This window comes from Myripristis murdjan, chromosome 4, assembly GCF_902150065.1.
Source record: "Myripristis murdjan chromosome 4, fMyrMur1.1, whole genome shotgun sequence".
NCBI classification, from domain to species: Eukaryota; Metazoa; Chordata; class Actinopteri; order Holocentriformes; family Holocentridae; genus Myripristis; species Myripristis murdjan.
The window spans coordinates 17,752,373-17,813,320 of NC_043983.1; the positions used below are offsets into that span (position 1 = coordinate 17,752,373).

The 60,948-nt window shown below is 41.3% G+C and overlaps 2 protein-coding genes across 2 annotated transcripts; both read left to right on the forward strand.

Annotated features, from left to right (window-relative positions):
- The first annotated feature begins 6,715 nt into the window (after positions 1 to 6,715).
- ndnf (neuron-derived neurotrophic factor) lies at positions 6,716 to 17,171 on the forward strand. The gene is made up of 4 exons (XM_030050430.1): positions 6,716 to 7,229; positions 12,874 to 13,080; positions 13,652 to 13,776; positions 15,058 to 17,171. The coding sequence occupies exons 2-4, from the start codon at positions 12,875 to 12,877 to the stop codon at positions 16,452 to 16,454; spliced, it is 1,728 nt and encodes a 575-aa protein (XP_029906290.1). The 5' UTR covers positions 6,716 to 7,229; position 12,874; the 3' UTR covers positions 16,455 to 17,171.
- Positions 17,172 to 25,312: 8,141 nt separating this feature from the next.
- Positions 25,313 to 59,672, forward strand: prdm5 (PR domain containing 5). The gene is made up of 16 exons (XM_030050429.1): positions 25,313 to 25,562; positions 26,451 to 26,534; positions 27,223 to 27,345; positions 28,968 to 29,136; positions 29,522 to 29,699; positions 30,168 to 30,260; positions 30,511 to 30,632; positions 31,557 to 31,636; positions 34,755 to 34,839; positions 34,929 to 35,086; positions 35,794 to 35,887; positions 38,166 to 38,326; positions 42,789 to 42,882; positions 50,834 to 50,919; positions 55,887 to 55,991; positions 58,442 to 59,672. Exons 1-16 carry the CDS (start codon positions 25,464 to 25,466, stop codon positions 58,604 to 58,606), a joined length of 1,896 nt encoding a protein of 631 aa, XP_029906289.1. The 5' UTR covers positions 25,313 to 25,463; the 3' UTR covers positions 58,607 to 59,672.
- The last annotated feature ends 1,276 nt before the right edge of the window (positions 59,673 to 60,948 follow it).

A 60,948-nucleotide genomic window follows, 5' to 3' on the forward strand; every position in this document is an offset into this window, starting at 1 on the left:
TTAGAAATGAGAAATGCAGACTTATGGCATAAAAGGAACATCTCTTTGTTTATCAGATCACATGAAAACCTCAAAGGTGGTACTAAATATTTCAATAAATTTGAAATCTCAAGGGAGCAGTTTCCTCTTTCACTGATCTTTCTTCTCATCTGGTCTCTGTACTGTTTATTATTTTCTGTTCTCTTTAGATTGGACCTGAAGTCTGATCCTTATTTTACAGGGATGCATTTGTGTATGCATTTGTATGTTGACCCAGTAGAGTGACTGATATTGTATCTGTGTTTATACAGAGGGATCAAACCAAGTGAAAAAGTAAATAAAGCTTCTGTATCTACATGGATGTATATGAGTATACATGTGTGTATCTGTTTTGGAGTCTGGTGAACATCTGCGCTTTTTAAAGTGTAGATTACAGTTCTCAGAGGCCTGATATATCATTGACTTCACTTGTTCTGCTGGGAGATTTTACCTTTTACGCTTATACTAAAAACACCCTGCCATCTTTCAACCTTTTTAAATCATAAGATGCACACATAAAATGATCTCCTCTGTGGTCCCTGCTGCAGGAAACCAAATTAATACTCACAAATTTCTTTTTGTATCATGTCAGCGTAGTCAGGTCTCAGATCACACGGCACATTAAAGGAATTCTCCAACATTTTGGGCAAAAAAGCCTTTTTACAACTTACCCAGACTGAGTCAAGATGTTGGATACCATTTTCACCTCTGTACTTCCAGTAGTTCACTTCCCATAGGTAAAAGACATGAAGTCTATGGGAGTCATTAGCCTAGGACCATCAAAGTGACGCCGAAGCTGTCTTAGCGTATCATGTGCATTTCAAAAACATGTCTTGTGATTTTTTTTTTAAACAGCAGTTTTAAGAGAAGTTAGATAGCAGAACTAAAGCTGCTGAACACATTTATCCTTCTGTCTGTTACAGTGATCTGTGCTCTCCTGAAAGTATAGATAGATCTGGCACAAATGAACTTGCCTTCGAATAAATTAAATAATTTTTTTTTTTGTTTGTTTTTAAATTCTGAGTCCCATATTTCAGACACACATTGTGTCTGTGTTTCACTTTAAAGGAGCTAGGCTAATGACTCGCATAGACTTCAAGTCTTTATGCTAAGCTAACACAAAAGGTTACCCATTGGACCCGACATAGAGAGGACGTACAGCAGTGGAAGTGGTATTGAACATCGTGTCTCAGTCTGGGTAAGCTGGAAAAAGGGTACAGAGCACAGCTGACTGTTTGCATTGTTGCAGCTATCCTGTAACTCTCAGGTGGATAAGAAAGACATGAGGGCCAGTTGGTACGCTGTCATGCACAGTATGAGCTGTGTATACTTCATGTGTGCAGCTGTTAGATCATGTAGGGTGTTGGATGTTGTGCTCAGCGCGTGCTTTCACTCAAATGCCTTTGGTGCCAGGACAGTTCAAACAATAAATTCTACCAGGAGAAACCAGCACGCATTTCATCTCACGTCTTCTGCATTGATTTCAGCTGTGTGTGTCACTGAATACGGCTGTCATGCGAAAACAGAAATAAATGCAAAAGACATGAGATGAGTGCTGGTGTGTCTTGATAGCAGCTGTTAGATCCTCTAAGAGGGTGGAGCACACCTCACTGTCTCATAGCATGACGACTCTCAGAGCTAGAGTTATATTTTAGAGCCTCCCTGCTTCTATAGTATTATACTGTTCTTTGTAGCTTTTGGCTAAGACTCACAATGCAATAATAAATGGAATTAGAGTGCCTTTGTAGAGTTTATGCCCAACAGGTATGAGGAAAATTGTCTTTTTATTACACTGAATAATATAACACATCATGTTACCGATGATGCAATGCTTCTACTAATTTGTCATCTTGCCTGTAACAAGATGCAGAGTCTGGGAAGCGATACCTCCTCCACTTGTCTCTGCCTCCTCATGACTGTGTTTACAATAGACATACCATGCCTGGAGCTGCTGTGCTCTAGAGTTTCACTAAAAAGGCCCAGGACAGACTTCTGTTTGAATATGCCTGCATGTGATTGTGAATCTAAACTTCTCTCTTTGTTTATGTCTCCTGTCCCCTGAGTATTTTGGGCACCGCTGGCATGCTGCTCCCTTATTGGATAATGGGATGAAGTTGGATGCTGACACACCGCCCTGTTATTGGATAATGAGAGGAAGTTAGACACTGACACGACATTCGCTCTTCACTCTTGTCCTCTTTCATCTGGTTTCAATTGTGGCTTTTAGTCTCTTTTCTATCCAGGGCCAAAAGAGCTTTTGAAGAGGAAGAGGGAATGACTGAGTGAGTGAGAGTCGGGATGGTTGACTAATTTTAGAAACGATGAGACATGTCACCAGAACGCCCTGTTATGTTTATCTGTATTTATCTCTGCAACTTAGTGGAATTTACACAAACTCAACAAGACACCAAAAATCTCCTTAAGCAAAGTTCCTCGTGTATACAGAATGGGTTTCAAATAACACTCCTTTAAGCACCCCCTCATCTCCACTAACAGCTTCATTTTGTATCAGCTGACAGAAGTATTTGTTGAAGGCCAGGTGAGTACACGGTGAGGCATACTTAACAGCTACTACTATAGGATGTCCTTAACACGTTCTGTTTTCCTATCACAATCCTTCCCTCCCTCATTCTTTCCCTTGAACTGTAACCTTCACTCTCCTCTCCCACTCTGGCTTGTTGTTGTCCGTTTCTTCAAGGATAATGTCTGCAGTTTCTCCCACTGTGGAAACTGTGGGATTTTGACCAGTGTCACTGCTAGAACGGATGGCACCAGTGTCCACCAACACTACCTAGGTCAGAGTTCATGCATTGTTTCTCGCGCCCGACCCCCCACACAAAGAGACAGCAGGAAAAAGGCCAGTGGGAAATGTTAACAGACTATATGTTTGCACTGAGCAGGATCTTAGCTCTGCTGAGTTAATGATGAACTGATATTAGTTAGATGGGGCATGCTAAGGAAGACCTCCGTCCTCTTTGTTGTAGCATTCCAGGGTCCTGATGGAAACCCCCTCAGATAAATATAAATCAATGTGATATGAGCGATGTAGAGTGCAGCCTCCATGACTCGCTCAAAATCATATGAATGCATCTCAGTCCAATAAGATATTACTTTCAATCCTCCCTGCATTAATGGATTACCTGAGCAACTAGGAAAATGCAAGGAGATCACGTAGGAAAGGCCACAGTGTTGCAGCATCCCCCAAAGCAAACAGACTGAGGCCAGTGCAAAACAATCACTCTTATCTCAGTGTTTACCAAGACACAAATGTGTTATGTGAACCAAGAAAAATGTAGCAGCCAGAAAAAAAAACTGTTTATAGCTTTGAACTGGTTTCCAAGCATCTTGATCCCCTCAAACATTTGATCATGACATAAGTAGTAATAAATCATGACATAATGACAAATCACTTTTTTTTTCATTAGGTTTTTCATCATGTCAAAAAATGTGAAAAGTGGCACACCTGCTGCTAACTTAAAAAAAAAAAAAAAAAAAAAGCGTCTGGTAAAAATGTGTTTAATTCTCATGTTACTACTAAGTGCTTAGAACCAGGATGGGAAACAAGGTTTAATAATTGACTTGATGTTCACGAGCAAACAGCACAGCTTGTAATCATCATCTGTCTGCTATCATGTTTAGCACATTTAATGAGCCATTCATCAAGGCTGGTTAACTGGGCTAATCTCCCTAAACTCACCCTGCTCACCTTTTGTATTCCACCATGAAAACACATTGTCCCCAATGTCTTTTGCTACCTTTTCTCTGTTTCTTTCAGACACAATGACACAATTAAACCTTCTATATTCTTTTTAGGTAACAACAATTCTTATCTGGACTAATGGGATTTACAAACTGTTCTTTGAAATACAACATATAACATTTTACGCTCCACAAGGCAGTACAAATGCATTGTCAGCTACAAAACAGCAGGCCTGTAGCTGGATGGGTTTCAGTGTCTTGATCAAGGACACGTCAGCAAGGTGGATGCTTGCCAATACAGATACTTAATTTGAGCCTTCCAGCTGAAAAACTGTCTCCCCAGTCACTGTGCAACCTTGTATGCCCAACATGAATCTTCCTCTGTTCGCCACTCTGTAGCATATCTGGACCTTGAATAGTTGACTACAAATTATGAAAAGCAAATACTGTCCACAATGTCCATTTGCGGTGCAACATTTTGTGCTGTATTGCCTTTTCAGTTTGAGGTTTATATACTTGAATGTGCCAAATCCAGAGTGGAAGATAAGATGGAAAATCTCAGTCTCAACACCAGCTGTAAAAATGTGGGTAGATGAAATTGATGAATAATGCTTTACCCTCCTTCAGATACTATTGTCAATGTGCTACTGAGCAAGGCATTTAACTCCCCACCCCCAGCTGTTCCAGCGAAGCTGCTCATTGGCCAACAGAGACCACCAGGTATGAATGTGAAACAGGGCGTTGCTGGAAAAAGTGAGTGCACTCAGCTTACTTTCCCTTGATGGATAAAGGTTAAAAAATCATGTTGTGTGTGGATTTTCTTCTGTGAATCGTTTAAAATGGGGTCTGTTTTTTCCTTGCAGCGGAGCTAAAGTAGTGCATAGGGATCACGATTACAGGAGCGTTTTCCACCTTCTTATTCCCCTCCTCCCTCCATCTGTACTAAATTGTCCCTGGTGTGGATACATTTTCAAGATTCTGGCCTGTAGCTGAGGTGTGTGATGTGGTGTGGTATGGTGTGTGTGTATGTGTGTGTGCGCGCATGTGTGTGTTATTGTGAGTATACATGTCCCCAGAGTGGATTCGTTTTCACAGCTTGGTGGTGTGGCTAAGAGCAGATTCAATTTGGCATCTATTTTAATCCCAAGGATGTGAAAGTCGCAGTGGCCTAATCATCATCCCAGGCATTAACCCCCTCTCCTCCTTATAAAATGGTAGTGTGTGTGTGTGTGTGTGTGTGTGTGCGCGCGCGCACGTTTACACACACACGTACAAGTGCAAGCATCTGTACGGCCCCTGTACCTTTGCCATTCGATTAAAAAAGAAAAGAAAAAGAAACTGCAGGCCTACAGCTTTATATATTATAACAGATGTGTAATAAAGACAAAGAATTTTCTGGGCTGCAAGACCAAATTTGAGCCTGTGTGATGTGACACTTCTTGTAAAAATGATCTGCATTTCAGTCTCTAATCCCCTTTTCTTATCTATTTTAGTTGGCTCACATGCTCTTCCAAGGTCTCCCTGGACTTTTGCTGAAAAACTATGAAACTTGGGTGGATTGGTAAGAAAGCCTTGTCTCACTTCTGATGCAATGCTAATGAGATAGTCCAGGGAAACCCTACCAAAGGTTAACTGTAGGTTCGCCTCAGCGTTCACACCTCAAAGCTCACTGCTTCAAACCCGAGGCAACCCTCTTGCAGAGAAATGGAGGGTGTAGTGATGCAGAATCTCACCTTATCCCTTCAGATAAAGCCAATGTGTACTTGGTGTTCACAGTCATGCGTCCCTGCTATCCTCGACGTGGCCTGCAGACGCTAGATGCCGCTAGATGACGCTGTTGCACCAACACTTCCTCCAGCCTTTCAGTCTCATTTGACCACGAACCCGTAGATCTGCTGTTATTGCAAATGAATGGTCGACATAAAACTCAGAAATGTGTCAGGAGCCGGATTGGCAATCCATTTTGGGAAAAAGATCTTAGCACCTGGCTATCATTATTCAATATTTAGGAAAAGTAGAGGTGTAAAGTTTTATCATTTTGAGACAAATGGCCTGCTCTCCTCAGATAATGTCAACAATGCAAGTCACATGCCCTCATTCTAGGTGGCTCAATTTTGGAACAAAAGTCTTCTTGCATGTCAGATGTAAATCTGTAGATCTACTTGGCTATGTGCGTTCACCTATAGGTTATATCAAGGAGAAATCTAGAGGGTAACTTGTAGCTGTCACTTACCCAAGACCCACAATAAACTAAAAGCAACCTGCTTCCTTTCACGCATAAACGGCCTCAGCAACAGAAGTAAACTGGTAGGCGGCCCTCCTGGTGAGGAAACAGCAGGAAACAGCAGCATCCTCCAAGACTAGATTGCCTACTCATCAGACATGGACCCCCATCAAGTCATAAATTTGGGGCAATTCACTTCAGGGACAGAATTCAGACAATGGCTCTTATCTTGAATAAATATTTACATCCACGGGTTTTGTGGCAGGAACAGACAAAAACGCCCCACTGGGTATTTCCATAGTTAATCAGCAATAGCCTATACTCGAGGGCCTACCACCTTTCACTTGATAAAAACTGCTGCTCCAGTCTTTACATCATCAAAGTTGCTCCGCGGAGGAGGCACAGAAATCATCATGTTTTTGCAAACCCAGCTATCTGGGCCTATGATAAAACTTGCCTTCACACAAATGTAGCCCGGAGCGTTGCGTGACTTAGAAAAGATGCAAGTGCCCAAAGTAATAATTTCCAGGGCGCATCGTAGTAAACAGCTACCAAGCAAAAGGTATGAGGGGGATCCCCGCTCTTAGAATAACAGAGGCAAGAGATTTATGCACCGGTCAGATCTGCGGCACAAGCTCGTTTTGCTTTCTCAGCACGCTCTCACCAATTTTAACTAACTATTTAGTTAAAATCCGTTAAAAATGAACAGAATATAAGTTTTTCATTCATAAAAAAAATCTACTGCCAGTCAAATGCTGGGGTGAATGTGGTCCTTGCTGGGTTTTTTTCTGTGCAGGGGCTGTGGTTGTGCAGGAGGAGTGGGCTGGTTCCTCAGTTATTAGGCTGTTTCTTGGAGTCTTCCTACAGAGAGCGCAGGGAAGAAGAAGTTCGCACCAGTTTGCCTCCAGTCTAGTCGAGGTTTCAATAGCAGCAGCGCGGCAGGGGAGGGACGCACTGCCAGCACTCAGGATACCCACTCATACACATGCACTTAAACACACTCACACACACTCCTGCCCACTAGAGACCAGTTCAATCCTCAAGAAAACTGCCAACACGCACAAGAGCAGTCGCCTAATCCGATTGATAGGCTTCTACAGCAAAAACTGAACTGAGGAAACTATTGGACACTGAAGAGAAGAACTTGATTTTTTATTTTATTTTATTTTATTTTTTTCTAAGTCACATTTCTGTTAGTTGATTAGTTTTTTATTGTGGTGATAAAGGCATTTTTTGCAAGCAAGTACCACCATCCTTCAGACAACTTCGCAGTTTCAGAATCCGAAAGGTAAGACTGTCTCCTTGGACGATTGTCTAATTTTCTGTATGATGTTGCGTATGGCATGTGGCGGCGCCTCTGATAGAGATTAAGCGAGCTTCTGTTGATTTATACGTGCAGTAGGCTGATGGGGTGGGGGAGACTTTCAGTCGTTTCCTCAACTTTTCTGCAGCTTTTATTTTGACTCTGGATAAAAGCTCCAAATAAAAACAGAGTCGGACTCTCCGGATAAAGCGCTCTTGCCTTTGAAACGCCTGCCAGAGAGAAAGAGAGAGAGAGAGAGGGGAAGAGGTTTTGCGGTTTACAACTCCGGGAAGTTAAAAGTTTCAAACACTTTTCAATCAAGCCTGAACTCGCATGCTCTTTTAATTTTAGGTTCTTTGGTTTAGGCTGTATTTCACCGCGCACGGCGTGGTTATGATGAATACTCCCTGTAAAACTGCTGAACTTTAGCCGGAGCGCTGAAAATCCTCCTGCTTTGTGCTCCTAAGGGTTCCCATGCTCCCTGGGGTGACAGAGCACCCAATAAAGCCAGCAGAAGCGATTCATCAATATGCGTCCTCGCCCCCATTTCTAATGCCCAGTGCGCTATGTGGGCTATTCTCCTCTTGTAGCCTTTTAATCGAGACGCAGAGTGTAATACCCTGCACGGTTTGTGACTTGGAGAGTAATTTTGATAGTGGTTGCTTCCCCGGTCACCCATGGGTGGCTTTACGCACCTGCATGAGCCCTAAATGGGGTTAGGCAGCAACATGAGACCGTCTAACAGAGAGAGTCGTTTATTCAAGTAGAAGCAGGTCTACTCCAAACTTCCACTGCCTCTGTAGCCTATCTCAGAAATTTGGTGCTGCCAATTTTCAACTTCTCACCACCTCTCCTGTTTTGCATTTAAAAATAATTCAAGACAGATTAATATTATTTGAGCTTATTTAGTGAGTTAAATTTACCTCATCCAGCCCATGGTGAGAGATGGACCCATGTTTTTCGCTTCAGTCTCTTGAGTATTTAATGAGAGACAGACTCGGAATGGGAATTTGAATAACTGTATTTAGTAGCAGGGTGAAGCCACACTGCCTCCCTTCTACTTTCTCAGGAGAATGAATCATGAACAAAAAGTCTTAAAATGGGAAGGTCTGCGTTGCATACCGTAACTAAACCGTGATTTGCATATGAAAACTCCTGGCTGAAAGAATTCCGCCAGTGTTGCTATAGCCATTTGCGTCCAGAGAAGTGACAGGCTGCGGTGTATATACAGTCTCCTCCGCGTTGCCTTTGTCCAGACTGGATGTCAAATCCAGAGTCACTGGTGGAAGATTAAGGACAGGGCGACAAGTTTTTATTTCCTTGTTAAATTATTCATCATATCCACACCCACTCTCAGTGCCCCTGCACATTCACTTTGCAAAGCCCCTCATTATGCTGCCTGAGATGGACACAAGCAGAGGCAGTGCTCTCAGTCTGGCTGCTGAAGAGGCTTTCTGTGCTCCCTCTGCCCAGCAGAACATAACGGATCATGATTGACTAATTTCCCACGATGTCACTCTGTGCCCTTATCCTTGATGATGGGCAGTGGGTGGGTGACTTTCCCATGGGGCACTCTGTGTCGTAACCTATGATCAGCCTCTCAGCCACAATGCCAGCACATCAGTCAGAGTTGCCCCCTTCATTTGAATAGCTCATTTTTACTGCAGTAATAGAAAGCTGCCCTGCGACCTGACCCTCTCCTACAAGAAACATTCCAGGTTGCAGTGCTAAATGCCAGCTCCAGAGATGGACTATAAAGAAGAGGGGCTGAGAAGGAAACTGGGCTCTCGGTTTCTTCATATATTGTGCCAGTATGTCGTTGTGGTCTGATGATGTGGATAGTTCAGAAACTCAAACTGTGAGTGATGTTGTGGATGGCGAGGAGACAGGTCCTGAGTGATGATTTTGACTTATACACAATGTGGAGCAGAGGAATGTGATGGTTTGGAAATGCACACCCACACACATACACACACACATATGCACACATGCACTAGATAAAATCTCGAGTCTTGGAGTAGAGCCCTTACCACAGTCTCTACCAATTCATTAATGAGCTGTTTGGCTCTCCAAGAGCACCAGACCTGCTTTGGTTTGGCCTGCCTATAGAATAGGTCCAGGTCCTATGTGGTTCCATCCTTGGCTCACGGCCCCATATCCTCCACTCACTCCAATCCTCACGTTGGCCCTGAAGTGACAGCAATGATGGAGCTTGCTACTGAAGACCTACCGTAAATCTGCCCTCAGAGTTCCTTTAAGAAAACACACAGAGGCTCCAGGTCCTGCGAGTCCTGCCAGGCGTCTTGTTGGGTGGAATCCGAAATGTCTCTTTATTTGTGTTGAAATTAAAGTGTCTTTTATTCCCTCCCGTTCTGTTAATGAGCTCCATGTGGCAGCAGGCAGGAGGCTTATCCGTCTTGACAAGGAGCTGGAGGGAAGGAGAGCGACCAGTTAAACAAAGTGAGGGGAGAAAGGGTAGGTCAGGGATAGTTTGGTGTTCACAAACTAGCTTGCATGCACGGGTGTACTGTATGTGCACACATGTTGACTGACGGGGGGTGGGATGAGTGGTAGGGCTAAGTTGCTCCGCTGTGTGTGCATGCATCTGGCTTCGTGTTCTGTGCTCAGAAAAACCACCTTACATGGTAATCGTGCTAATAATTAAGGTGATTCTTAGTTCACATTGGCTGCTGGAAATACACTCACATGTGCACACTGAGAGCAGACATACCACTCCCTTCATTTTTATGTGCCTTTGTTTTGTAGATTATCTCATGCAGAGTGGTTGATCAGGTGGATGGAAATAATCTCTCTTGATTGTTTGCAAGAAATTGTAATCATTATTTTTTTAACATATATATATTTTGCTTTAATCTTAATAATGGATTGAAAATGATTTTAATTAGCTAGTTGATTGATGTCATTGAAAAGATTGCATCCATCTGGGACGTGTAATGACATAGTGTGAACATTGTGTTTTGGCTTTGTACATAATATCCCTGTTTGCTTGTAATGTTTTCTGAATGTGACCAGGGTCAAAGTTGTTATGGTAGAAATTTACATGAAGGTCTGCCATTTTTAAAGCATTCAGCTGTTGTTTTCACACGCAGGAATTAGAGAAAAATGAAGGAGGGGGGATTAGTGGAAAAAAGTGTAAAGCCATGCACATCTAACATTAATTTAGAATGAATTAGGCCCAGTTTGGTCATTTAGAAGTTCAGTTTTTTTTTTTTTTTTTTTTTAAGACTGGTTGATAGCACAGGGATTTTCACATGATAGCCAAGGCATGAAAAGAGGAAAACACAGTCCAGAGTAGAGTGCTGTATTTTGCTTTTAATCCCATTTCACAGCCCTCTAGATTCCATAACTTCCCATTCAGAGGACATGGGATGGTTTTCAAAAAAAAAAAAAAAAAAAGTGAAACTCGAAAAAAGCATAAATAAATAAATAAGACACAGCAGCAAAACAAAGTTGACACGATTGTGGGTGACCTTGCCTTAAAATTATCCTCCCCCAAATTATGATCATACATTCCTCCTCATTCTAATTAAACATTAGGCTTTATTTGTTCCAGATGCAGCTTTTTGATGTTTTATTTTGGTAAGAGAGCTCTGTGGCATGAGAATGGTGCAGGCTTGCATATACAAGCAGATCCATTCAAGTCTGCATGACCATGTTCGCTGTGTGCTGATCCACGCAACCACTGGGACCAGACACTAGCGAGCTCAACGGCTCTACTATTCAGGTGTCATCTTTCAGCACTCTGCATTCTGAATGTGGACCTGGGAATGCAACATTTAGTGCAGGCTGGATTAAGGGACATAATCTCAGGGTCAGCCATTGGTTTTGAATCAGTAGTATCACTTGTAAAGAGGATATCGCACACAAGGCACAAATCAAATGTGCTTCGGCTGTGTTCAAAACTTTTGTAGGAAATTCAAATGGCAATAAAACTTTTACTGCATGAGTGATAGCAGACATTATATCGAATGACATCAGTGTGCTGTTGCCATTGCGTGGGCTTGATTAAGCAGCTGGGGACGGGGGGGGGGGGCCTCTCTGTGTCTGTGTGGCGTTCGGGGATGGAATGAAAGACAGCTCTGAGCAGCTCTGTACATACCACCTCAGCGCTGTCTTGAGTATTAATAGACATGTCTTTGTTCCAACCGACACGCATCTGAAGTGGAATGAGACAAGCGGAGGAGATAAGGATCTGTTCTCTCTGTGAGTCAAACCTCAAAGTACCACTTACATGGCTTTCCTTTGCTCTGTGAAGTCTGGCAGCATGACGGGAGGCTGGGCTCAGACAACACAAGAGACGGAGACACTGACAGGAGCTGTCAAGGGCTTTTCTCTGGCCTGTGTTTTAAAGGACGATAATGTAGTAATGAAGCCGTGTTTGGAGTGTGGAGGTATACGTCCAGGCCTGGCTCCCTCTGGTTTTACTTAGGGAGGGAACGAGGGAGGGAGGAGAAAACATGTTTGACGAGAGGGACAGAGACAGGGAGGGATATACATTATATATGTACGCATGTGAATGAGAAAGAGATTAGTTATATTTGCTGATGGAAAAAGGGTGATCAAGGGAACGAGAGAAAGACAAGGAAGGGCAAACAGAGAAAGGGAGAGGGAGAGGGGTCATTAAAAGGACACCATCTCGCTTGCAGTAAATGGCAGTAAAGTATCTGGCTAATCTGCCATCATTACACTGATTAAATCACCAGGGATTTGGCGTTCCCATCAGCTGCAATCAATGGGGCAAAATCAATAGACAGGGGATACGTGAGAGGCTCTCAGCCATGGTCAGCTGCACCTAGTCTGTCCTGAACCACATCCCATATCTGTGGATTGCTACACTAAACATTTTTATGTAGCTTTCTACAAAAGAGTATGGCTCCCTGGAGCTTCCAGCAATCTCTTTAACTCCACACATCTTTGTTTAAATCTAATCTCTCTTCCCTCTCTGTGGCCTGGGGTCCACTTTTTGTGTCCCTTACATTTTCTTTCTTATCCCTTCTCTCCCCTGTTGTCACCGAGTTCTGAGGTTATAAAAATTAAAGTTAAAACTAAAAGCAAGGCATGAAAAAATATTTTAGCAACATGTGATAAAAAAAAGTGTAACCTAGTGTAAAAGTGTTAATAAAGAATAATTCTTTGTAAAAACTAGAACACAGAAACTGTAAACTATAATGGCTCTATAATATCCGTTGCCAATACTAGTTGGTGTAAAATAAAAATCATTAATCATTTTTAGTGTTTTTAGTAAATGCCAAACTGAAAATATGGCAGGAGGAGAAATACTCAACACATAGCAGTTTTATTTTATACTGGAAACATAAAACAGCCACTTTGCACTCGGTTTTCTTGATTGAGACCATCAGATTATGAAGCTTTAAACTCCAACTAAAACAAATGAAATAACCAAACAACATTTAGTGAAAAGAGAGACAGAAACTATGCTGGTAATAAATCCTATCACTGTAACACTAAACTGAAGTTGAAATCATCTTACAAAAATAATCAAACAAAAGTAACAGCCAACCGCAAAGCTATGACTGCCCTGATTATGCTCCAAGTGGTATATAATGCTTTGAGAGAGAGATTTCAGTCATTCTTCTGTGTTTTCCAGGATGAGGCAGTGTAAAGGAGCTGAGGGTTGGAGGAGTGTGCTCATGCTTGTGCTGTTGGGCCTGGGAGCTGTGGCCCAGAAGCTGCCCACGCGGGACGAAGGGCTGTTCCAGATGCAGATCAGAGACAAGGCGCTGTTCCATGACTCCTCCGTCATACCGGATGGAGCGGAGATCAGTGGCTACCTGTTCAGAGACACACCCAAGAGGTAAGAGCCCACAAGACAAACAATGGATTGTCATCATGAATCAGTTTCACTGCATCTTAGTTCAAAGTTATTACAGGCAGTTCTCTAGTTCACAACCTCTACATGCTGTCATGAAGGTAAATGGATGTAATGGATGTCTGTGGGTATCTGAGTAATGGGTTCGTTCACAAGCAATGCATGCCCCTCTGTGATTTTCTTGCACTTCAGCTCTGTGAGTCTGCTAACTGAGCCGTAACAGTCGGTGAGGAAAACATTAAACTTGTTAATGGCCACTTTCTGTAAATAGATAGGAAACATCAGGCGTTTCCGCGTAACAAAAACTATTATGTTGATGCAAAAATTAATAATTGATGAGAAAGGCATGTTCGTGTAATTGAATGTCTGTCATGCTTAAAGAAAGAGAGAGAGGCCAAGGTCAGTGGTACAGTAATAGCTCTGCATGCTCAAGCATAATAAAGCTCACGCACATAAACTACCGACACCAACTGATGTGGCGGCACGCGTCAACTACAATGAGTCAAAATGATTAGTGGTGCTCACGTCAGACCCCTTTTGCCTTTTGTTGTCGCAGGTACTACTTTGTGGTGGAAGAGGACAACACCCCGCTGTCTGTGACTGTGACACCTTGTGACGCTCCTCTTGAGTGGAAACTGACTCTGCAGGAACTGCCCGAAGAAGCCAGTGGAGAAGGATCAGGTAAATTACATTAGGCAGCAGTGGAAGAGGTTAATGACATGTTATGCGAAAATATCACTATTCCCCCACACACAATTAACCTACACAGTGTTTTGGTGGGTTTTAATTAAGTCACAGCCGTAGTGTCTAGTCTGACCACTTATGATGTCTGGTTTGACCAAACTGACGTCTGTAATTTTAGAGAAGAGCACTACTCTGCTCAACCTACTGAATCAAAGCCATTACATCCCTTTACTTAAGCTGTCTTGGTCTTCTTAGGGGAACCCCTGCTGCTCTCTTTTTCTTTCTTTCTTTCTTTCTTTCTTTCTTTCTTTCTTTGTTTCTGTCTATCTTTCTATCTTTGTCTTTCTTTCTGTTTTTCCTCACACTCGCACACGAGAGCACTTTCTCCATCTGGAGAGCGTTCTTTCAACACAAAAGATCAGATCCAGTCATGCCAGATGACTAAAGCCGCGGTTTAGAGCATTCATATGTGTGACGTGAGCATATATTTGAATTTGAATCCATGTGCAGCTGTGTGTGTGTGTGAGTGTATGCGTGTGTGCCCTTGTCAGATCTGATGTTACAAAATGATTTATTGGGTCATTATATTGTTGAAGACGTGTACTTTGAGTCAAGTGAAAAGAATTCATCACTAACTGGAAGCATGATGGCAAATCTGGACACAACAAAGCGAGTACCGTTGGTGGAAGCTTCACACAGGTGGAGCGACGTGGTGCTGACAGCCCCAGTTTACAGTGAACTCTAATTCCACAAAAACTTCTTAGTCTCTTCCTGTCTTTGCTCCTTTTTTTTCCGCTAAATGCCTCAGCCGGGAGTAGATCTTTGAGCATTAATTTTTAGTACACCACTGAGCACACTCTCTGGTTGACAAACATAATATTATGGTTTCTTGCTCAGCTGCAGTAAGGCCTTAGACTGTCTCCCTCATGTAGAATCTACAAGGCGCCTCTTTGTAGCACAGCTTCCCCGGAAAGGCCAAGTGAATACTGGCCTGTGATCTTCAGGGATGTTTAGAGTGAAAACACGGCTGGCTTGCGAGGGGCTAATCGTCCATGAAGCTTGCGGGGCTTCACCATGACCTCACCAGCATCAACACATTAAACAGGTCATTTTTAGCGGCAGTGGAAATTATTTCTCATCTCAGCCAGCTGAAAAGGAGGAAAAAAAAACACCGGAAAGGTCTTCAATAAAAATATCTGCCAAGATTTTCAGCTTTGTAATATCAGTATAGGTCTATTTGGACAAAGGGACTCACGTCATGCCTGTTTTGTCTTCCAGGAGAGCCTGAGCCGCTCGACCAGCAGAAACAGCAGGTGACAGTAGATGAGGGGACGGAGCTCTTCACCTATAAGGGTAATGATGTGGAGTCCTATGTAGCCACCAGCACGCCGTCCGGTCTCTACCAACTGGAACTGCTCTCCACAGAGAAGGACAGCAACTTCAAGGTGTACGCAACCACCACTCCAGAGTCTGACCAGCCCTACCCCGAGCTGCCCTACGACCCACGTGTGGATGTGACCGCACTGGGACGTACCACTGTCACCTTGGCCTGGAAGCCTACACCCACTGGCACGTTGATGGGCCAGCCTGTCCAGTACTGCGTAGTCATCAACAAGGAGCACAACTTCAAGAGCATGTGTGCTGCTGAAGCTAAGATCAATGCTGACGACGCCTTCATGCTGGCTCCAAAGCCCGGCAGAGACTTCAGCCCATTTGACTTTTCACACTTTGGCTTTGTCCCCTCTGACAATGATTTTGGCAAGGACCGAGGCTTCACAAGTAACAAGATCTCACGGGGCTACGCGGCCAAGCCCAGAGCGTCAGACATTGTGAAGGTGTGCATTGGCAATAAGAACATTTTCACTGTGTCAGACCTGAAACCAGACACACAGTACTACTTTGACGTGTTTGCTGTGAATTCAGCCACGAACACCAGCACGGCGTATGTGGGCACTTTCGCTCGCACTAAAGAGGAAGCTCGCCAGAAGACCGTGGAGTTGAAAGACGGCAAAGTGTCTGATGTTTTCATCAAGAGAAAGGGCAGCAAGTTTCTGCGCTTTGCTCCCGTCTCCTCCCACCAGAGGGTCACTCTGTTCGTCCATACGTGCCTGGACGCTGTGCAGGTGCAGGTGAGGCGTGATGGCAAGTTGCTGCTCTCCCAGAATGTGGAGGGGGTGCGGCAGTTCCAGCTTCGGGGAAAGCCAAAGGCCAAGTACCTGATCCGTTTGCGAGGCAGCAGGAAAGGGGCCTCCACTTTGAAGGTGCTAGCCACCACACGGCCCAGCAGCAAACAGCCCTTCCCTTCACTTCCTGAGGACACACGCATTAAGGCCTTTGACAAGCTGCGCACCTGCTCCTCCGCCACTGTGGCTTGGCTGGGCACGCAGGACCGCAACAAGTACTGTATTTACCGTAAGGAGGTGGCTGAGACTTACGGCGAGGAGCAGCGACGCCGTGAACAGAACCAGTGTGCTGGGCCAGAGACCCGCAGGAAGTCAGAAAAAGTCCTGTGCAAGTACTTCCACAGCCCGAACCTGCAGAAGGCTGTGACTACAGAGACCATCACAGGTCTGGAGCCAGGCAAGACCTACCTGCTGGATGTTTACGTGGTGGGCCACAGTGGTCACTCAGTCAAATACCAGAGTAAACTGGTGAAAACAAGGAAATACTGCTAAATGACTCTGCAAAGAATAAATCTATTATAAATATATATATTAAATAAGTTTATTTAACTCTAAGTGATATTCTACTAAGGAGTGTATACAGACTGACTACTCACACAGCTGATGGGCCTGTGGCAGTGACTGAACTGTTTGTAGAGAGAGATATCAACCTGTATATTTATGTTTACATTTCGTTGTGGCACGTCTGGGTGACCTGTAGCGCGAGGTGCTTTGTCGCCAAGATTTGGGTCTCTACATTCTGTTGCTATTGGGGAGGCAGAGCTTCAAAGATCATTTCTCATCTTGTATGTTTCTTGTTTGCTGCATGAAATTCGCTTTTGGTTTGTCATATTTGTTTGTTCCTTCAGTTTCAAATCACATTGACCAGAGGAGATACAGTAGCTACCTGCATTGTACAGTTCTCGCTGCATATTCAATATGTTTTAGGAGGGATTTAAATTATTTTATACTTTTTGCCTCTTTTTTTGATTATTTTGTTTTTATTGATGACGATAATAACTGTTATGAGGAAATTCCAGTTCTATGAGGAAATTGTCGTAGTTGAGACATTCCCTTGTGTATCTCAGCCAGTGTTTGCTCTAGAGTCCATCTGTAAATGTGTTCTGTGCTGGAGGTCTGTGTATTATCACTGTATCACTGTGTGTGTCACATGTACAGAGTTGTCCTGCCAATATTCATGTACATAAACACTAAATATAGAACAAGTAATCCCTGTGTCACCCTGGGTGTCATGTTCTTTTGCCAAGCAGTTAACATCACAATCACGGCTCCAGGATGAAAGGGCACACTGCATATCGTGTTTATACATTCAGAGGTCTAAATTATGGTCAAATAAGCAGAACTTGATACTATGAGAGTGATTTGAATTGATAACTTTATCGCAGGAGTAATTTGGGAGTCCTAAATAGGCAGTAAGTATTTGCTGGAATGTTTTAAAAGGTATCAAATGTTCTCCTAAGTAGTGCCTAAGCTCCATGCCACTAGAACACAGATCCCTTTTTACACCAGCATCTGCAATCAAAACAGTGTGCCACAGATGCAAACTGTCATGGGTTTACACCGATGAAGTGGTGCATCTTAGCACCTTCATGGGTTCATGGCTTTGCCCCTGTTGCAAAGGCACTTGTGCGGCACTACAAAGCAATATTTGGATGTTGACGACTCCTTTCCAAAGGCCTTCCTAGAACCCCCTTTTGCATAAGAAATTAAGAGTAGAAAGTTAATGTAAGCTGCAAGTGTGTTTTGGTTATTCACGGCTGTTTCCAGATCCCAGAGGGCTGTTTAAAGGGGTCCCCTTCCTTGTACCTGCTGATTATATATGATTACAGTTACATATGGCTGTCCTGCTCTGTGCTTTGACTGATCACCTCTATGATGCATTACCAACTTCACCTCACAGGATGCAATTGATGATGAAATGTGCAATTTATTGGTCACAGATGTAACACCGTGAGTTTTGATACTAGTTGGATACCATCTGATCTAATAATGAAACATGTTTATTTAAAAGGTGTGCTATGCAGAACTGCAGGGGTTGATTAAGGAGAGGACTAAACTGACAAAAACAGACCTTTTGGTCAGTTTAGTCTGAAGGGTCCTCACTTAAGTCAATGCTGATCAGTTTAGCACAAAATACCTTTAACTTTATTGATAAATCACACTGTTAGCATTTAAATTGGAACAAATTTGTTTCAGCACTGATAGCCTTGTGCTTGTCTGATAGGGTTTTTTGCTGTTATTTGTGTCCCAAAAAAAGATCAAGAATTTATTATTTAAAGTTTGAGAATTGTGTTTTTAAACTATATTGTCCCCCATCGGAATAATTTTGATCCACTAAATTAAAGCAGAAAATATTCAAATCAGAATTGAAAAATACAAGATAAACCAGGTGAAATGAACAGACCATCACCTCTTGAGCAACGCCTTATTGTTTTTCATGTGTATTCTAGGGAAGTGGGTGACTTGCAATGCTGTTTAACCAACTCACACAGTTAACCACAAATAAAGTGAAGAGAAAAACCAGACACACATCAACACACATATCTACACGTTCCAATTAATGACAGTCTCAGGTGAATGGAAAAGCTCTCTCTGTTGTGGCCAAGAAAAACAGCTGTTCCTCGTGAATCCCTGTGTTTCCATCACGACCCGATTCTGAGCAGCTACACTCCAATTCATTTCCACAGCCCGCTGTCAATCAAGCCGTCGTGATCGGACAAAATGCGTGGAGGCTCCACCTGGCTTCCATTAACCTGCTGTTGCACTGGAATAATGTGGAGGAGCTTCCACGGAGCTGTGGGAATGTCATGGATAGCCCTGTAAAGTGCCACTAATAAAAGTCGGCCAGCAGGGATGGCTCTGCTCAGATGTTAAGTCAGCACCCTGTTCTGAAGCTTCGTTAATGAAACTGAGAATCCTCTGCTCTGGAATCAAAGTAAACAAACTTGTCTCTCTTCAGCACATACACAGAACTTCAGGAACCCTCTTCACAAGCGCCCCCAATCCACCAACACACACAAACACACACATACACAGAAACCTCTATCCAAGAGCCATCTCTGTTTATCTTTTGCGTAGTAATGAACGCATGGCTTTGATGTAAGAGTTTTGTATATATGTGTGTGCCCGGAGCTGGGTGAGTGGTGGAGACAGACATCCAGTGCTCTGGTAAGTGGTGGAGTAATCAGAGCCGGCTTTGATTCCTGGTCAGAGTTAGCATGACTCGCCTAACCCCCATATTCATTAGATGGACGTTAGCCTGGTATGAGCTGTCTTTTAAGACAAATATATGATGTTACCAACACCCAGTTAAATAGTAACAGATTCTGTAGTCTCTTACGCAATTTAAGAAAAAACATGCTTATATTTTCACTTAGGCAGGACAGTACTTGTGTGTGTGCTGAGTGTATTTGCGTGTGAACGAATTTGTTACTTGGCCTGGAGTTGAGTGACACTTTTGGGAAGAGATTGTGAAAAAGGAGCCGAGGCTGCTGACTGACACATGCCACAAAACACACTGGTAAGGCTTTGAGTGTAACTCCCATGGCAGTGAAAAACTACTAGAGAACGGCTACATGGAATGATTCAGCCTTACACTGGTGCCACTGTCCACCAAACCTCCAAAGTAAACAGTACACAAAGAAATTATGATACTCTGCATTTTTAAATCTCACACAAGCACACACCCACGTGCTCATACCCACATGCACACACAGACATGCAGAGGAAGCCCCAGCAGGGAAGTAAAGAAGAGTAGGCCATGATGAAAATGATTCCACTTTTGTGGCTCTGGGGATGGATCCTTGTGGAGGCTCAGGTCCAAACCAGCTCCACATAACTCTGATTTAACAGAGGGCCAGGCAGAAGTCTGTGGCTCCTTTCCAAACCCACTCTGACCAAAAACCCATTCCCAGGGTGGAGAGGGACCAGTGGCCCTCAGGCATTGCCAGTCTCAGCCGATCTCCATTAGAATAACTTAGGAACCAAACAATGCCTGTCCTTGACTATGATTTATATTCAGGAATATAATAAACTCTCAGACTAGTCTTATTATCATGAGCAGATATTAATAAGCTTGTACACATGAAGTACATTTGGGGGATACCTAAAGAGAAGTGCCATGTTGTTGTGTGTATGTGTGAACTGATTTCTGGGTGTGTGCATGTGTATTAAATGCATGCGCATGTAAAGGCTTGTGTGTTTGTGTGTTTGTGTACCCATTTCCAATGCTCCCTCTCACTTGACCAGCGTGGGGGTGGTCCCTCTGTTGTCTGGTGCTCATGAAATCACTCCTAAGTGCCTGTAATTTCTCACGCTTCATCAGTACTGTAATTTCAAAAGACTGCCTCTGAAGACCCTCCTTTAGTTGCGACCTAGGGTTGACAAATGAAAACATCATTTATCCAGTGACCTCGGAGCTGCAGGAAATGGTTTGCTGGCTATTCAGCGACAGCCTTGAAATAAGGAGTTGTGGTGAGGGACTGCAGGGGTTTGTGAAACATGAAACAAAAGGTGGTCTGGCCCCTAAATCTACAGTATCAGGTTTGGGAGATTTCAGAAAAATGCACACATCCAGTTGGAAAATCTTGTATGGAACCATTTGTATGTTTGCCAAAGTGAGGTTTTCCTCCAGTGAAAATATTTACTTAGAAAAAAAGAAACTCTGAAAGTATTTATTTCAATGCAATCCTCTCCTTCGCCATGTCCTAAATGTGGTTTCTGTACTTTTTGGCCCTCTGAGACTGCACTGGCAGTCCAGCCACCGAGTGGCCCGGTTCCAAGGCTCGGTACTCTCAGGTTCACAGTCTTGGTCCTGTGGTGCTGGTGATCCACATGTCTGTGCACTATTTGGTAGCAAATATAGGATTTGAAATAATTTACATGTAATCATTTACCATTATCTCAGTAATCTGAATATTTTGGACTCATTGTTGCAGCAGCTAGCTTCATTATGCTAAGGCTGGTTGCCATCTGTGTCCACACAGAATACACTGCTCTGTTTTTGTTTACGCCCACTCTGGGAAAGCTTTTTTCATACTTATGTGTTCATATTAATCATAAATGTGGAGTGGTGTGTCTGAAGAGAGCCTTCATGACTTACATAGAATACCCTGCAGAAAGATTTTAAACTAAAGGAACTGATGACTCTTAAAGGGATAGTTTGGATTTACTGACACATGGCTATGACTCACTCACCACTAGGGTTGTCCAAGTATGGACGTTATCTACAGAGGCGATGCTTATGGTCAGAGTTGTGGCTAATTCATCATCATCGACCCTTTATTTAATCAGGAATGTCCCTTGAGAGCAAGCTCTCTTTTTCGAGGACGCCCTGATTACACAGACCATAAAATAATACGAAAGTATAGATAAAAACAATAAAATGCAATAAAAACATACCACAGTAGTAAAACATACTAATAAATAACAATAACAACAGCAACAAATAATGATAACATACTAAATCCGTAATCTGTGTTACTGAAGAGTGCAATTGCTATTCCTAAGCTGGATTTTGTTGTATGTGTCTGTTGTCCTTTGTCTGTTCTTAACGTGTTTTATTTTAGAATTTTTGTAACTCTGTAATGGTGTGCTCTTCTTGGCCAGGTCTCCCTCGAAAAAGAGATTTTAATCTCAAGGGATTTCCTGGTTAAATAAAGGTTATTCATTCATTCATCTTCTAAACCGCTTATCCTCACAAGGGTTGCGGTAAATAAAGGTTAAATAAATAAATAAAATAAAGATTACAATACAATCGTTTTGATTGTATTGATTTTATTGTGGTTTGTGTTTTTAGTAATAAAAACAATAAAAACATCAATAAGACAATAAAACATAAGTTAAAACAATAACATCATTAAGTGAAAATACATACACAATTGTAATGCATGCATAATTATCAGAGTTAGCAGTCAACAGGGTCAGTTAATGGATAACCATTAAAGCCAAAAAACTTGCAGGAAATGTTTATACCTCCCGCAACAAAATGCAAGAGCAATAACATGTTCCAATGCTTCAGGTGCCCATTAGACAGAAGCTATATCTTGGAATTGCTATTTGAAGAGTGCACGTATTACCAGTGTTCACACCACCTTTCAGTTCTATGAAAAGATGTTCCAATAGGCAAAATCGGCATAGTAATGCACTGGTGTTCTTCAATGATAATACCAAGACAAGACATAATTCCAAGATATAACATGTGTCTAATGGGAGAGATAAGCATTGGAATACATTACTGCTGTTGCAATTTGTTATGGATGGTTTAAACATTTGATTTTTTTTTTTTTTTTTTGGAATGCTAGCCATTAGCTGACCCTGTTGACTGCCATTCATTTAGTTACCTGCTCGCTTGGACAAGTAGGATAGGATAGGATGCACTTTATTAATCCCCAAAGGGGAAATTCGTTTTCTACCAGGCCAAACATGCACCAACCAACAAGACACTATTCTGACCACGTATCTGGAGATGATATCCAATACATCCAAATTATCTCTTCAAATAAAATCAAAATAATATGAGAAAATAAGTTGCACTTGCTCGCAGTACATTGATTCATTCATTTTCTCTGTCCCCTGAATCCTCTGCAGGGTCACGGTGACCTGAAGCCTATCCTGTGATACACACTGTACACACATCGCCTGTCTATCACAAGGCTGGCATGGATAGACAGAAATGCAGTGCAATACTTTTTTGTTAAAAACAATGGCAAAACAGATGCTGTCCATTAATTTGCGTGTGTGTGTGTGTGTGTGTGTGTGTGTGTGTCTGTGTGTGTGTGTGTCTGTCTGTGTGTGTGTATGTGTGTATGTGTGTGTACATGCATTTTGGGGCGGTTCTTGTGTGCCTCTGTGTGTGTCTTATGTGCAGGTGTTGGAGATCAGGGTTGGATCACCTAGGGATATTAGTGAAAGCTGAGTGAAAGTTAATGGGGTTGAGGGTCTTCAGAGATCATGGAGGAAAAAAGGGGTCATGACACTTAATCGTCCTGCCTCGACAGGCCACGGCTTTGACAGAGAGGTCAGGGGAGACAGAAATGGACCAGGGAGGACTTGGGTGGGGCAGGGGCACACAAAAGGCCCTCTCAGCACGGTGGTCAGGCATGTCACCCAATAGGTTTCCCTGTAGCCTTCTACTTTGGTTTAACCCCTCTGGGATCACCTGGAACATGACACTTGGCCCGCTGACGATACAACCTCAGATACAATGATGATCAAAGCAATAAGCTTTACCTTAAGTAAGGTGAAAAATTTACTGTTGAAGGAGACATTTCTCCCAAGTTATGTGGTATGAGAGGATTGGAGGGATTATCGTCAGTGAGAAAAGATTTGAAGTTTTAGATCATTTGGTTTTCACATTGAACCAACAATAGCTTTAGCAGGATGTGCACACTGGAGATCGGTGGGGGGCTGCAAAACTCATTCTCTGACAAAGATGCAAACCACACTTCATACCAGATCATTGACTCTAAGGTAAACATGAACACTGTCTCTGCACGTCCCTTGTCAACCAACACTGGTCATCTGGACCAATCATGGAGCAGTTAAATGTGGAGCCATAATATAGCAGGAAGCCGCTGGCATAAACAAGAGCTATAAACAACATAAACAGAGCCAGCATAACACTGACACAATGCTGATTAAAGGGGGAAAGAGATTTTCTGCAGAGGTGTTCAGAAAAGAGAAAACACACAAACACAAACAGTGTTGTTGTACTCTTGATTATCTTAATCTCTCTGTGCAGGGTGAAAATCAACAAATCAAGGTGCATGGACTTTTTCTTTTCCACTTGTGGTCTCTGGAGATATAAATCACACGCGTCATGGTAGAGAAGACAGTGTGATGTCTGCCTGCGGCCTGATAGGTTCAGCATTCTGACATGTGCGTCTCCATCCTGTTTTCATGTGGCAGTTGTGTACTGGCTGATGAAAAAATTGGCTTAGTATCACACTGTTGCGCACTATGTTTGTATTACAGAATGTGTGTAACGTCATTCTTTGTCATTATACAATCAAGATGCTTCCCAAAGGTCTAAATTCTGAGCAAATTCTGCGGAAGTTATACGACTGTTGAAATACATAAATACGTCAAAGAAGTGCAGCATTGCTTTTCACAGGGTTTTCAAGCAAATGTATGGTAGGGTTGAAATGAGGGGATATTAACTTCTCATACTTGGAGCCGTCGACATGGCTAACCAAAACATGACATCCAATCCAATGAATTCAAATCCAATGAGGCAGGAATACTAATAATGTGCATGATATAACAGTTATGGTAGCTGTAATGTAAGGTCATGCACAATCCACAACTCCTCGCATACTTCTTTCTATAAATTGCTATTGCTTATACACAAAACCTTTGGGTTCAGTCTGTTTTCTTGCCACTTCAAGCCAGAGGGATCATCTGTCCCAATGGGCTTTGACTGTTAGTAATGTGGTTTCTGACCTGCTGAGCATATCATCAGAGCATCAGAGGTCCCATTGGATTCAGCTTGTTGGTACAGTGTGGTTTTTTTGAATTGTTGAACGGGTTATTTCAAGCTGGGATTGACAGACATCCCAATACTGTGTTGTTTTAGAGGTTAATGGTGATTTTTTATAAATGCTTCTGAGTTTTTCTGGGCTCTGCGTAGCGTGGGCAAAGCGTAGGCTAATGTAGATTGTGTGAGAATTTAGTGTTAAGTTTTCTAGGGGTCTCATGGGTCTAAAAATTGTTTCACAGGAGAGACCCTCTTGATGACGCAACCACACCCTACACCTTCTCACATCTAAGCAAGGTTTTCATGGAAACACTGGCCATAGATTAGAACTATTATGAAAAATAATGAGTTAATAGGAATGCATAAGTATCACTTGTCCTTCTCCACCCACACACTGTTTCAATCCCATTTGTCAGACACGCTTGCTGGTTTCCTGGCTTTCATGCTCTTTTTTTGTTTTTACTTTTGTGTGATTTGCTTTTAATTCCAGTCTGCTTTCCACTGTTGACTGGTGCCTTTGATCACACTTTGCAGCATGTTTCTCTTATTCTTATTACAACTCAATAGACAGCTGTGTAATTCTTGTCAGATGGGTGTTGCTTGTATATTAAGGGGTTCTTTACCTACATGAAAAGGTCTGAGGACGCTACTATCTTTTCCCTTAGCATGGATGAAATGTGATCCGAACAGCGTGAGGATTATGTATATGTACGGAGAGACTAGAAGGTTGCTGGATCTATACAATGGGTGTTTGTTATCCTCCCAGTCAAACGACCTGGGGGTGGGGGAGCGCAGCTTGAAGCTCAGCCCGGCTCCTCTATGACAGAGAAAGGTAGCTTCTGGTTACAAACTTTGGACCAATCAGGACGCCGCATCGCTTTCCTGCAGCACGAGCAACAGGAGTTGAACCTGGACCGCTTCACGGAGAAACAATCTGCTCCAAATTCAAACTGACAACACCTATCCACTTCCGCTGACACAATCTAGTGCCAAGTTACTGTCACTGTAGGGATTATTTCTGAGTTATGACAATGTTGGGTATGTATGTGCCAGACAGATTTTCTTTGAAATCGTCAAAGGTCCAGGATGGAATCGGTCTTTACACGGCGAGGCGGGTGAAAAAGGTTTGTTGTTTTTGAACTGGACAGCTATGTAACGTTAAACCGGGTCGAAGATTTAAAACGCGGAAAGTGTTTTCTGTTTCAAGCCGCGGCGATGTAGATAAGACATTTTTATGTTCGCGTAATTCCTTGTCGTCGCTGTCAGAGGCTCAGCTGCAACCCAAGGCTCCTCTGACGTGAAGTGCCACGTAGATACTGTAACTCAAGTTGTTTCTCTCTCGGCAGAACAAAGTATCCACTTCAACAAAGACCTACAGCACTCTTCTTACCTTTTTAGACCAAAACTACAGTATCCATACACTTAGCAGGCTGCCTCTACGTAAACAGTGCCTTACTTAAAGATATGAGCGTTTCCAAATCATTTTTTACTAAACTACAAAAGCGCTTTGCATTGCCACTGCAGGGATGTCTCATGAGGAACTCTGAACTCGGCTCCAGAAAGATGATGAAAATTGTCTCCGGAATCACATGCATGTCTGCGATATCGCCCTTCAACCTTGGTAGAGTTAATGTGGTAACTTTTAGGTTGAAGATGAACATGAATCCTTCATTCATGAAAACCAAATTTGACCACACCCCCCTAGATTTTTTTTTTTTTTTTTTTTTTTTTTTTTGCACTGTTGGAAAGTCTAAAGGAAAATGTCCACTACTGAGGGGTGTATTCACATTTCACATTAAACAGTAGGCGTGCCCACCAGCAGCCCAACATTTATCCCCAGTGAAAAAAAAATATTTTGTGTATCCCACTGGGGTGGGTAATAATATATATATATTTTTTAATGTACTGAGTTAGTTTTGGCTTTTATTTTGTTTTACTATGGCACCATTTTTGACAAGTGATATCTGTTTTTCTTTTCTTTTCATTCTCTCCTTTTTTCTTTTTTTTTTAAGGGAGAAAAGTTTGGCCCTTTTGCAGGTGAAAAAAAGCTGCCTAGTGAGCTGGATGAAAGCTCGGACACCAGACTGATGTGGGAGGTGATTGCATACACAGACCACCGCCTCACCAAGCCTCATTTTTCTAGCACTGTTTTTGAAGCACTCAAATCCTTAGATGCTTTAATGTGCTCGAATCAACACGCCATATCTAGGCCTAAAGGAATTTGTTTTTGTTTTTACGGCAATAGTAAATACGACTTTAAGTTTTCTTTTATTGATAACAGATGATTAAAAGCATTCCCTTAATAATAATGATAATAATGATGATAGCTTTCCTCTAGCGAGGAAATACTGGTGTTCTTACAGCTTGTATTGCAGTTTTCAAACACTACCTTTATCGTGGGACTACTGTCAGACACCAAAAAAATGTCAGACACCATAGCTTGAAATTATGTCCAATTATGTTTTGAGTTTATCTGTTATAAAGCGAACATTTAATTATATTTCAGATAAATTAGCAGTATTGGGTGATTTGAACTGACTCTTATCTTTTGGTGTGGGAATGCCATTGATGATAACCACTGAAATGAATGTTGTGATGTAGTTATCTATCACCACCACATTGTGAGGCACAGAACTGTCCATATGATGTGGTATTGCTATGTAATGCTGAGACACTTTGATGTAATAAAAATGAACATCAAAGCGACAAGAACAGAAGAAAATCTGCTGTAGAGCTCTGATATGTTTGTGTCATCATACAGCATTTTTTTTTTTCTTCTTTCAGGTCCGTGGCAATAAGGGAGATGTGCTTTATATTCTGGATGCTAGTAACCCACGCCATGCCAACTGGTTGCGCTTTGTTCATCAAGCTCCCTCGCAAGAGCAGAAAAACCTGGCAGCCATTCAGGTATATTTCCTCTCAGTCAAGACAGTAAAACCTTCAGACTTATCCAAAAGAGAGGCAGTGATAAAGCTTCCTGTCAGTACCCATCTTCCGGTGTCCTGTGTTTTAATTTGGCTTTATTAAGTCTCTAAACTTAAACTACTTGCAAAGGGAGATACTTCCCTATGGCAGCTTAAAATGTGTAGAATCATACATTGAATCTGTCTAAATTCCTCCAAATTTAAATGTTTTATGTGGAGTCAGTTGTAGATTTTGAGTGTTTTTGTGTTTTTATTGTGGTTTTTTGTTTAGCAAAAGAAATCTCTCTTCACCTCAGAAAGTCTTCAAAACAACATTTGAAAAGCTGCATTGTCATTGGTCCAACTTAGGCCAATGAAATGACAGATTTCATCATGTTTGTCCCTGACTCCCAGGATGAACATGTGAGTCAAGTTTTTCTGAAGATTCAAACTCAAAATGATTTACAGATGTACATTTCAGCACATTTTTGGTCAAGCTCATTCGGAGTCATATTGTATGAGAATGCAAGTATGTTTTGTCAATTGGTTTTGAGGTCAGTAAATTTTCTAGTGCTCAGTTTAGGCTATTATTTTTGTTCATTATTTAACATTTCCTGCCTTACGACAGTCTTGATTTGTGCCTGCAATTGTTTACAATAAGTTGATTCGTGTTGAGAGCGTGAGCATTGTGTGGGCAGCATGGAAAGGAATGACAAATTTCTGTCTGCTGTTCACCCTGCAAATTGAACTTGAACAATGATTCTCACTAAGAGAAATGATTCTTTTCATAATGTAAACAGGGTGGAAATGAAGAGAAAATGACCCAACAGATCTGGAATTACATGCCAAAGCCATGAAGAGTGAAGGCCAGATTCTGTTAATTTACCTCAGGAAATTTATTTGGCTATAACTGTCTTTGAAGTTATATGTCAAAAGCCACATGTTAATGTAACTAAAATCTAAAATTAGAGCTACAAATAACATAAATGGTAGATGCATATGCAAGAATTAAGTATGGGTGACCAGCATTGAAGTGCTGTATATGAGCTAAGGTATTCTACCTTTTGCACTTGTGTGTAAGAAGGATTCTTCTCTTATGGAAGAGGAAGAAAAACTTGGAAGGGAAAGAAGAGGAAGTTTTCTGTCTGCCTTAAATATACAAATGCCATGGGGTGATTGGTTGTTAAGGTCATTCATTTATGTTGAATCTCTGTGTCCCATCAATGGTGACATTTATTGTATGGCTTTCCTCTTTTTAATTAATATTTATGTATATTTAAAATCCCATAGCTAAAGGAAAATTGCACTTTGATTTTATTAGTGTGACCTTTAAGGACAGGAAAGTTAATGACAACATCTTTAAGGGTTTGAGTTCCTGACCTGTGGCCTCAATCAGGCCTCAGCAGACTGCTGTCTGGGTGTAATGAGTTCAACCTCCAGGCGACCCTCAGTGATTACTAAGAAATACATTAACACAAATGGCCAAAACAGTCTTAGTACAACTAGCCGGTGTGCCTTGTTATTGCATTGTGAAGTTTGCCAGGTATGGTTAAACCAGTGCTCCAGTGCATGTCTATGATTGTGTTATTACCAAAACCCAATTATTACATCTTTGTTGTCTGTCAGGATGGAGAGAATATCTTCTACCTGGCGGTGGATGACATTGAAACAGACACAGAGCTCCTGATAGGCTACCTGGACAGTGATATGGAGGAGGAGGAAGAGGAAGAAGAGGAAGAAGTCATCAAAGATGAAGATGAGAACAGCAAAGACGCCAAGCATCTTGTTGAAATGGGTACAGATGACTTATACTGCATTTTTTGTACATGCTTTTCTTGTTTTTTCTCCATTATAGATACTTTTTTAGGTGTCATATATTGTAAAAGTGTGCTACGTAAAATTGCACAGCGTTGGTTTTCAGTGAGGACCCTTTAGGAAAAAAAAAGTGGAATAAGCACATTGAGTGTTTGAGTTAGGGGTCTCATCCTTAAGACACCGAAATTACATGCTTATTTCAAATTTTTTTTTAAATAGAGTTCTTGGTCCTTGCTTCAGTTTACCCATACAGTTTTGCATAGTTTACCTTTAAGGAATATCTAAAGGAAATTATACTTGGCTCTCTGATTTGTGCTTTGAGATTTAACCAGCATGTGTATTGTGTGTGCACTGCATCTACCCAGAACTAGTGATAAAGAAGGAGGACCATCCTTGCTTGTTGTGCGAGAGCAGTTTTCCCAGTGAGGAGATCCTTGCTGCCCACCTTCAGAGCCTGCACCAGAGGCCCAGCACTGAGGAGAAGGAGTTCAAATGCAGGAACTGTGGCAAGAAGTTCCCTGTCAAACAGGCTCTGCAGCGCCAGTGCGTTTCCTGCTTCTGCAGTTGTGTAGTTTTCCATATGCAGCTTTCCTCTTACAAGTTTTTTTGTTGTAAATCTACTCTTTCCACCTTTTCACTGCGTGGAATCTACGGCTCCTGATGTGGTGTCACCCAGTAGGGCTGCTCGATTATTGCAAAAATCATAATCATAATTATTTTGGTCAATATTGAGATCAAGATTGTTTGACTCACTGATTTTGAAAGCATCATGCATTTATTGAACTTTAAAAACAGGTCTTTTTAACATTGGATTTCCTTGTACTTGGCTGAGAATGAATTTGGGCTTTTAGGGAGGGGCGCAAGCACACAGCTGCAACAGAAAGCAAAATCATAACTGTAAATAAAATGTGATTAATCTCCCAGGCCTATCACCCAGATATCTCTCATACTCTGTTTGTGTCCTAATTTGTTTTTGTTTATACAGTGTCTATCTTTTGAATCCTTCTCCAGTGTTTTGCATTGCTCTGAGTCGATGGGTCCAGCAGGCGACTCAAAAGCACACCAGTGCTCCCTGTGCCACAACACATTCAGCTCTGAATCCAGGTAACATAAGTAACTCTACATATGCTTTACCAAAGAGCCTTAATAGACTCTTCATATGATGTGTATATATTGGGTAGTACAGTGGGTATCTGCATGTATGGATGGCTTCAGCTGAGATCAAAACATTTGTCTATAGGGCTATTACTGTCAGTGAGAAATACAGCTATACTGTTTAAAAAGCATTCAGTATCTGGTAAAGTCTTTTCCTTCTCTCTGCTGAGCAATTATGCGTGCATATATGTGTGTGCAGTTTTGAACAGCATAAAGAAGCTTGTAAAGGAGATGCCAGATTCATCTGTAAAGCAGAGAGCTGTGGCAAAAGATTCAAGAGCAAGGATGCACTGAAGAAGCATAAAGGAAATGTTCACACAGGTTAGTAACTCTCTCTCCCTCTCTCTCTCTCTCTCTCTCTCTGTCTCACTCAGACACACACACACACACACACACACACACACACACACACACACACACTTTCTCTCTGTCTCTCTTATTCTTTTTCTGTTTTTTTTGTGTTTGTTTGTTTGTTTACCCCCTAAAGGTTGTACAATGAGGTTAAATGGATTTACAGTTACAGTGCGTGACCTCTGTCATTTAATATTTGTACAACACAGACACATCGCTAATTACTGATGATATAATCACTGACCTGTGTGTTCTGAAGCAGCTCACTCCTTCAGATAATTGCACTTCCATGTCTGTCTATGAAGTGTTTCAGGGCGGTGGGGTTCTGTACAGCCTTGCACGTGTATCATGAAACAGTATCAAAGTATTAAAGATTAGGACATCCCTCTCACTGTGTCCAAATAATGATGGAGTCAAGTTCTGTGCCTTGATGTTTAACCAATGTGGTCAGGACCAGGGGTGTGTGTGGGTGACGGGGAAGTGGTGCAGGAACAGACTCGACAGATGTGGGTCATGTGATTCAGAGGGGAATGAAGGGAGGCTGCCAGAGATCCTTAGATGGTGGGATGGTGGGATCACATTCTGGCTCTACAATGAAGTGAGGTTTCATTGGCCATTAAAACGTAACAGCAGCCCAGTGCCATAACACCGTCTCTTAGTGTTCAGGCTTGTTAGGATTCTGGTATTTTTATGTTGCTGTGTAATGATTGTCATGAAATTGTCAGTGAATGTCTTGGCAGGATGTAATATACCTGCATTGGTGGTTCAAATGGTTACACATTGCAAAAATGGCTTGCATCTGTTTTATATCCATTTATTGTCAGTCCCATATTGGCCATACGTCGGTCACAGGTTATGACTGGTCATTTTCATCCTGTTTTTTTTCTCTTTCAGGAAGTGCCCGGCGGAAACTCACATGCACCATATGCAACAGAAAATGCTCCTCTTCACTGAATCTACAGGAACATCGCAAGGTGAGGCCTTTATCTCCTCTCCACATCTGTTGCCAAAATCCTCATAGCCTGGTAGCTTGTCATGAATCTGACAGGATCAAGGCTGCAGCCCATTTTTAATGATGGTGTTTTCTTTGCTGTCCCACTGCAGTGTACTCTGTCATACTCCATTCAGTCCCTGTAAAGTCTAACCTTGTAATGTCACCGCCCTCTGCTTCCTGAGATTCAGAGTTCCTCTTTCTTCGCTAAAACCTCAGGATGGGGGTCTTTGTGATAAAGTTGTGACAAATTTATTCTGAGTGACACAGACCAGAGGCTTGGTTTTTATTTCACAAGCTCATCCCACAGCAGGTCTTGTGAAATTTAAGAGCCACTGTGGGCAGACAATAAGGATTTAACCCTGGCGTCAGGATTCTTCCTCCTATGGCCGGGTTACGACTTTGAACAGTAACAGGGCTGTTAAAAGTAGCAATCTGCAACTTACTCATACAAATAAATATCAATTTTGCTACTGTTTGTCGCCAGGTCATGCCATTAAACAGTGATTCAACCTGAAGCCAGTTTACAAAAGCTTTTACATTTTCTGTTCTAAACACCTTCAGTATGAACAACTAGGTCTCTCCTGGGAAAAAGCCTGACACACACAAAGTGGTGTGTTTTCTGTTTCCTGAAGTTGCAACAGAGGTTTGTGTGGAATAAATATAAGAAGAACCAGATAGTTAGAATGAACAGTGAGAGCTGTCTTGGCTGAACAGGCAAATAAAAGACTGGTACAAGCAGGAATTCAGAGTTCATCAGTAAGAAATTCAAAGAAAAAGAAGGCAGAGGGAGGCAAATGTGCTTAAAAAGGAAAGCAAAAGCCTCTGAGCCAAAATGAGCGTGAACATCAGCATTGCCTTTGCAAGATGTAAAGTACCCAAAGATGGGAAGTGACAAGGGGAGCGATGTTGGTCCAGTGCCTACACTGAGCTGCAAGCTAGTCAACCTTTGAAAGAGTTTTGGCAGTCAAACATTGGGAAAAACTTTTCCACCTGATTTGAATAATGACACTCCTAATAATAATGGCGGCCTGTTTAGCTTGGTTTCATAAGTTTAGTTGTAGCTCAAAGGTCTATGGTTAGCATTATTGAAAGCACTGTCTTTCTGTATTGATATTAATGGTTGATCAATATGTGTTTTTCAATAGCTGATACCAATGCTGGTATTTAGAGAGCAGTATGTCTGATGACTGGTACGTAATGCCAAGATCGTATCACTTAAATGAACATTTATTTAACATAATATTTATTTAACATATGTTATTTAACATATGTTATTGTCTGCTTTGTCTCAGTTTGCTTAAGTAGATCTGCATTCTGTCTGTAGTGCATTTATTTTAATTTTAAAAAATGTGCACAGGTAATCAAAAACTAAACTTTGTAAAAAAACAACAACTTATGAGTGAAAAATAAATAAAATCCTAGTGCACGTAACAACAGTGTTTATCAGCAGGTAAGGGGGAGCGCTTACATCGTTCCACAGCAGCCACACTGACAAGCCTGCCTGCAGATGTGTGCACATGTGTTTATTGGCCTGTGATCACATATACCGTCTGATGCTGATTATCTCAAAATGCCCGATATCAGCCTGATTAATCAGCTGACTGATTAATCGGTCTGTCTCTAACCAATAGACAGTATTTCATCTGTTTAGTATTTGCTTGTGGTAATCAAATGTAACACATATGAAGCAATGATGTAACTAAGCAGTCACAACATTGTTTTATAAATCTTGTTTGATGCTGACACTTGTTTTTGTAGAATAGCCAGTTCTTACACTAGTGAGATGTGATTGTTGGAAATAGAGTGCAAAACAGTGGGTATTGATCACCAAGCTGTTGCAAAACAAGAAAAACAAAAAACACTTAGAAAGATCACTTTATTCTTTCTCACTTTGTCAGATTATCACTTAAAGACATTACAGTGCTTCCTCAGACACATGGATTTGTCCTGTATACTGAAGTAAAGTTCTCATCAGAAGTTAAGTTAGTAACTTATCGTTGCCTGCCTCAGGTCAGGACAATACTTTTAATGAAGTTGAGCAGTGCAAATTGGCTTATCTCATTTTTCACATTGGTTGTTATTTATTACTCGAACACCAGCTGGTGTTTGGATTTTCATTTTCTCTTGTCAACATCTATTGGCTTGATTAATCAGAAGACCTTTATCGTCTCCAGTCAGCTAATTCATCATGGAGCCACTTGCAAAATGTTCAAAGCTTAAAATCACCTGGAAGCTTTGACATAGTTCTGCCGTGAATCATTTAATCTACTTACCTGGCTCTGAGTCAGTTTTCTCTGGAGTCTAGTCTCAAACTGCTGCTGTATTTAAAAAAAGCCTTGTGCATGCTTCTATATGACCTTCTTATGTGTCTTTGTGTCTATTGTAGCCATTATGTGGCCTGTGATTGCAGAAACATTTTTAGAATGATGTTCTAATCATGTACCATTGTTTAAGATGGAGATTTTCTCTTCATTGACAGCTGTAATGAAGTATGAGATCTGAAAGGCACAATGTGATTCAATAAATTTAGGTCAGCATCACGTTTGACTATTTTTTCCTAGTTAAATGTTTATTGAAAAGATTCAAAAGGACTGAGTCATGCTTGAACACTGTGATTGTAAATATGCTACATTTCTGGCAGAAAGTATCTCGTGAATTTCTTAAGCTTCAAACAAAGACAATGGAGAGTGGAGCATTATTCTTACAGAAGAGCAATCAAACTTTTCGAAATGACAAGTTTGCTCCAAAGCAGCTTAAAGCCGCCATTATTATCATTTAGCTGAACAAGCTTTTGCAGTAGCAGCTGTGACAAGAAGAGCATTAGCATATGCTATTGTAGCTGTAGGCCGGGGAGCTATTGAATATGCAATTATTGGAACTATGCTCTGAAGCAGAAAAAGGATTCAAACTTTTCATCACTTTAATTGCTTTTCTGTCGGTAGACATCAGTCTATTGAAAGTGAACAAGCTTGTATGTCTGCTGACCATCACTGACTTTGTGATCCTTCAAAATCTTACATACACTTAACCTTGAGTTTTTTCAATGTTCAGCAAAACTAAATTACATTGTTGTCTTTTTTGTTTTTGTTGCTGCATAGGTTCATGAAATATTTGACTGCCATGCATGTGACAAGAAGTTTATCTCTACTAATCAGCTGAAACGCCATATGATCACACACTCAGGTAAGAAAAAAATGCCTTACAACTTCACTACTTTGTACATTGTCTCTATCACTACCTGAATGCATGTGTCTTGCTCTGTCTCTGCTTAGAGAAGCGACCATATACCTGTGAGATCTGTAGTCGTTCATTCAAGCGTCTGGACCAGGTGACAGCTCATAAGATCATCCACAGTGAGGACAAGCCATACAAATGTAAGCTGTGCGGGAAAGAGTTTGCGCACCGCAATGTCTACAAGAATCATAAGAAGGTGAGCAGACAGAGTTAATACAGTCCTAAGCCACTGGGATTGAATGAACCATTATAATATGACAGAAAATTATTCTGGCACTATTGTGCTAATTACTTTGTAAATATCATTATATGTACAGTGGCTGATTAAGTCATTACTCACACAGCAATATTCCAAATTACAGTTGTTATTACTAGTAAGTCTTTTAGTAAGGGCTTTTAGAGTACATTTACATGATTTAGGTCCCTTCAGAGTTAGAATTATAAGTGATAGACTGTAATCCATCAGGGTCTTGTTGGTGGCTGTTTTCAGTGGGGTCTCTGGTCTGTGTCCACCCCTGAGGTTCCCCATGTTTACTTATGGGAGTGGAGTGTCACTCAGAGAGACAGGTGGGGGGACAGGGTGGGTGAGCAGATAAACAGAAGCACTTTGAACTTAAGCCCCTCAAGCTACTTGTCTTCATCAAGTCAACAAACTAAATCAGCTATGGAGCCTTATGTTGACCCTGGCCTAAATCCTCCCACATCAATATAAGAAGCTTCATTAGCATCAACATGGAGACAGGAGGAAGCTCTCCCAGCTATCCAAGAAGTAAGATGGGAGAGGAATGGTGGGGGAGTAAACTAGGGGGGTAAAAGTGGGGGGAAAGAGGTTAAGACATTAAGCCGGTGTTCATTAAGGGCAGCCTGCCCCCTTCACATCCTGGTTCTCTGCTCTGTCTGCAGACGCACTCGGAGGAGCGCCCGTTCCAGTGTGAGGAGTGCAAGGCCCTCTTCCGCACCCCCTTTTCTTTACAGCGTCACTTACTCATCCACAATAGTAAGTATGAGTGAATGAAAATGCTGTAACCACAGGTGTTAAGCATATTTTGTATGCATAGTTGAATGTAATGTAAAGTGCACAACACAGCGGCACTGAAGCTTCTGTACTTCTGCATTGATGTGTGTATTGTTGAATTCTGGGCACAAATCTCCCCATCATCAACTGATCAGAGACCACGAGTCAATTTGACGCAAAGTTGAGATTCTTGGGCAGCTGCGTGACACCAATGCAGATATCCTCTCCCCAAATACACATCAGATCCCATCACTTTATGTGCACAGATGCTATTTTCATGTATGTATGTTTTTTGTTATTAAGGGTTTGCAAAGGTTTGGGGGATAAATAAATTAATGAATTATTTAGATAATTACTTATATTATAAATGAATTATTTAGCTAACCTCTTTTAAGATTAAGTAATTACAGGAGCCCAAGCATTAAATGTCAAACAGCTTTAGTTCAAATCTTACAGCTGTACTAAATATGGACAATTTAGATTTTTTTTTTAAATAGCTGGTGGGCAAAAGTTAAAATATTTTATCTCCGTAGTTTGATCAAATAATCCTGAATTTTAAAATGGCAAAGCATCTTAATATGTTTTGTGAAAAATGCAGTTAACACCCCAAAGGCTGTTTAAATCTTTAATCAAAACCTTTCATTGAGTTGAAACCTTCCATGGTGTGTTGTCTTATGTGACTGGTTGTACTGTTTTCTCACTGGCTGTCACGTCAGCCTGAGTCTCATGTTACCATTAACATTACACACCAAATCCCTACTAAAGCCTTTTGTTTCTCAAGTCTGTCTCAGAGTAGACTTCAGAAAGCTTACAGACTGCCTGGTATTCTAAACGCTGGGTGCTGTGGCCAAGCAGAGACTTTGGCTCTGGAGAGTTGGGTTGCAGCATCCCTGGAGTACTCAGGGTTTAGCAGCCTTGCGCCTACATTCAGTGAGTCTTGGCAAGATGCAATCCTGGTCTTCGAGACAGATAACAAAGAGATTGTGAAGCTCAAGGCATTTCCTGCCCATGTCTCGGGAGACAGATTACTGCTCAGTGAAATCACTTGGATATGGGGCTACATAATACTGGGACTGGTATTATGTATCAAGTGCTAGACAATACTCAGGGTGGGAGGATAGTGTGTGATTTCACTGTAAAGAGAGAAAAGACATGCCATTGAATAAATATATCTGTCTTTGTGAGTTAATGTTTGTGTATCACATGAGTTCACTTGTGGCTGCCCCACACTGAGAAAATAAAGCACAGCTGTCGTAGCATTTTCATGTGAAATGAAGTTGCTTTTTTAAAAATCGATGCACAGCACCTTTAAGTAGGGTCACTTGTGGTAATCCTTCTTTACAAGCCATATTAACACCCCTAGATTAATCTTGTGTTCTTGTGATGTAGTGTGTGTGTGTATGTGTTTGTGCATGTGTGTGTGTGCCTGTACCGGCACACGTCTGCGTATTTTAATAATGTCAATTTTAAGCACTGTTCTGAGGATTAATGAAGTCATTATTTGAGGGTGTCGCTGACATTATAGATTATCGAGTAAATGTTTCTATTTGATTAAAAACACAGTGGGCATCGACTTTCATTGGTGTTACATTTTATAGAGCTGGCCATCACCGGTAATAGGAGAATGAACACAAGCCTCTAACTACTTACTCTGCCAAACATACGCACACCCTCCAAACCGCTCTATGGAAATTGAATGATCTCCATATAATGGAAACAAGTACTACTCAACAATAGAGCCTGTTGTATGGAGGCAGAGAGCAGAGGCGTGAAGAATAACATCATGCATCAGCCTGCGCGGGGCTCTTGTATGGAACAGCTGAGAGTTGTGCTCTAACTCGTTGTCTGAGTACTGTCTGGCATATTTTCTGTGATTTTCAGTGGAATGAATCGTAAAGTAGGGCATGTTTTCTGCACTGCAGCCTAAAAAATAAAAAGGAGCCATTCAGTGCTCAGGTAGTGCATGTGGTCAAGTGATTTGTTTTACCGTCCTCTCCTGGGATGTGTTCTGCTAGAGATACATGATAAAAGACCATTTTTTGTTAAAAGGTTAAAAAAAAGCACAACCAGAGCATTTTAAAGACAATTGTTAGGAGCTGTCTGGTGCAATGAAACACCCCTCTTTGTAGTTTTGCCCACACAATCGTCCTGGTGAAATTGGGTCTGCTCTTGCTGTGCCTGATGGTTGTGCATTTAGAGGCACAACAATAGATGCCTGGAAGTGGCTCTTAATGTTCCTGGACTTCTATCCTTGGTGCAGGTGAGAGGACATTTAAGTGTGACCAGTGTGATGCCACCTTCAAGAGGAAGGACACACTCAACGTACACATCCAGGTGGTGCACGATGGTCATAAGAAGTATAAGTGTGACCTGTGTGAGAAGGCCTTTGTCACTCCCTCCGTGCTCAAGAGTCATAAGAAGGTGAATAAAAATATTTTTCATTTTTACTCAGTGATTTAACCTCTGCCAGGGCTGTCACTTTTCCTCAAAACTCAGTTGAAGCGTAACTGTGAAAAAGAGAAATTTATACACATTCATTTGAAATCTCACACATGACACCTGCTGACTGTGTGAACCAAAGCAGTGTGATGTGAAACTGCTGCCAAAACTGATTCATAAAATTATCATTGTGTTCCTGCAAGTGATACTGACTGAAGTCTTGCTTTACGACAAAGAATATACCCCTTTCTCAGTGCTGCAGTTAAAGGAAAAAGCAGCATAAGCATTCCGCTGAACTTCAGTACCAAATCGAATTTGCTATCATCAAGCCTTATCAAACATCATCAGATGACAGCCCTGCCTTCTAAACTACCAAATGTTTTTCATTGTTTCATATCCATGATTCCTGCTACTCCTCATCGCAGGAAAGTGATGTACCTAGCTGATATGTGTACTTATATCTTGGGCTGTCAAGGAATCACTTCCTACTTTGATTAGAAATGGCAGTTAGTCCATTAGCTCCACAGGGTTTCAAAGCTCCAAACAGATCCCACTGCACATTATGAACCCTAAATCTGACAACGTCTGGTGTGGTTATGGATCATGACTGAAACCAAACAGTTTCTTGGCACACAGAAAAAGAAAATGTCTAGAGGTTGTCTTAGAACAGTAGGGACAAAAACAGGCATGTGAGCTGTCTCATTGGTTGCAGAGTTCAGGAGAGTGCTGAGAGGCCTGGCCTTGATCAAAGTCAGGTTGCCGAGGAGAGGACAATTTACAGGCTGCGTTTACATGCACAGTGTAACCCAGCTATTGGCCATACTCTGGTCAAGGTCTTGCTAGGTTAAGCTGTTTACATGGACCTTTGGATACTCTACAATAGAGTCTCATTGCCGTCAATAAGCCAATTAACAGAATATCTCTGGCCAACTGTGCTGGCCCGCCTACAGATAGAACAATCTGGCTGCAAAAAAAAAAAAAAACAGGTAATATTTGTTTACTTCTAACACAGGGGAATTAAATCATTCATCAGTAATAATATCTAATCTTTACCACCATGTTTTGTTGGCATAAAAATGTACCCATAATGCTGAATGAGTCTGAATTCACGCAGATGATTAAAATGCAAAGTGAAAATAATAAGGTAAGTTTGTTTGACCGATTGAGTGACCTGATTGATATCATTGTAAGACAGGCATCTAAAGCTCGTAGTCACAGTGAGAGTTTACCTGGGTTATTCCATGGTATGATGCTTGCATGCATCAACCCAAGGCCAGTTCTCCTGAATAGTCAAATCATGAATGGAATTATTCAAGCATGTAGCCACTGAGGCTGAATGGATTTAGTTGGCATGTGGGATAGATACTGATGCACAGCCGTGCCTGGACTACCGATGGAGCATACACGGCACAGACCCCTCGGGCCCCTGGTGGCCCCTGTGCAGCTGTAGGCCACAAATTAGGACAGGATGGGTCTATGTACAGACATAGGGCCTGTGTCCACCAGGCATTGTTTCCAAAGTGTCACGATGCAGTTTCCTTTTTGGTTGCTTTCAATTTTCTGCTTGTAATTGATGCCTGATGGATGCAGGCCCTTAATCAAACTTTTACAATAAATTTGAACATTTGATATATATATTTTTGGTCCTCCAATTCTGCCACCTGTGACCCTACCTCCAAAACACCACAATCTGCAACCCATATGTAAACAGCGGGTAGCCCCATGACATAAAAATAAAGCTTGCCTTGGGACTGCACACATGTTATCACTCTTAAATTGGATGAGTAACCTCTAGATGCAAAGAATGACAGCATGTAATAACTAAATATGAGTTTCATATATATCTTGGAGGCTGTAAAATGTTTATATTTGTGTTTTAAATGGGCTAGTATCTTGAGTTATGGTGTGTGGGTGTGTACTGGAGAATAGGGGGGTGGTGGGATGGGAGCAATAGGATGTGTATGTCCAGGGGCCCCATGGTTGTTTAATCCAACCTTGTGCACAGCAGAGCATTGTTCTTTGTGCCTAGGGCTAGAATGTTTTTGTGAGTCTTATATCATATATTTCATAAAATCACATAACTTTACTTGTTACCAGTTACAATTTATCTCTTGATGAAAGTAAGGTGACCCTTTACTGTATATTAAACCTTGTTTCAAGAAACTGGCACTTCCAGAAAATTAAAAATAAAAAAAAGTGTAATTGTCTCTCCACACTGGCAGAAATTGATTTTTTTTAAGAATACTAAGATTTTCAGACTGAATATAAAACTGAGTGGCTATAGAATCATTATTTTTTGCTTCCTTTTCTAGCCTTGGCCTGAGAGAATGGATGTTTTAATTTTGGTCGTGTTTTTGTTTCCCTGTACTTCAGACATATATGGACACGTGTTCTTGCTCCACTGATTACTGTGGAAATGAACAGTAATGATGCAAATTTCTGGCGCAACGGGCTATACCTAGAGAACTGGTTTATTCGTTGAGTGCTCTTGTATAACAGTAAATGCCTTCTCCTCAGTGAGCCTGGATTTGTGTTATATGAGAAGGAGGCATGTGTATTTGTGTGTGTGTGTGTGTGTGTGTGTGTGTGTGTGTGTGTGTGTGTGTGTGTGTGTGTGTGTGTGTGTGTCTGCATGTATCTGCATGCATATATGTTTTCTGTATTGTACAAGACTGTCCCATCTCTCAGAACTAGGCTAGAAGCATGTGCACATATGTACATATAAATGATAATAATAGGGTTGGCTGTTGAGTTATTAATGACATATATAAAAACAGTCTCAATGATCACCTGCAACTCTCGCTAAATTCCTCAGTTATGTTTTGGAACTTGATGTTCCCGAGTGCAGATGCCAGAGGGAAGTTATGCTGCTGCTGTTTATGGAGGTAGAATACCAGTGATGTTTCTCCTGTTGTACAAACAACTAACTAAACAATGCAACACCAGACCATCTGGGACGCATGTGTTTGTACATGAGGTTGAATGTGCATAAATGTGTGTGTTTGTGTGCATGTATGTTCGTTATGGGTGTGTGCATACATGTATGTATGAATATGTGTGTGTGTGTGTGTGTGTACATGTGATCCATAGTGTGTGTGTCTGTGTGAGAGTGTGTGTTTGGACGAAGGCTTTGTAACGAAACACCAGAGGTGTCAGAGGGACACAGGGGGGTGATGGGGGGCGGATGGGGGCCCAGGGAGGAGGTGTTCCTGTATTGTTGTACTGCTGTTGAAACTGTCACTCTGAGTTTGAGCCTTTCATACTCGTTTTTATTCTTGGTATTTACAACAGGCCAGGAGCAGAATTCAGGACCTGCTTTTCAACAGTGAGAAAGAGGAAGAGGAGTGAAATAGGAGGGGTTAAGCAAAAGGTAGAGGGAGGTAGAAAGAAAAAAAGAAAAGTGAGAAACTCTGAAACTCTCTAGACATGCAGCATACTCTTTCCACATGCCTCCTCCTGTGTGCATGTGCACCCCGTATGAGTCCTCACAGTTCAACACTTTGGACTGTTGGGAGGTAAAGGGAGTGGAAGGAGGTGGAGGAGAAGGAGGATGAAGAGAAGAATGCATTAATGCACCCTCACCCTTCGTCTCCTGGGCTTTGGACCCTAGTGCAAATCTGCATCTTCTGTGTTCTTTGATCCTGCCTTCAGGATAATTCGCCAGAACCAGTGTCATGTGTGAACATTAGACCCCGACTGATACATCAGCTGGTTGATATTGTCAGCCAGTATTGGCTGATCACTGATATATCAACACTGGCATGTGTGTTGGGTAATACCCAAAAAAATTACATATGGCAGTAAATAGGGATTGAGATAATTTGAAAAGTGTTATCATTAAATGTTTGTCCAGCCGACTCCATTGTTTACACAACTTTATATTGTATATGAGTTGGCAGAGTGGAGAGTCACAACTGAGTTGATAGGGGTGTTGATTTTGTTGAGAAGCTAATATGTTTATTGTTCACCTGTGAAATATCAACCCTCCAGTATGTATCTTTATTACGACTATTTGATTACCAAATTTGATAATTCCTTGCTGCACAAATGTGCTTTTATGCATTAAAAAATAGCCAATATATTGTAAGCTGAAGTTTTTTTTACTGTTAAATTCTAATTTATGGAGTGACCTCAAAAATCCAGCATCTGTCACATTTTACTTACGTGTGCACTTGCATTTACAGGTTCTGCTAGTAGACAGTGGTGCATTAAAAACATAAATATTTTTTTTCATAAATATATTTTATTATTATTATTCTTTACTTAACAGTATTTAAAAACCCTGGATAACCTTATGCTTTGTAAAGTAAACCAATCTAATCGACTTTGCATGGGTAGTAGAAGATCACAACTTGATTTTTAATGTAGGAGGAACGTGAAGATGAATGTAACAAATGTGATGTCTTAACATTAACCACATGTCTGTTTATTATTTCCATCCAAGACGCACACAGGGGAGAAAGAGAAGATTTGCCCATACTGTGGACAGAAGTTTGCCAGCAACGGCACGCTAAGGGTCCACATCCGCAGCCATACAGGTCAGTGGCCCTCCACATCGGATGTCATTAACATCACATGCTCTGTCAAAGATCCAGAGTATCAGCACTACCCATGCGGTCATATCCACAGAGCTAGCCAGTTTACTCACTGCAGTAACAATGTCCCTGTTTCACACTGGATGTTCATTAAACTGCCTTAAACTGGAGAGTGACACATTCCTGTGCGTTTCCTTACCGACAGACTGGTGCAGAGGCCTGGCACAGCCGCACACACACTTCTTGGCCTCTAAACTAAACTCTCTTCACTCTCTCTCTGTGTTTCTCTGCCTCCTCTTGGCTGTCCTCCTTCTTTTCTCACTCCCACTTAAACTTCATTTGTCTTTCCTTGTCTTTATCTCTCTCATGTTCTCCTCTTGTTATCGTTATTGTCCTCCCTGTTTTGTGGGATTGAAACCGCACATCAGTTCACTCTGCTACATATGCACCTGCAAAAATCCTCTCAAGATGAGCAGCTTCCTCAAACAATGCCTATTTCCAATATAAAATACCAATCCCTTAATCTCTGGAATGTATTTGTAGCTGGAGGGCAATACATTCTCTGTGGGCTTATCTGCCCATTGAATCTGAATACAGCTATTTCATCATTCCCAGTGCACCGTGAATGACCATCCAAATGAGCAAATCTTAGTCATAGTGTTTTAATCTTGCATGAAATTGTCCCACCCTTTTTTATATTCCTTTTTTTCCCATAGCACACATAGCACACATCAAATTAAAATGACAGGTTTTCAGATAGAAACATTTATGAAGCCCATTAAAATTTCCCTCCAGGTGTTGATAAGGTTGGTGGTAATTCCTCAAAGTGTGTGTATACATTTGAGCGTGAGTTAGGAGTTGTGATGGCAAAACATTGGTCCTTTGACAAGCCTGCCGCACGATGTCAACGGCTTCCTTTGTGTGTGTGTGTGTGTGTGTGTGTGTGTGTGTGTGTGTGTGTGTGTGTGCGTCATGCATGTGTATGTGTGAAGGAGAGACAGACAGACAGAGAGGCACAGCGAGAGAATGTATACCAGTGTGGGACATGGCCCAGTCTGATTGTATTTATATAGAATAAACAAAAGAGCGGGCCATGGGGGAATGCTGGGGGAGGGGTGGGAGCGAAGGGGACACCTCAAAGAAAGAAAGGAGAAAGAGGAGAAAAGACCACTCCAAGAAAGCATCCAGCGGGATGACCCTTGACCCTGACTGGCTGTAAATCTGTCCCGTCATTCTATAGACCGGGACTTTTTGTTTGTTGTGTTTTTGTGTGAGGAAAAATAAGCTTTGGTGAAAGTGTGAGTTGTTCCCTGAGGGACAATCCTGACAAGGCTCATCTTGTTCTCGAACAGTGAAGAGTAATTTGGTGGGCACACACAACTCATGTAACTCATGTGTGGGTATGTAAATTGCGACAGAATTGTGGAATGTGTAAATCATAAAACGGGCCTGTTGGTAAAACTTTTAAGATGTCTTGTTTTTCTGTCAGTAATCTCTTAAAGAAGGCCCCCAGCTGAGAGAGACGACTTGAATGTGGACAGCTTCTCAGGATGTGAGACAGGAAAGCTTGATATTGTTTGTCTTCCTGCCATCCCTTCACATGAACAAGTCAGCATTGATTATTTACCTGCTAAACACAGAGGACTTTGTAAGGGTTCCCTGGAGCTTTCCCCCCATATCATTTTACCTTCAGACACTGTCAAGCCTTATGAGACAAAGGAGTAAAGTGATGTGTAAATTTCAAGGAGATTAAAACAAATCATCCTGAAAGGACTAAGGGGCTGGTAAGAAACATATGTTCAGTTTTGTTTTTGTTCAGATTTGGCCATGATTGTTGTGCTTAACTGAATCTCTTTCCAAAACCACAGAGGCAGGCACACATTGCCTCAGAGAAAACTCTTGATGATATCACCAACAGCCATTTTCCCAATAAAAACTAAGCTGTCAAAAACTTGGAAGGGAGTGATGAGGGCCGTGTTGTACTCACTAGTTATGATGGGTGTTGCTGTCCTTCTAGATTATTCATTTTGGCCTATGGTGGCACAGATTCAGTCAAATATACATCATAGGGCAGTGTAAGTGGATTTTCCAAAATGCGCCCTGATGTGGTAAATAACAGCAGCAGGGTTATGAAAAATACCTGTGCCAAAGGAAATGTTGACAGAACCTGGTGCCTCAAGTATCATACTGACATCATGCTACACATAATGATTGAACACATAAATAATTTATTGAGTTCAGTTTCATAATCCCTACTTAAGAGATCATCATATATTATGATTACAGGTTTTACTCTGCTTTTTAAAAAAATTATTTCTAATAGTAGCCAAAAAGGCACACTGTGCCAGTGTTAAGAGTGTGCACTTGCCAGGTCAGAGTCCAATTTGCCCAAAATCTGTATTTACTAGCCCAACAAAAAATCAACTTAATCAATGAAAAATAAACACCAAAAAGTAAATAATCATGGAATTTTCTGATTGTAACAACTTTAAAAATCAGAAATATAAGTAGCCTTTGTTGTACTCATTGTTATTTATGGGTGAGTTTTTCTGTAAATATAACATGGAGGCAGGTTAAAAAAATGAAGCAAAAACTATTGTAAAAATTCTGCTGATTCAGTTACTCCATTCATCATTACATAGATGGGAGGGTAATCAGCTGATGTATGAATCATGTGTGTTTGTTGCACAGTGACTGTCATTGTCTTCAAAATCAAGCTAGTTTGATTTGCATAACTCAGAAATAGCTGACAGACATGTCTGTTCCAGACTTTGACTATGACTGTGATTGTCTCTTAGAGCCTAAATAGCCTATATAACCTATAACCTATATGAACAACCTATATGAACTCAGAGAAGTAGAGCCAGGAGTGGTGTTGTGGCTTTAAGATTACAGATGATAAGGAGATCCTCTTTACTTTGTTTTGCAGTGTTTATTATATGTGCTACATGTTACATTTTAATATTAAAAAAAAACAAAAAAAACCTTGCAATTTTGAAATATTCTGAGTCATATTCTGCCTGATTGGTGCTGCGCATGTTCACATTATACCAAAGAGAGTTAAGCAGGAAGGAATTACAGTCAGGCTTAAGCTAGATATTTCTATTACTGTAGATAGATTCAATAACAGGTAGTGTTAAAAAAATACTGTACATTGTTAATAGGAAAATCAGATACCAAGAGAGACACAAACTTAGAAAAAAGTGCACTCTCACACCTGCTCTCCATTTTATTTTGTGCACTTTATGCTGAATTGCTTTACTGTACAAATACAGATTGTTCTGCAGCACCAAACAGGCAGACAACTGCTGTTCTCAGTGCAAATGGACCTAAAGCTTTCAGATGCAATAATGGCAGAACAACAGAAAAGGCAAAGGAAAAATCTCTCCCAAGATGTTTATCCTGTTCAAAAAAGAGACTGAATAAAAAACACTTGTGGAGTGAAATCAGGATGAGGGAGGAAGTACCAACATCATACTTTTCAACAGGAAGCAATGGGGTTTATGGGAAATGTGGTCTACGTTTATAGAAACATCAGCTCTAACAATACCCCTGGTGTCAGGTATAAGTTACCAGTTACCTCGAATTGCCAACAATAATTATACTAAGACATATTTTGATGTTTAAAAATGCAACGTGCAGCAGCTTTAAATGGTCTCAGGACAAAGCAACTCAAAGTCCAAATATACATCTGGCAGAAGTCTGGAATAACTGGTCCTCCTTAGGTAGACTTTGTTTGTCTTGATCGTGGTCATGGTTACAGTCTTGTAAAGCAAAATCACCACGTTCTGAATAGCCATGTCTGTCCCCATGATGAGTGTCGGTGGCTCTCCTCTCTGTCACTGGTTTGAGTCTTATGTGGGCACCATGCAAATGGTTAATTGGGATGTGTGGATGGTGCTCTGGGCCCTGTGTCGAGACTCTGAGTTTGAATATGTTGCATGTGTGGTGAGGCGAGTCTGGCGAGGATTGGGCGTGGGCTCGTCTGATACAGGTTCTTTCACATGGGCAAGTTTAAGAAAATTGTTTGAGGAAATGGAGAAATCTACCGAGACCCTGGCCATAATAGAAAGGTCAAGTGTAAACGTTGTTGGGCGTTTCTATGGCTGATCAAAGGCAATCTCTTATCGGCTCAAACACATTGATATCGCGTTACCTCAGTGGCCTCTGTCGGCATGTGGCACAGGGCAGACACAGGGACAGTGGAGGGCCACTGTCTGGTTGGACTGGAGGAAGCCAGGAATTAATTTCTGACGGACAGCACTAATGTCTTTCAGACCAGGGCCTGAAGCTACAAAGCGTTCTCCATAACACGAACGCTGTGCGGCAGGCAGGCGACAGAGCAGACCATCTGCTAACCAGACACACACCCATACACACACACAAGGGGTGCCAAACGGATCGATTAGCAGACAAGGAGTGTGAGGGCCGCAGCAGGGGGTGGGGGAGACACCCAGGGTCAAAGAGATGGTGTACTGTTTCAGCACATGCTAAATCAGTTACCATCTCCACACACATAAAACCCTGGCTCAGTGCTGCAGCCACCCCTCATAATCCCCAAACAATCTGGCTCAATCTGGAGAATAAGTGGAGGGTTTCTAGTTACAGTAATGCTCAACAGAACAGACACTAAGCCTTTTGCGTGAATAAAAGACATGGATGTAACAAGAATGTTACCACTTCAGCCCCAGAGTAGCATTTGTTTATTTCCTGTTTCATTTATGGATTCAGTTTCTTTGAATTGAGTACCATTATATCTGAGACATAGTTTAGCACATTTTTTTTTTTTTTTTTTTTTTTTTTTTTTTGAGTGAGTTAGACATATGTATCAGTCAAGGAGTCCATATATCACCATTGGGATATGGACTATTGACAAGCTTGTTCTTGCATTTTGTCATAGATTCATAATGCAGATGCACATGTCCAGAGCCTAAGCTTATACAGGTTAAGTAGGTGAATTGGCGTGCACTTATTGTAAGCCTCTGTGTTTGCAGGGTGTGGTTGTCTGTGCTATGTATTTACTGACACTAGCCAGCTCCTGGGAGGGATGCGATCCAAGCCACAGAGTACACTGGCACACTGTGCTCCAATGCTATTAGCACACTAATGCCTTCCCCAGGACTCCCCAAGGCTAGTGCAGGGCCTTAACCTGATACCAAACGTGCTACATAAGACATAAGATTTGGTCTCCTCTGTCTCAAAACACATCTGGGATTCAGATTTTCCTGTTTGTCAACAAAAGGCCTCCTAGAGGCTGAAATTACGTAGGAGGGGATTTTGGCCAGAATTCTGAGCTGCCCTCTGCACATGTTTCAGAAAGTGTAATTACTCTACATATGTCACGTTAACCCTTTCCACACTCACCTTAGGATACACATTTCATTAGTTTGTTTCATAGCATTCCTCTCTGTGTTCCTCTGAAGCCCTCTTGTGGGAAGTTTATGGTGGGCGTACAATCTAGCTTTTGTATTTGCTGCATGATAGCAGATCCAACTAATTTAAAAACAACTGTGGTAAGTTTCCTTAAGACAAATATAAATGTTTGCCTTTGCTACCTTACTTATAATGGAATCAAATGATAGAAAATGGCCAATGAAGACGTCAACCATAATAAATTCTCGTCATCCTGACTGCTTAAGTAGAGAGTGAATTTAAGTGTCATCCACTTGCCGTTAGCAAGAGAAGTGAAATATCTCTCCAACATAGATGTGTTTGTAGCAGTGGGGCAATATTACTCTTCTAATATACTCCCTGGGTGGCTTCTCTGATTTAATAAGCATATTTGCATTTTGAATCCCAAGGAAACACAGCTAATTAACCTTATTACTTAAAGGGGCGAACCATCTCCCCCACCAATAAAATTACTTGCTTGCCTGTTCAACTATTAGTCACTAAAGAGAGATTACACCATGTGAAGTGGATGAGAAACTAGATTGCTCTACTGCAAGAACACAGACAATTGTGCAGCTATCCGTATCTCTTTCAGGCAGCATTTTATTAAGTCACTGTTGCTCTCCTGGAGTCCCCCAGGAGCTGCTCTATTTACACCATAGCAGGAGTATGTCTTAATTCAGACAAGTGTAATTTGCTCTCCAAAAATCCCTTATTTCATTAGAACTAAAACAATTGAGCCAAGATAAATTACACAGTGTATTTGATTCACTGACATATATTTTTCATCTTATCTTCATTAATGATATATATTAAACTGAGTTTGATGGTAAAATGTAAAGGCTCATCTATTAAAATGAATTCAGTAGAGTTTTTTTCTACTCAGTATTGTACTGTATTTTGCCTGGAACGTTCATTTCATTGTGGTTCTGTGGGTTACCTCATATCCCTTCTATAGATTAGTAATCAACCCTGGTGCTCTTATCTGGCCTGTGGATCAGCCCAGGGGTAAACAGATCCACGTGTCGGCAGGCCGTTTGACTGACAGCTTGTCACTTCCTCTTTGTCATCACTGCTGCGTGTTCAGATAGGATCTCCAGGAGGTTGGCTGGACTGCTTTTGATCCAACTGGGATAAGCCGCAGTGCTCGCCCAGCCTCTGATGTGCTCCTATATGTGGGCCAATGCTAGCTCACATAGAAAGCAATGGACAAAATCTGTGGTCTGTGGTCAAACTACAGTGGCAGTAGAGCATGTCAGCAACGGCACCTATGGGCACATGCACACTAGGGTTGTCACAACACTAGAATTTCAAACTTTAATTCAATTTAAATTTAAACAAATACTATTTTTGATACCACCGGGGGAAAAATAACACTATATTAAGGAGCATATAAAATGGATTTTAATTAAAAATGAAGTACTTGTGTATTCATTTAATGTAGGGAGGCCCTGTGTTGTCAAGCACAACAGCACCTCACTCTATTTACTAGACCCTACACCCAACTCAACTGTTACTCAGGGAGACCTTAAGCAAAACTGGCTAGTGTGTTGGGTAGTACACATTTTAATGGTAAATGTTTAATTTTTCCACCAACTCCAAATTCTTTATGTAGAGTAGGATGATGGTTCTTAATGTGATTTGCCAAGTTAGTCTCCTTTATTGGCACTATTTTATAGCATTGTTTGCATATTGGTCTTCTGACATCCTTGGCCTATCCATGTTCGTCAGACTCAGAATGCAGAAAAAACTCCAAATGGTGCTTTTGCTGTTTTCTTTTTCTACCAAAGCTGGTCAGGGAGGCTCTGCTGCTCTGCCATGTTTAGCTAGAGATTTTTACCTCAGGAGTACACTCCTGAAAGTAGAAGTAGTACATTTTTGAAGCTAACCTATTGACCTGACGGCAAGTGAGGAGGGGCTGTGGGCAGTGATGCGGTTTGTGTCTTTCTTTCTGTGTGTGTGTGTGTGTGTGTGTGTGTGTGTGTGTGTGTGTGTGTGTGTGTGTGTGTGTGTGTGTTTGCGTGTGTGTGTGGTAGGAAGCGGAGCAGAAAAGGTTTACTTTTGATTTAGAGAAAACACAGCTATCCATACTGTTGGAAAGAAGTATTGGAACCGTTTCAAATGTTTAGTATAAATATTTATTGAAGTATCGATAGTTTTGACAGCCCTAACACACACACACAAGAGTATTTGTGAAGCTTAGATCATCGGGCTGGCTGGAAACAGAACCATCAGTTTTGCATGGCCATGATACAAAAATATTGTTTTCTCAATGTCCTTTTTTCCCCCTTTCTTGTACCTGACAGGGCAGATTTATCTTACGATGTTTTTAGTCATGGTAGAGAATATCCGTTTATCTGTGCTTATACATATATGTAGTTGATTTGTGTTACTATTTGAGAATGTGTCCATAAATTTTTGTGGTGTTTCCTATATCAAAATGTGAGTACCCCCTGTAGTTTGATGGAGTCCTACTTTAAAACATGTACAGTACTGTGTCAGCTTCATATGGGGATGATACAGTCCTGTGCACAGTACACTGATGGATGTTTTTCTTGTCTAGGTGAGCGTCCATACCAGTGCCCCTACTGTGACAAAGCATTCAGCAAGAACGATGGTCTGAAGATGCACATCCGCACCCACACTCGTGTAAGTTTTCATACCATATCCTCTCTGCGCTCTTGTCAGTCAGGAGTTTTTATTGTATGCACAGTTTAGGCAGCTGCTACTGTTGCCTGCATGGAAATTATTTTCTGTGCACTGTTGGCACCCTTTTTCCAACTGTGCACAGTTTGAGCTTACATCCAGATAAAAAAAACAGTATGTACTGGTCTTAATTTCTTGACCTATCAGCTGATGATGCTGTGGTAATAATTTTACTGTTGTGCTATGACTGTAAATATTACCATGTCTCAGACACAATACAAACTGCAATTAGTGACAAAACCAAATGAGACAACAGAAACTATACTGCAAATGAAGACAATGAAGATGCAGATTGAAAAAGTTTTAGTTTCCCAGTTGTTTAACTGGGCAGTTGACGGCGTATATTGTTGGTATTATGATTATGATGTGTATTGTGGCGAGCCTGCAAGGCAGGGTTAACATCTATGTTAGGAGAACTAACTACCAGTGTCATGACTGCCAAGAGAAAAGAAAAGGAAATTGTGGTCAGAGTTTTTAAAAATAGAACTCATTTTCATGAACACAGGTACTATAAACCACAGTGAGAACAAAAAATATACTGTATTTGAGGATGAACCTGCAATAAATTGACTCTCAGCTTTTCCAAAGTGTTCTCTATCCTTCAATTTTATTCCAAAAACAAATTGTAGGTATTTATTACAGAGGCAAATTGCATTACCTCTGGTTTTATCCTGGCTTGCCCTTGCTGCTTGACACAGCTGCTAACTGCTAACTCTTGCTGTTTGCTGTTGACTAATTGTCATAGAAATGCGATAAATGTCTGTTGTTTGGTTAAATTGTGTGGTTTCAGGCTAGCTGTCAACAGTTAAATATGTTATTCTAAGTTTTATGGCAATACATAATTCTACAGCAAATGATTTAAATTGTTAGGATATCATGCACAACCATAACCATTTTGGATATTTGTGGTTATGCTGTTGCCCTACAAACATAAAAAGAGAGGCTGTCTGTTCTGTAATGACATTGCTGTAGGTTTCATTATTGTTACTAGGGAGATTTGAATGTTAAAAAGATGCTATCTACCTAATAATGTGGCATGATCATGGCAAAAGTGATAAACTCTATTATTTTGCTAAACATTTTTATCATGACTATTGATCACATATTGTATTTGTCTTGGATTCAGGGAACAAAAGCAGCTGTAAAGTGCTGTCTTCACCGTTGTTTTTTTGTGGTTCTTATTTGCAAAATTCAAATGATGGATGAGTCACTGTTGTTTGTTGTGTGAATGTTGTCGTGAGTGAGTGTGAGCTAACAGTTGCACACAGTGACTGTTGTGAATGTATGCTATTTTAATATAGAAACGCTCCTGGAAACCGTGGTAGAGTAGTAACTTTTGGTGCTGTTTTGTGGATGAACGTTTTTAACCGGTCAACCAGACAGCCATTACAAAAGTCTTAGTGACCACAAAATAAAGTATGTCACATAAAATGTGAAAGCATCATATTTAATGTGCAGTTCAAAGATGTAGAAAAGTGTGGGCAATCTGTTGTAAGAGAACGAGTGAGAAAAAGTGAGCGAAAGGAGAAAGAAGGCATGAGAAAGCTACTAGGCAAAAGTGAAGAGAGAGGTGAGTGGATACCATACCACTTCCAGGCGTCCCAGTAACTTTATCATTTAATCTGGAGTGACCTGCTTCAGGTTTTCTGTTGAGCCATCCCTCTGACCTGTAAAGCTTTTAGGAAGAAAGGCTCACACATCTTGCCTGATGAAGGAAGCCCTGTGTTGTCAATAAGCTACCCTGAAGTCACTTTTTTCTCGTGGGCTAATTCCCAAACTCGCTGCTTCTATAACACAGCCTCTGATAGTTTGTACAGACACAAAAGAGAAAGATACCACAGACACTAACAGTAGAGAGAATTAAACACTGTGTTGATCATTGATTCAGAGATGTGGTTTAACCCCTTTATAATCTTAGAACAGATGAATCTATTGACAGCAGCATTGAGGTCACACAGAGCCTACAGAGGACATAGCAGGCATTGTTTTGATGCCCTGAGCATGCAAATGTAAACTGAGTCAGAGCCCGGGGTGGAGAGAGGAAAGGTATGGTCTTACTGGACGTCATGAGGTCATTTCCTGAGAAGGGACGCTCCCCATTTTCCCTGCACCACTTCTTGACCCGCTGAATTTCCCCACCAAAGCGACACTTTCCATGAGCTCTCTCTGTGCATCTGGGTATGTGTGTTAGTGTCACTTTTGATGAATGAGACTTAATATGTATTTCATCATAGGTTTCCATCATCAATTTACATGGCTATGACAGTGACAGTAGGGCCTTGTCAACAGTATTAATTCAAACGTTTTATGTGACGTTTTCCTGTAATAGTTTCCAGAGCGCCGGGCTCTGCTGTTAGATTGTCTTGATAGTGTAGGTATCCAGGCCGGGCTGAAGTCTCAGTAGAAACAGGCAGGTATAATTTCCCCGTGAGCGACTGATTAAACTGACTGATGCTTTGCTCCTAATGTTCCCAGCTCTGCCTTTGCTCATAGCGCTGTGACTGCTCTGAAATATGGGCTGAACGGTTACAAACAGCAGAACCAGATGAAGTCACTGTTCGGCAAAACAAATGTCACTTGGCAGAGGGAAGGAGTTGCAGCTCACTGTTAATGTACAGAAGATTTGAGATGGATGTGTTTGTAGTTTTGTGTTTACTCCACATGCGGCATCATCGGCAGCTACAACGAGACGCACATTTGACGCTGATTATCACTGCTGAAATTTTGGCTGTTCATATTTATATTCATTTTCATTTTGATCTCGGTGATGCTGACAAAGTTTTGTGGCTGTAAACATGTCAGTTACAATTGTTTTCCTGTGAACAAAGTTGCATTTCTTCCGCTTTGGCATGAAGGCCGGGTGTTTTTGTCATTACTCTAGTGAACTTTGAAAAGTTTTAACACTTGATCGTTTTGTTTCATTACTGAATAAAAAAGGAGGGTTGTTGGCAGCTGGTAGGTCGATTTTGCCTTTTTTGCATTATTTACAATCTATAATGAATCCAATTACTGACCAAATATGGCCAGTAATTTTTAAAATTTCAGCTCACACCCTAATGTTTAAGAGTACAGTTACATCTTGTAGCCATGTTACTTTACAAACACACACATATTTTACATGGCACATGAGACGCAAGCCTCTCCTGGAGTAAATAAACAAAGCTCCATCCTCACACTCATCGATGCACAGACCGGTCAGATTCAGAGGAAAGGTCAGGTCAAAGGTCAAAAGGTGAACAGCTGCTGAAGAATGAAGGTCACCAGGTACAGATGTTCGATGTTACCGGGGTCACAGTGATGCATTCTGGGTACAACACATCGCTTAAGTCCATCCATGTGTTTCCTGACCTCTGAACCTTGACCCCTCATAGTTTTTTGTTTTTTTTGTCTGTGTTATTCAAGAACCTTTATTCCCGTATGGAAGAAGAGGTCTTTACTGGGAAAAGTGATCCTCGTTAAACCAGTAGTTTTAACTGGAAATTTGCATCAAACAGACGGTCACACATTCTCCATTTCTTCAAGGCATTTCACAGACACACACACACACACACACACACACACACACACACACGCAATGAACCTGATCTTTACCTCCTTTTGTATCTTGTGTCACTGGGCACTCCTTGCCCCGCCCACATGATAGCTCTTTTCCCAGGACCCTTACTTCCTGCATTCACCCTGTTCCCATGACAACTAAGCTTTAAATGGGTAAAGCCTTTGCTATCAGCCAGACTTGTCAAAAACAGCTTCCCAAAGACTGACACTGGGAACCATACTCCCAAAGTCCCACTATCTCTGTGCTTCTCATTTCTCTTAACTCTAAAGTCTTTCAAGTGTCACCACTTTTTCTCTTCAGACGTCGGCACACACCTCCCCCGTGAAGTTGTCCACCCTGTCGAACACGTGCGTGTGCACACACATGTACGCACCCACATGCAGAGTTACAGTTTTTGTGGAATCACATTCACAGTAAGATAGCTCTTTTGACTGACACCCAGACCGGCCTCCAGAAGGCGCAGAGGAAATGTTCTTTGGTAAACTGATGAGGTGTGGAGACAGAGGAGTGATATTCTACAGCCCCAGAGTGCCAGTGCACTGATACACGTTCAAAGGGCTTTTCTCTGCCGTGTTTTCCTTTCTCTTTAGAGGAATCCATGTGTTTCTGATGGCCCCTATGCCGGTCATTTCCTCCCTACTGCAGGGGCTGTACAATCTCTCATTTCATATCTTCATAAACTCACAGGGAGAGCCAAGTGAGAGGATTTGAGTGTGTGTGTGTGTGTGTGTGTGTGTATGTGCATGAGCATGTGTGTATTTCAGGAATATGTACATTTTTAATTGATTTGATGAAAAAAAAAACTCACTACAGCTGGCTGTTGTGATATTTTTTTAGTGATTTTCAAGCACCTTGTATCAATATGTATTGTTTATGGGCTTCATTTTCATATGTTATGACATCTACAATTTAGTACACTGTGTTTAAATGAATTGGAATCACAATTTTGCATAACATAGTTTTAAGTCACCCGAATTATCATATCATATGTTATATTATATTTTATTAGACTGCCAAGGTATTTTGCAGCAGATTATAGTTTAAGCACTAAGTATACATTTTCAGTCACTTCTCTAGAGTATTGCAGTGTATGATGATGCACATGTCATGGCCGATGTATCTTGATACATATTGTACCGTGAGGTCACAGCCCTATATATGTGTACCAGTACATTTGTGTGTGCGCTTTGGTACATTTTGGACATAATTTCACTTCCAGGTTTTGTCCATATGTGTACAATATGTGTCCATGTGTGGTGCTGTTTTGCTGCATACTGAAAGATGCTGTGACTTCTTTTAATTCTCTCTCTCTCTGTGTGTGTGTGTGTGTGTGTGTGTTTTTCTATCCCTGCAGGAAAAGCCGTATAAATGCAGTGAATGTAACAAGGCCTTTAGTCAGAAAAGAGGACTGGATGAGCACATGAGGACCCACACAGGAGAGAAACCTTTCCAGTGTGACGTGAGTGTCCGGCGACCTCTACCTCTAAACTTCACACCAACGACTGTCTGTGCTCCCTGAATTCTTGCATGTATTTTGCTGTGTGCATGGTGGCAGCCTCTGGCATGAGGCCAGATGTGGAGAAGAAGGGGGAGGAGGGGCTCAATAAGAGGCAGATAGTGATCTCGCTCCTCTGGAGGGGCCTGGTGGGCTGATCTCACGTAAACACATTGAGAGGATCAGAGGGAGAAATTACCCTCTGCTTATAATACTGTAGGAGTAATAATTATTCTCAGAGACTGGGGAGAGAACACGCAACAGAGGATCTCCCTGATGTTTAGAGCAAACCTTTTAAGACGCTGTTAATGCCGTGCTTTTCGATCACCATTTCTGAAAATTGAAAACATACTTGCCCTGTGTTTACTGTGTTTTTTTTTAACGTAGAAAGCCACAACTGTGTCTTAAAGAATGTCTTAAATGCAAAATCCTCTGAAACTTTATTGAACCCTCAAAGCTGTTTGGGGGTGTTCAAGGTATATTTAGACCAAACCCCAGTCGGGTTGATTATGAACAAAGGCTTCCAAGAGGCGAGACACCTCTTTAACACAACATCATAACATCATACTCTTTGATTCGTCCTGGGCAGATCAATCAATATTTGTGAATGTTCTAACCTAACATCATCAAACAATGAAAAAACAAACAAAGAAATTTGAATCGAATTCATTGGCCGTCTTTGGTGACTCAAAATTTCTTTGAGCCTTTGGACCCAAAGAAGCCTCAATTCATGGCATTGTCTTGGCTTCTAAACCAGAAAATGTGCCCATATCCCTGGAGAGTTGCCCATGGTTATTGTTAACAACCACAAAGTCAGTATCCTATTCACTGTCAGTGGAGCAGCTCCAGAAAGTGTCTCCCAGTGACATCCAAGATCTGTCTGGTCTCTTTCTAGCGTTGGAAGAGACTTTTTTATGTACATAATTCTGGGGCTAAACCATTGAAGATAATAGAAATAACATGTGGATTTTATTTTTGGGTGGATTTTGTCTCCAACAAAAGAAGCGCACAATTCCGTGAGTGTTCTCCAGACAAGCATGTAAAGGGCTTTGTAAGCTCCATCTATCATAACGGCATTAAAAACATTATGGAAGCACGCAGAAAGGTCCGGGTTAAGATGAGACAAGGACACCGTTTTCTCATTGGCCCAACACTGTGTGTCACTTGGTAAATGTCAAAATATTTCACTGACACTGGATCAGATTTTATATCTAGCAATATTAAATGCCATATGGATATGCCATATGGATTACAGTCAGTCAGTGTATGCGATTTCGAAAGTGAACCTCCACAATCCAAGTTTTATTATTACAAGCATACGTTTGCCTTTAATTCCGCTGAACATTTGCCTTCCATGTCGCTCTGCAATGGAGCGTCTAATAAAAAGATGTAGTGTTGAAAAATTTGAGTCAGCAAGCTTATGATTCTCAGCTCTAGAAAGTCACATAAAGATTGCATGATGCTCTGTCTGCTTTACTGACTGCCCCTGACCCCTCTAAAATTTACAGCTGATTTTAAGGGGCACGTGAAATGCCAGGAATACCTGAAATACTAAAGGTCATAGACTTACACCATATAGTGGCCTTTATAATACACAAATAACTCCAAATTCACTGGGAAACATGGTTTTAAGTAGTTAATTGTGTCAGAATTTATACAAGACGTTACAACCTCATTTTTGGCTTCGTGACCAAGATTTTCAAATGACATGATCTAATCAGGACCACATGACAGCTGAAATCTGATTTTCTGTTAAAGTCCTACGGTGGACAGCAGTGAAGAAATTTAGCATTTGCAATCTGACAAAGAAATCTGATTTTTGTCAGATGCAGATTCTTCTCCTTTCGCTCATTCAGCTGCTCTATTCTTTGCCTTTTACGCATGTGAGATTTATGAATGTAACTGTGAGTTTTTTGATAATGAGATGCATGTTTCATGTGCGGCAACACTGCAGAATTTTTCGAGAACAAACATAAGCCTCTCTCTGTTTCTAAGAGTAACAGATGGAGTAAAATGAGGAGGAGACATGCTGTGATTCCTGAACCGATGTGTTGAACTGCAGCTGAACGCCAGCCAGTGGTGGATTATCATGATTGATAGAGGACGATGGAGTCATTTGTACAGTGTAAAATGGCTCATTTATGATGGATGTTAAGTTGAATGCATTCCCTCTCACTACTAGGGGGAAAAAGTGATTTCTGTCGCCAAAGTCTATTCCAAGTTATTTACAAATCATTCTTGGTTTCTCTGGCTGTGCCTGTGATAAGGCTTCCACAGCTTGATAATGACAACAAGCTGTACAGTGAGCAGATGAATTTGGTAAACAGGATCAGAGGTTAACAAGGTTATAGAGACTGTGTGTGCCCCAGTGCCCATGATTATTAAATTCCTATGCTCTCTGTTGTGTCTTGTAGGTGTGTGACCTGTCATTCAGCTTGAAGAAGATGCTTAGCAGGCATAAACTCACACACAACCCCAACAGGCCCATGGCAGAGTGCCAGCTGTGCCATAAGAAGTTCACCAGGAACGACTACCTCAAAGTACATATGGAGAACGTCCACGGGGAAACGGAGGGCTAGAGTGTGCTATGGAGGGACTGACTGAAAAAGAAAAGGATCTCATACTTCATGCAGCTTGTACAGCCTGTACATGTACAAAGAAATAGGTAACAGTATTATACATATATATGGAAAACATTAGCAGGATCATTACAAACTGGACATCTATCCTGTACATAATTAACTCTTGAGTCATTCGTTTTAGATACTGATTTGGACATGTGAACCAAAAATTGCAGATGTTGCTCATCTGCCTCCAGAGCCCCCGTCACAAAAGCATGATAGAGATGAAATGTGTTAAATTTCGGGGATAGCACCTCTTAACAAATACTCACCAAACGCTTCCTGTCTAACTACTTTTACATACTGTAACAGCCTGACCTCTTTACTGTAGTTTTTACTGACAAACTGTCTGAATAACTTACTGTACGTCTGTGGCCAGTGGCCAGCTGTCAAAGAAAACCTTCAATCAAAGATGCCCACCAAGCCCTTTCAACACACTTTTTTGTTCTACTCGTAGACCATATACATGTTGACAACTTCCTGTTCCATTTTTTATACCAGTTCCTCGGTGTAAAGCGGTTTGTTTGATTGACTCTTAGAAGCCCCAGAGCGTACTTCAGAGCCAGACTGGACCGTTCTTTAAATTCAAAGTAATGTTCGCACAGTACATGGACAACAACACTCTCTGGAAGTATTTAAAGCCCACTGACTGAAGAGGATTTGAGTCACCAAGTGGTATTAACCTAACCAGCTATGTTATCTGGCACGTCCCACAAAAAACAGCTTTTGTTTATAGAATAGCAAGAGATAGAAGGTTTATCAGGGTAAATGTTTGAATAATAACTTCACCTTTTCAGCCAACATTTGTCAGATCTAGGGGTGTAAATCTTAACACAGATTCAATTCGAATTGTACAATTCACTAGTTTGCAACTCGATTTAAGAATGTCACATTTAAAATTTTAAATCCTAATAAAACATGCAATTATGCAAGATTGTCCGTATTCTTCTGAAATGTGAAAAACAGAAATACTTGAACATTATTTATTAAAAAAAAAAGAAAAAAAAAAGAAAAAAAAAACAAATGTGCATTTCATAGTATTCTTAGGTCTTTTTTGTGAATAAGTCGACTGAACACCTTTCACATTGATTCAGGCTGAACTCCGCATTAGTCTTTTTTTTAGCTGATCGATGCAGTCGAATCAGCAAAATATATAATTGATATATGGATGCAATAAATTAATCATTACACCCCCTAGTCAGATCTGTTAGTTTCCCCTTTTTTATGGGTAGCAACTTTTGCCCTAAATAACATTATTAGACCGCAGACCCTCTTTTGATTGGATTTTTACTGTGGGATGCCTGTCTGGGAGGATTTCTGTTGTTAAGTGTGGTTAGTTAACAGGAGAGATCAAACCAAACAGTCAAAATGGACATTCCTGTATCATTCTCTTGCTATTTCAACTTCAAATGAATGCCAGTCTTTATTTTGCTGGGACCCTCTAAACCCTTTGTAAGAGCCCACTTTGGGAGCCGCTGCTCTGTGGGGGCTGATATGCTTTAATATGGTCCATTGACTGGAGATGCTGTTCCACTGGTGCTCAGTGTGTTACTGTTGCTGTGTCCCGAATTTCATGATGGACAAGAGACCAAAAAGAGTCAAAAGCACGATGTTCTGTGATTTTCATAATTAACTGTTGAATATGTTTTAATATAAATATCCCCAGGGATGTTGTTCTCTAAAAGTTTACAATGTTTTTTTTATGATTCTTAATATGTTAAATAATGTATTTCAACGTTAAGTGCAATTCTCCTCTCTCTAGTCCTGTAAGCAGTCCCCCCTCAAATTACTGCACATTTTCCAGCCGTTTACTCTACATTTGTGGACTGTGAATTGTCACTTCACACTTTTGTGTTTTGAAATGTATAAAACCTCATCACCTACCAAACATCCATTTCCTCTGTTCATTCTAATTATGTGTTAGTGAACTGTTGACATTGGGGTACAAGGAAACACTTTGAGAGTTGATTAAAAATGTTCACTTTTTTGTTGTTAATGTAACCCCTATTCTTGGGTTGGCAGTCTGCTGGGAGCGAAGGCTAATTAAGGCTTTTTTCTGAGGCCACAGCCGCCACTTGCCTGATCTGTAAAGCCGCACACTAAAGACTGCCTCTGATGGTTTCTCTCTGTGGAGGGAGGAACTATTTCTCATATTCATCCCCAGCTGAAGCTAAGAGGTATCTCAGGATTTTGCTCTGTGAGAATCTCGTCAGCGGCGGAGAGAACGAGGAAAGCTGGAGTTATTCTCATCAGTGCTCTGTGGAGTTTGTCAAATGGGCTTCAGTTCAAACTCAGTAAAT

Coding starts and splice junctions, on each gene's coding strand:
- prdm5 (XM_030050429.1), top strand. CDS start 25,464: ATGACAATGTTGGGTATGTATGTGCCAGACAGATTTTCTTTGAAATCG. Junction 35,888..38,165: donor TCACTTACTCATCCACAATA/GTAAGTATGAGT, acceptor TCCTTGGTGCAG/GTGAGAGGACATTTAAGTGT. Junction 38,327..42,788: donor TGCTCAAGAGTCATAAGAAG/GTGAATAAAAAT, acceptor TTTCCATCCAAG/ACGCACACAGGGGAGAAAGA.
- ndnf (XM_030050430.1), top strand. CDS start 12,875: ATGAGGCAGTGTAAAGGAGCTGAGGGTTGGAGGAGTGTGCTCATGCTT. Junction 13,081..13,651: donor TTCAGAGACACACCCAAGAG/GTAAGAGCCCAC, acceptor TTGTTGTCGCAG/GTACTACTTTGTGGTGGAAG. Junction 13,777..15,057: donor AGCCAGTGGAGAAGGATCAG/GTAAATTACATT, acceptor TTTGTCTTCCAG/GAGAGCCTGAGCCGCTCGAC.